The 72,089-nt window shown below is 44.3% G+C and overlaps 2 protein-coding genes and 1 long non-coding RNA gene across 3 annotated transcripts in view; 1 reads left to right on the top strand and 2 right to left on the bottom strand.

Moving 5' to 3' along the window:
• Positions 1–10,144: 10,144 nt before the first annotated feature.
• On the top strand, positions 10,145–26,263 carry LOC144889926 (uncharacterized). The gene is made up of 11 exons (XM_078771134.1): positions 10,145–10,529; positions 11,180–11,294; positions 11,384–11,490; positions 15,632–15,746; positions 15,836–15,942; positions 20,872–20,986; positions 21,076–21,182; positions 25,341–25,455; positions 25,545–25,651; positions 25,861–25,946; positions 26,054–26,263. The coding sequence occupies exons 1-11, from the start codon at positions 10,145–10,147 to the stop codon at positions 26,261–26,263; spliced, it is 1,569 nt and encodes a 522-aa protein (XP_078627260.1).
• Positions 26,264–30,862: 4,599 nt separating this feature from the next.
• Positions 30,863–58,044, bottom strand: LOC137424128 (sphingosine 1-phosphate receptor 3). Its single transcript, XM_068111597.2, has 4 exons — positions 57,851–58,044; positions 34,602–35,357; positions 32,532–32,668; positions 30,863–32,407 (listed from the first exon to the last, which is right to left on the bottom strand). The coding sequence occupies exons 2-4, from the start codon at positions 35,229–35,231 to the stop codon at positions 31,924–31,926; spliced, it is 1,251 nt and encodes a 416-aa protein (XP_067967698.1). The 5' UTR covers positions 35,232–35,357; positions 57,851–58,044; the 3' UTR covers positions 30,863–31,923.
• A 6,695-nt stretch (positions 58,045–64,739) lies between these two features.
• The window catches only part of LOC144890673 (uncharacterized), a 10,386-nt gene continuing 3,036 nt past the window's right edge, over positions 64,740–72,089 (bottom strand). Inside the window, exon 2 of the long non-coding RNA XR_013622403.1 lies at positions 64,740–72,046. This is a non-coding gene — a long non-coding RNA (uncharacterized LOC144890673). The remainder of the gene's footprint in view (positions 72,047–72,089) is intronic.

Consider the following 72,089-nt stretch of genomic DNA (forward strand, 5'->3'; position numbering starts at 1 on the left):
TTATATTGGGTTTGTTGCAAATCAATGCGCACTTCATGGAGCCACGCCCGCGATGGTACCTCACCAGCCCTGGTTGGTCGGTCGGGGCTCGCTGACTCCGCCTCGGGTGGTGCTTCGGCGTGCCACGCCCGTTCTGGTGGCTCCTCCCCTTTCTTTCTCGGCCCGACCGCAGGGCCAATGGCGGCTGTGGGGAGATAGCAAACCACTCGCACCACTTTTGAAGGGAACGTTGGAGCCTACTCTTATTTCATGAATGCAACGCAGATTCAACTACTGGGAACAGATCCTTAACTGAAACACATAATAATGAAATAACTACGAAGAGGTCCTATGGTTCGCTACATGTGGTACATGGACTAACTAGGGTGCGATTTTTAACCAGCCAATTGATGGGGATATCGACAGGGGGACATTTATAAGGGAATGCATTTACTAAAATTTACTAGTGAAGGTTCTAAAAACCGTAACACAGCACCCGTTTTTCCTCTAGGGTCGTCTCGACCCGAACTAACTTTACTTAATGTGACACTCAGGTGTAATAGCCCTCTACTATTAACCTTACCCTTGAGTGCGACAGTTTTAAAACAACTACGTATGTCCCGCCTGCTACATTGCATCCTACCTAACAGATTCACGCCCACAGAATAGCCGAATTGCGGAATTATTCTCAAACTATACATAAAGCCGGTGGGGAGCAATATTTACAAAACACTAATTTGTATTTACATGGCAAACCCAGGACCTGTCATTTTGGGAGACAAAAGATGTTTCTGAAAAAGAGGAAGAGCATGCACTGCACTGCACCGATACACCATACTCAAGTGCCCGGGGATGCACAATTGATATTGCAGTGCACCCCCGAGCACAAGAGCATCACAAAGCACCAAAGCACCAATCAGCACCAATCAGCACCAGAAAACACCAAAGCACCATCCAGTGCTCATTGCACACATTTCAAATAAAAACAAACAAACTGTTGACCGGGTTCTTCTTTCTGCTCCTGCTCTGCTGGCCGATGTTTCTTCCAAGTGTTGTCCTTCTCTTGTGGCTTGCTGCCTATTTGCAAATAATAAAAAGGCACAAAACGCTTCCATTTTTATTTGGGGCTCACAGGGGCCAACTATGGGTTGTCCACCTGTAGGACAAAAGTGGCCACCTCACCATGGTCCGCAAACCAACTCTTCCCTGGCCATCATGGCCGGTCCCAGCAGGGTCCATATGGGTATGGTGCTTAGCCACAAACGTGTGGTCCATAAGGTGGTGCTAGGCCGCAAGTCGTGTGGTCCATAAAGTGGTGCGTCGGTCCAGGCAGCTGGCAGCGGCGGCTCGGGCACACAGATGCGGCTCCCGCACGCTTTCCCCTCAGTGGCCGGAGAGCACGGTCCATGGGCGGGGAGGAAGACAAAGCAGAGTCAGCGATGGGTAAGGGCGCAAGGGTACACATCAACACAAGGCAATGCAGAGGTGAGGTGCGCATGGAGAGCGAGAGGAGGAAGCTCGTCCCTATCGTACGTCACCCCCCCCACCCCCCGGTCACCTAATCTACCCTTGCCCCTTACCCCATATTTACACCAATTTACAATTCGTCTCTACGTCCTGTCTTCCCCATATCTCCCCTAATTCCAAATTCGTTACCAATCCCAATTTCTAACCAAATTTGCCATCACCCAATTCATCATCAATCCTTCTGAAGGAGGAAGAGATGGAATACCAGCACAATGTCACACCCACGTCATGATGCGTCTTACATCCAAAAACATTTGCAACAAAAAAATAACAAAACCATGGTATGGTGTGGAGCATTATCATCACCCCAGGTGAGTGGATGTCGATGGTGCGAGGAGATTTCAATCCTAACCATCCTCTAAATGACTTTAACACTTTTACTCTACCCGGGGTCTTTCCCTGCCAAACCATTGGCCATCTTACCCTATGCGTTTCTAAAAACCAAACTCCCATTGACCATCTGTGGCGCTCAGCAATTTGGGGTCTCACCCCCCCCCCCCCCACCCACCCCCCGATTCAACTCCCTGTGCCTTCGCACAATTTCAGGACTGGGTCGTGTGGCTCCCCTAGAAGGTCTACTCACATGCACACCTCCGCCACTGCAGTTGCCTCCGAGCTTACCTGCTCCTTACCCTAACCTAGCTACTTGGGGAAGGCCCTCTGGCGCTCTCCCCACTCGGTGCCCTCTCTGGCACTGTGCTACCCGGGTCCGTCCTCCGGATCATCGGGCCCCATTCACAACTCTACCGGCTCCCAGAGCCCACCTGCGACCTCACCTGGCCGACATCCTCACAGTGGCGGAGTGTCCATTTAACCACACACACACTAACAGGCCACACGCCCAGCCATTTCCACTTCACTAATGCACCCATCCAACCACCATTCTACCACACGCACCACAGATGCCAATATCCACCACAATTTATCTATACCCTCTACCTACTTTTAAACTACCCTCCCTGGGTATTCGTGAAGGGGGTCCATCTTCCCCATCCACTCCTTTCGCACCAACCACTCCACTCCTCATTTTCCACCATACTCACTCCACACCATCCATTCCATACTCCATTTACTCCAGACCAGTTATTCCATTCAACCATTCTCCATACACCTGTTCACTTGCACACCTGTTCACTTGTACACCTGTTCACTTGCACACCTGTTCCATCACACCTGGTGCTCCCTGCACCCTCCTTCCTCCGGGACCATTCGCTCAATACAACTCACAATCGCACTTTTCACCATACTCTGCTCAATACGCTGTCTACACACACACACATCTCTCACGAGCAATTCCTCATTTGCTCAACACCAAGATTCTCACACACACGGCCATTCTCAACCAATTCCTCATTTGCTCAACACCAAGATTCTCACACACATGGCCATTCTCAAGCAATTCCTCATTTGCTCAACACCAAGATTCTCACACACACGGCATCATCTAACTAGCTGGTGCCCTCCTAACTTATAGTCAGGTTCACTATGTCAATAAATTATATTTCGTTCAAAATCATGGTAGATTAGCAAACCTATACATTTTTGGAAAGGTTATAGCATAAGGAAACTAAAAATCAATGTTTACATTTGGAGAGATACCTGTATGGCGGCCATTTTGGATTTTCAAAATGGCCACTGTAAAATACATATTTTGTTCTATTTCTGCCTCTAATTACCCTAAGAACTTTTAAAAATATACTAAACCTATATTTTCAGGGACAAGGAATCCAATGAAAGTATCAAATTAGTGCTATGGGGAATGGTAAGACACGAATCAAAGGTTTTGAATTGCAAAATACTGTCTTTATATTCGCGATAAGTTGCATAATCAAATACATGTTATCATTTTGTACAGGCAGTTAATAACATCAAAATGTGTCACAATAATTCATATCACCAAACATACACAGGCAGTCAGCAAAATCATATATACACATGCAGGCAGTATAACTTCACATCTACACAGGCAGTCAATGACAAAATATACACAGGCAGTCAATGGCACCAAACCTACACGATTACAGAATATGCCATTTAGAGTTCGTCATCACTGTCATGTGTGTCGTATCCGACAATATAGTCCGCATCGTTTTCACAGTCCGTTCCACACAAGCAAAGGTCGGTCAAATTGATTGGCAAATCGAATTGGTCGAATGGTCGATCGAATCGAATTTGATGAATCGAATCGAATCGAATCGATCGAATTGGTCGAATGGTCGAATGGTCGATCGAAACGATTGGTCGAATGGTCGAATTGGTCGAATGGAATTGGTTGATTGGTCGAATTGGTCGAATTGGTCGAATCGAATTGGTCGGAATTGGCAAATGTAAACATTGATTTTCAGATTTTCCATGTAATAACGTTTCCAAAAATGTATAGGTTTGCTAATCTACCATGATTTTGAACGAAATAAAACACAGTGAACCTGACTATTAGGGCATCCCCAGTCATCCCTTACACTATTGCACATACCACGTCATTATAATCCATCTAATCTATTCTACGACCCCTCTACAGGTACATGTCGCTACTTAACTCTACAGTTACCTATTGTCATTTCTCTAGATCCCTAATCCATTATCCTAACCCGCCCTGGCTTGGTTTTCACCGCCATAACCCCATAACTATTGCTCATGTGCCCGGGAGATGGGGGGGATGGCAGAGTTGCTCGGTTGCACCGAGCAACCCAGGACCCCAGGGAGGAATTGGGAGAGAGAGAGGAGGAAAGCAATGAAAATGTGGTAGAGGGGGCCTCAGGCGCACAAGATGGCGGCGTCGCGCACGAGGTTCGAGGGGCACAAAATGGCGCCTCACACATGGCAGTGAGAGCCGGGCCCACGGTGCCAGTGGGGTGGGACTTGTATTTGCTCATAGAGCAACTCCGAGCATCTATAGAAATGCAGAGGGACGAGGCAAGGGGTACGAGTGAGCGATTGAGAGGCCAAATTGGAGCAATGAGGGATGAGGCGAGGGGTACCAGTGACCAAATTGGGAAGTTAGACAGCAAATTGGAGGGTTTAGACAACAAATTTGAGGGTTTAGACAACAAATTTGAGGGGTTAGACAACAGGTTGGAAGGGCTGGAAGGTAAATTGGGGGGGCAACTGGAGGACGTGGGTAACCAAATCGGGGAAATGAAGGATGGGTTAGCGGGGTTGGAAAATAGAATGGCCGCCCAGGAGAACCAGATGGAAGGGGTGAAGAATGGGTTAACGGGGTTAGAAAACAATATGGAAGGCAAATTGAGGGAAATAGGGGAGCAATCCGCCCGGGAAACCAAACAGATGGGGAATCAGATAGAGGAGGTAAAAATCGAGCTAGAAACCAAATTGGACACCAACAAGGGGGATTTGGAGCAGATGAGGGCGGCATCTACCAAAGAGATGGAAGAAATGGGGGAGGATATAAGGCGAAGTGTGAGCGAGGAGGTCGCGGGGGTACGTGAGGAGGTAAAGCGGGGTGAGGAGCGCATGGAGAAAGAGGTGAGGAACAGCACGGCTAGGTTACAGGGGGGCATAGAAGACCTGACACGGGGAGTAGAGCAGCTGACAGTGGGACAAAAGGAGTTAGGGGAGCAGGTGGAAAAGAACACGGTGGTAATAGGGGGGTTGAAAGCGACGCAAAAAGAGATCAAGAAGGAATTAATGGCGACAAAGAAAGAATGTCATATGGTACACGAGGGATTGACAAAGAGGTTGGACGAGGTGACAGAGACAATGGAGACGAAGGAACGGAAGTCGGAACGCACATATAAACGACCAAGGTGGCTTTAGAGGGAGAAATTGAAGGGGCGCACCGGGATATAAAGGAGGTGAGACAAAAATTATAGGAAGTGGAAGAGGGGGTAAGTGAAATTAAGAAGAGACGGAGGGAGACTAAGAAGGCGATAAAGGAGGAGGTGATGGAATTGGTGCAAGGTCTGTGCTCACAGCGTGATGATGTGCTTACTGACCAAATAAAGAGTTTGCAGGTGACGGAGGAGGAGCGGAAGAGAAGAGGTGCCGAGGTGAGTGGCGATATGCTCGGGAATGTATATGGTGCGAGGGGAGATTCAGTGAGCTTGGGAGTTGGTCTAGACCCGGGCGTTCGTGAGAGGCCGCTGGTGAGGTGTGCGACTGGTGCAGAGTGTGTGGAAAGAGGGTGTGTGCAAGGATGTCCGACCATGGGGAGTGCGAGAGGTATTGGTGAGCAAGGGTGTGCGGTGATGATTGGGTGTGCGGAAGAGTGCACACCTGTGGTGAGAGTTACGGAGGACGTAACGGGGGAAGAAAGGTGTGGAACAGAGGTGTGTGTGGGGAAAAAGTGGGCGCCGAGGAGTGAGTGTGCTGTCGAGAGTGAGAGTGAATGCACGACAGAGTGTGGTGGTGAGAGTGACATGGAGAGTGAGTTGGTGGTGGCGCGGGTGCGGAGGGCAAATTTAAGCGTGTGATTGGGTGTGCAAACGAGTGCACACCCATGGTTATCACAGAGGATGTGACCGAGGAGTGGGCGCGAGGAGGTGTGTTGATGAAGTGTGCGAACGACGAGTGTGTGCCAAGGTGTGCGGTGGTCAGGTGTGTAACGAAGTATGTGAGCGTTATGAGTAGACCTGAGTTTGTGCGAGGGGAGAATGCACGAGCGAGTGCTGGGACAAAGTGTGTGGGATTTACGAGCGGCGTTGGAGCGCCGGGCTTGGTGAGTGTGAAAGGGGTCGCGTATGTGTGTGAGCATGCGAGTAAGGCATCGACGTTAAACGGAGCAGCAGTTAGACCGACGTTTAGCCGACGCTAGCCCTCGGTCCGTGCCGGGCTTTGGGTACTGCAGGAACCGGCGAGGGTCGTAATCACGGCAGTTTCAAAGGAACCGCCGTGCACGATCCGGGCCGGGCCTCGCCCTGCACGGTCGCGTCTGCGCTCTGCTAAGCAGAGCGGGCGGCCCGGTGCGAGGGAAGGTAGGAAGGGTCGGGCGGCGCCCCCTTGTAGTTGCGGCGTTCTGGCCGGGCGAGATTGGGCCATCGGGCGGGAGACCGGAAGGCTCCGCACCGAGGTGGACCTTGGAATCTCGGCCTGAGTAACCCTCCTCCCCTGAACCGAGTGCCGGATGGACCCAACCACGGTAGACAAACCACCCGCATTCATCGCTCGGCTTTGGGAAGCCAAGCTTTGAAAATGTAAAGACGTACCGAGAGGCTCAAGTTTAATGGACTGTGAAGATGATAGTGTTTCGATTCGAAATTGGGAATAGTGAATAGCATTGGCAGCAATGATTGGCAAATTTGATGGGCAACAATGATTGGCAGTACTGATTGGCAAATTTGATTGACAGAAAAATTGGATGGGCAAAATTGATAGTGGGAGATGCCCGATGATGCACGCTCATAATTTCGACCAAATTTTTTCCGATGTTCTTAAAAATTTGGTTCGGGCCTCAAATCCCACTCCCCGACACCAATTGTTACAGCCAATAGCACAATTGGTGTCAAAAATTTGGGATAAATACATTGTCCCAGGTTCCAGATCCCAACTCCTGACTACCAATTGTTACGGATCCGGGGGACAGCACTCCTGTTAGCAAGGGGGGGTTAATCCCCTTGTCCTGTTAAGCTGGCCGTCCGACCGGTCCTGGTACTTGTAACGCTATTTTGCAGGGTGGGATTGATCAGGGTTATTGGTCCAGGTGTTTTCCCGAATACCTTTATCAATCCCTCCGCAAAACAGGGAGACAAGTACCGCTCAAACCATGGACAAGATGGTGTTTGCCGAGCGGTTTAGCAATCCGCGGTTCGAGCCATTATCAGCAGACTAAACCCGATTATGAAGCGGATAGGCCAAAATCACGCCACAGATACTCAATGGGGAAAAGACTAAAGCGATCAGGGAAGAATGAAACCAAAAGGGTAAGAAATAACAAACATTTATTAATTATTTACAAAACCAAAGGAGAAACGAAAGCTATATACAGAAGAAGAAGAAGACACAGCGCAACCCTTAAAACAGTCTTAATTATTGGACCCCAGACAACACACAGGACAGACCACGGACTTACACGACAAAGGGAATTGCAGGCAGGGATGCGCCAGGGAGCGAATGGTTCAGGCTGATGGTACAGGTAAGGATACGCCAGGGAGAGAAGGGTCCAGGCAGCGGTAAGTGTTCAGGTTCACGCTCCGGGCTCGAAGCGAACAGCAGCCGGCAGCTCCGTGTCTCCACAACCCGCGACAATAGGGCCCGAGAGGGTCTCGGTCTATTGCCGTAATACGAGCACCCCCTCACGTCTCCCTCTCTCTTCTCTGGTTCGGCTGGATCACTCAACTGCTTCTCGTGCCTTCTCACCGACTCTCATGAACCTCCTCACGCGTCTGCCGAAGCAGTCCCTCCCAGTCGCTTTTATCACTCGTCGAGGAATCAAGCCGCCGGCTGCGAGGGCACGCCTACCGGGTCGCTCACCACGGTGCTGGTTGGCTGTTAGGGCTGGCCGACTCTACCTCCGATCATGACGACGTGCCACGCCCGTGATTTGGCTGCTCCTCCCCCCTTCTTCTCCGAGATGAGCACATGGGCAATGGCGTCTTACGGGATAGAAAACCACTCGCACCACTTTTGAAGGGAACTTTGGAGAGCGGAGATGATTGGGGAAATTGAAAGGGGACCTATCTTATTTGATTAATGCAACGTAGAGTCAAACTATGGGAAACACAGCCTTACCTGAAACACATAATAATGAAATAACTACGAAGAGGGCCGATGGTTCGCTACATGTTGCGATGTGGACTAACTAGGGGACGACCTTTGATCTTGACAATGAATGGAGGTATTTACAAAAAGAATTATTTACAAAGGGGTATATTTACAACACTTTACACAGTGCAGGGTTCTCAAAACCCCAACAATATACACAAACACATATACATACATATACACACACATATACACATATACACACACACACACACACACACACACACACACACACACACATATATATATATATACACAAACAAAGGGTCTGAATACTTATGCACATGTGATATTTCAGTTTTTTCTTTCAAATAAATTTGCAAAACTTTCTGAAATCCTGTTTTCTCTTTGTCATTATGGGGTATTGAGTGCAGATTGATCAAGGAAAGATGAATTTTAACGATTTCAGCAAAAGGCTGCAACATAACAAAATGTGAAAAAAGTGAAGGGGTCTGAATACTTTGTGAATGCACTGTATATGTATATATACGAGCAGAAGTACCCGGCTTCGCTCAGGAGGTTTCATGGGAATTTGGGTTATGAGTGGGGCACTGCATCAGCATCACAGCCGTGCTTCCAGAAAATGATGCGACAAGCAGCCAAAGGCTGCATACGAAACACCAACAACTTCAAAAATGATCGGATCCAGATGTTCACCAAAATCAAATCAAATCGTCCTTGTCACACCCCAATCCTGTCCACCTTTGGTGGCGGAAGTGACAGGCACATGGGCGTGGTCTACGAGCGGCAAATTTGATTGGGTCGTGAGGACGTAAAATGCCATAATATTTTGTCCAAGTTCTGCTGAACATAAGGGTTTGAAAGTGGCAAAAAAGCGATTTGTGTTCTGCAGTGATAAACGACACCATTCAAATTGAAACTCGGACAGCACTAGGTAGATCGTACGTCTCCGTCTGGCTGAACAGTTTACGCTTTGTATCCCAGACAGGGCGGATCTGCATCTGAAACTTAACCAAAATCGAATCAGCCAATGGGCACAAAGCAGTGGGGTGGAATCAGGGCAGCTGAAAACAAACCCATGTAATAATATCATGTGATCATTCATTCTCTTTACATCAATCGTTCTCCTCACTTTAATCGTTCTCCTCACATCAAACGTTCTCCTCACTTCAATCGTTCTCCTCACATCAATCGTTCTCTGTACATCAATCGTTCTCTTCACATCAATCGTTCTCTTCACATCAATCGTTCTCTTCACATCAATCGTTCTCTTCCCATCAATCGTCCTCTTCACATCAATCGTACTCCTTACATCAATCGTTCTCTTTACACCAATCGTTCTCTTCATACCAATCGTTCTCCTTACATCAATCGTTCTCTTTACACCAATCGTTCTCTTCACACCAATCGTTCTCCTTACATCAATCGTTCTCTTCACATCAATCGTTCTCTTCACATCAATCGTTCTCTGCACATCAATCGTTCTCCTTACACCAATCGTTCTCCTTACATCAATCGTTCTCTTCACATCAATCGTTCTCTTCACATCAATCGTTCTCTTCACATCAATCGTTCTCTTCCCATCAATCGTCCTCTTCACATCAATCGTACTCCTTACATCAATCGTTCTCTTTACACCAATCGTTCTCTTCATACCAATCGTTCTCCTTACATCAATCGTTCTCTTCACATCAATCGCTCTCTTCACACCAATCGTTCTCCTTACATCAATCGTTCTCTTCACATCAATCGTTCTCTTCACATCAATCGTTCTCTGCACATCAATCGTTCTCCTTACACCAATCGTTCTCCTTACATCAATCGTTCTCTTCATACCAATCGTTCTCCTTACATCAATCGTTCTCTTCATACAAATCGTTCTCCTTACATCAATCGTTCTCTTCACATCAATCGTTCTCTTCACACCAATCGTTCTCCTTACATCAATCGTTCTCTTCACATGAATCGTTCTCTTCACATCAATCGTTCTCTTCACATCAATCGTTCTCCTTACACCAATCGTTCTCCTTACATCAATCGTTCTCTTCATACCAATCGTTCTCCTTACATCAATCGTTCTCTTCATACCAATCGTTCTCCTTACATCAATCGTTCTCTTCACATCAATCGTTCTCTTCACACCAATCGTTCTCCTTACATCAATCGTTCTCTTCACATGAATCGTTCTCTTTACATCAATCGTTCTCTTCACATCAATCGTTCTCCTTACACCAATCGTTCTCCTTTCATCAATCGTTCTCTTCATACCAATCGTTCTCCTTACATCAATCGTTCTCTTCACATCATTCGTTCTCTTCACACCAATCGTTCTCTTCACATCAATCGTTCTTTTCACATCAATCGTTCTCTTCACATCAATCGTTCTCTTTACATCAATCATATTATTTCTAAACATCATTCAAATTTAATTTTACTTTCATTTTAATTTAAACATTCTAATTCTTAATTTAATTTTACTTTCATTTTAATTTAAACATTCTAATTCTTAATTTAATTTTACATCATTTAAACATTCTTGTTTATCCCTCCCCCCTCGTTTCCTTTGTGTTTGCCCTGTACAAGTCGTGGAGCAGACCATTTGTTCCCCCTTCCCGGATCCCCTGATGGTTTTGTCCAAAGAGTTTGGCAACCATTGTGATGTCATTCGTTGCTGGGCATTCACCTCGTTGCTAATGGAAACAAACAGGTTCAGTTGGCCATTCTTTCCTTCAAGGAGAAGAGAGAGAAAAACATCATTTATCTGTTGTTTTCCTTCGAGTTGTTGTGTTTTCTGCTTATCTGTGGAAATCTGATTTATCCCTATTTGAGATGCCGAGACATTATCGTCGAACAAAGAGTAAGTCCATTACTCGAGCTTCCGAGTTCGTTGTATGTAATATATATGGATCGGTTCCATGTGAACGCTTCCATACGTCCATCATTTTTTACTCTCGTGATAAATCGTGGTGTATGAAATTATCTGTGTGTTGTGCAGTTGACCTGTTACTGACACCTTCACCGCCCCTTGCGAACTACGGGGAATCCTCGAGGTACCGGAAGCGAGAAGACCTGAACATGAGGGAGCGGTTCGCTCTCCCAAAGCAGCAACAGTAGGTGTTTTTATTCCACTTGGAGATGACACGTGTAATGTCTTTCCATGTACTCATTTCCGGATATTCTCATTGCGTCCCTCCCCCAGGTTCCCGCCCTTCATCCAGACGCGTGAGCACGAATGCACCCCATCGATGCAGTTACGGAGGTCGTCGTTGCTGAGTGTGAGGTCACATTGTCCGAAGAACGTGCCTGGTAAGTCCGTTCAATGAGATTTGAAGTTTGTATGACATCAAGTGCCGGGAAACATAGTCAGTCACATCGCACATGGTATTCCAGAAGTGCCTGTTTGTTTGTTTGTTTGACTTCTCTGTTTGTAACCTGCTGAATGGAATCCTGCAATATTGATATCAGGCAATTGTGTGTCGGTCGTTGGTTGTTATCTCCATTTGTGGGTTTCAGGAGGTGCAACGGAGTCCTCCCATGACCCAAAGTATCCACCTCTTCTTCGGTAAGGGGATCACGGTTCATGGACCAAGCTGTTCAACTTTTTCAGAGTTTTGTTCCAAGTTCTCTTTTCAGGATCATCACCGAATCTCAGATTGCCTCCAGCTGTAGTTCATTTGTGGTGATATTCCTGGGGATGGTTTTCATAATCTCAGTGAGGTTCTTCTTTATCATTCCTGTTGCTCCAATTATCACTGGTACAATTTCGATGCTCTTCAGCTTCCAAGATCCCTTGACCTCATTTTTGATTTGGCGGCGTATTTCGTCATTTTCTTGACTTCTGCATTGTTTCGGGCAAAATCGCTGGGTACTGATATCTCAATCAGCAATGCTGTCTTTTCCTTTTTGTTCCTGAGTACAATGTCCGGACGCAGTGGTTTGTTTTCTATGTTCACACTCGATGGAATCACCAGGTCGTACCTGAGCATGACGTCCTCCTTTTCAATGATTGGTTCGTGTTTACACGAGTTTTCTGCGACTGGGATGTTTAAATTTTTTTCAGATATGCCAATTAATCACTTTGCTTACATTGTTGTGCCGTTGTGTGTAAAGTTGTTATGATAATGGTTTTTTGCATCGCGAGAGCAGGTGACAAGTACTTTCTGTTTCTGTCTTGCAAAATCTATACTTGTCTGTCTGGCCCAGTCCCGCCACTTTTTTAAATCCATTGGTCTAGTGTCTTTGATCTTGGGCATTTACTATAATTTGTCCGCCGTCCCAGTTGAGCTGACCTCTTCTTCGCCATTACAATGAGCCTTCTTTGTCTACCACGACCTTGTCCAATTCTTTTTTGTATTTTCCTGCTCATTTGTCCATTCTACCAGTTGTTGGTGTATATTTCTTGATATATATTTTTGTATATATACATATATATATATATATATATATATATATATATAGTGTGTGTGTGTGTGTGTGTGTGTGTGTGTGTGTGTGTGTGTGTGTGTGTGTGTGTGTGTGTGTGTGTGGTGGTGTTTGTGTGTGTGTGTGTGTAAAATCTAAAAATCATAGAAAAAACAAGGCTCGCTTGATATCCACAAAATTTTGCATCCACACTGGTAATACCTGGGGTAGCCCCCATTGAAGAATGTAAAGTTATCCCAGAGGAGGGGTAGGGGTTATTTTCGGGGGCGGGGGGTTAAAAATCGGGATGAGAGTTCAATGCTTGGTCAGGATTCAAACCCAGGCTAGAGTATGTAGTATGTGTACCTCCAGGCCATCCTGCCAGCCTAACATAGAAGTGGGGGAGTAATCATACAATAATATATATCATCATGTTTGTTTGTTTGACTTCTATGCACTCCTGAACAACTGGACAGAATGAGTTCAAAGTTGGTGGTTGTAATCACAAGGTGGTTAGGTTCACAAGGAGCAAGGCTTAGGTGGTTAAAAAATATATTCCAAGTGCAGGGTGGATCTCAATTTTTTTTCTTGCTAAACATGTATTCCGAGTTAGTTGTATAGGATATACAGTCATGGCCAAAAATATTGGCACCCTTGCACTTTTTTCAAACAAATCACAATTTTCTCTAAAAACAAGTTGAAATTGAAGTATTTGGTCTCCACAATTCTTTTTTTCACTGTTAATATTACAGAACTTTTGTTTTTGATTCAGAACCTATTATATCCTTTTAAATCAGAAAATAAAAAGAAATGGCATTGATAAAATTATTGACACCCGAGACTTAATATTTGGTAGCACAGCTTTTGGACAAAATAACTGCAGTCAAGCGCTTCCTATCATCATGAATGAGCTTCCTACAGTTTAGCCCACTCTTCTAGTGCAAACTGCTCCAGTTCTCTCAGATTTGAAGGGTGTGTTCTCCCAACTGCTGTTTTCAGATCTCCCCACAGGTGTTCAATGGGATTTAGATTTGGACTTATTGCTGGCCACTTCAGAACAGTCCAGCATCTTGTCTTGAACCATTCCTGTGTGCTTTTTGAAGTGAGTTTAGGGTCATTGTCCTGCTACAAAACCCATAACCTTAGACGGATACCTATCTTTCTGACACTGGGTTAAACATTGCATTCCAAAATGCCTTGGTAATCTCCTGATTCAATGATGCCATGCACACATTCAAGGCACCCAGTACCAGAGGCAGCACAACAACCCCAAAACATCATTGAACCTCCTCCATGTTTGAGTGTAGGGAAGGTGTTCTTTTCTTTGAAGGCTTCATTCTGTTTTCTGTAAACATAGAGATGATGTGCTTTACCAAATAGCTCTAATTCGGTCTCATCTGTCCACGGGACATTCTCCAAGAAGGATTTTGGCTTGTTCAGATGTGTTTTGGCAATCTACCATCGGGCTTTCTCAGCAATGTGGTCTTCCTGGGTCTCCTACCATAGAACCCCCTTTCATCGAGTTGGCGACGGATGATGCGAGTTGAACCTGTCGAGCCTTGTGTCTGAAGGTCAGCTTGAATCTGTTTGACAGTTGATCGAGGTGCTTTCTCCACAATTCAGACAATTCTTCGCTGCAATCTTCGATCAAGTTTTCTGTTGCGGCCATGTCCAGGGAGGTTGGCTCCAGTGTCATGGGTCTTAAACTTCCTGATAACATTGCGTATGGTGGACATAGGAACATCAAGGTCTCTGGGGGTGGACTTGTAGTCGTGAGATTGTCCATGCTTGACTACAATCTTGTGTTTGAAGTCCTCAGACAATTCTCTGGTTTTCTTTCTTTTCTCCATACTCGTTGCGGTACACACAGTGAAACAAAACAGCAGAATGACTCCTTTTCTCCATTCAAACTGTTTGAATGAGTGATTTTCACCCCTCAGCCCAAATTGGGCGAACGGGTATTGTCGTCACGGGTGTTGTTCCGGCGTCTGTCAACTTTTGGTTTCCGTCAATTTCAAGGAGAATAGCTTGTCCGATTAAATCCATTTTTGCAGTGTGTGTTGGGGTTGAGTAGAGGAAGGTGCCTTTCGAAAATGGGCGGGCCGCGATTTTCATTATGGCCGCCACGGTAGCCATCTTGAAATTTGTTTCCGTCAATTTCGAGCAGAACGGCTTGTCCGATTAAATCCATATTTGCAGAGTGTGTTTGGGTAGATTCGAGGAAGGTGCCTTTCGAAAATGGGCGCGCTGCGATTTTCAATATGGCCGCCACGGCAGCCATCTTGAAATTGGTTTCTGTCAATTTCGAGCAGAACCGCTTGTCCAATTAAATCCATATTTGCAGTGTGAGTTGGGGTTGTATGGAGGAAGGTGCCTTTCGAAAATGGGCGCGCTGCGATTTTCCGTCAATTTCGAGCAGAACCGCTTGTCCAATTAAATCCATATTTGCAGTGTGAGTTGGGGTTGTATGGAGGAAGGTGCCTTTCGAAAATGGGCGCGCTGCGATTTTCAATATGGCCGCCACGACGGCCATCTTTAAATTGGATTCTACCATGCATGGGCTGAGGGGTTACGCCCGCTTTGCGGTGCTATTTTTTTTTATATCGCAGGTACCTGCAACTCACCACAGGTGAGTTAAATTCCAAAGTAAAGGAGAATCAGCTGCTTGAAATCTAATTACTTCTAACAACTTGTAAAAGGTGCCAATAATATTGTCTGGGGCATTTCTGTGTGGAATAAGCGAAGATTTAATAATTTGTTCAGCTTTTTTTGTTTTGTTCCACTGCAAACCAAATAAATACATATGTGGATACCAAAGGATGTTTTAAATTCAACAATTTTCTGGAAGAAATGGTGCATTATTTGACAAAAGTGCAAGGGTGCCAATATTTTTGGCCATGACTGTATAAGTCCATTACTCGAGCTTTCGAGTTTGTTGTATATGATATATATGGATCGGTTCCATGTGAACACTTCCACATGTCCATCATTTTTTACTCTCGTGACAACAAATCGTGGTGTATGAAATTATCTGTGTGTTGTGCAGTTGACCTGTTACTGACACCTTCACCGCCCCTTGAGAAGGACGATGAATCCTCGAGGTACCGGAAGCGGGAAGACCTGAACATGAGGGAGCGGTTTGCTCTCCCAAAGCAGCAACAGTAGGTGTTTTTATTCCACTTGGAGATGACACGTGTAATGTCTTTCCATGTATTCATTTCCGGATATTCTCATTGCGTCCCTCCCCCAGATTCCCGCCCTTCATCCAGACGCGTGAGCACGAATGCACCCCATCGATGCAGTTACGGAGGTCGTCGTTGCTGAGTGTGAGGTCACATTGTCCGAAGAACATGCCTGGTAAGTCCGTTCAATGAGAATTGAAGTTTGTATGACATCAAGTGCCGGGAAACATAGTCAGTCACATCGCACATGGTATTCCAGAAGTGCCTGTTTGTTTGTTTGTTTGTTTGTTTGTTTGTTTGTTTGTTTGACTTCTCTGTTTGTAACCTGCTGAATGGAATCTTGCAATATTGATATCAGGCAATTGTGTGTCGGTCGTTGGTTGTTATCTTCATTTGCGGGTTTCAGGAGGTGCAACGGAGTCCTCCCATGACCCAAAGTATCCACCTCTTCTTCGGTAAGGGGATCACGGTTCATGGACCAAGCTGTTCAACTTTTTCAGAGTTTTGTTCCAAGTTCTCTTTTCAGGATCATCACCGAATCCCAGATTGCCTCCAGCTGTAGTTCATTTGTCGTGATATTCCTGGGGATGGTTTTCATAATCTCAGTGAGGTTCTTCTTTATCATTCCTGTTGCTCCAATTATCACTGGTACAATTTCGATGCTCTTCAGCTTCCAAGATCCCTTGACCTCATTTTTGATTTGGCGGCGTATTTCGTCATTTACTTGACTTCTGCATTGTTTCGGGCAAAATCGCTGGGTACTGATATCTCAATCAGCAATGCTGTCTTTTCCTTTTTGTTGCTGAGTACAATGTCCGGACGCAGTGGTTTGTTTTCTATGTTCACACTCGATGGAATCACCAGGTCGTACCTGAGCATGACGTCCTCCTTTTCAATCATTGGTTCGTGTTTACACGAGTTTTCTGCGACTGGGATGTTTAAAAAAATTTCAGATATGCCAATTAATCACTTTGCTTACTTTGTTGTGCCGTTTTTTTTTTTTTTTTTTTTTTTTTGTTTGTATACAAGGTCGAGGCTCGTGAAAGAGCGAACATTAATCACACAGAAAGACAAACCGACACATAAAACATATAACATAGGGAGCGGTAGACAAGATGGGGAGAGAGGGGGAAGGACACAAACACAACATTTGAGAGCAGGGACCGAGAGACATGGAGACATCGAGAGATCTGAGAGAGGGCGAGGGCTTTGGGGGGGGGGGGCGTGGGAAGGGGGCGGTGGGAGAGTTATAAAACATATGGAAACTGCCAGGACTTCCAGGAAAGAAGTTGGAATTTCAAACAAGGTGGATCTGGGGTGAATTAGCGGGGGTAGAAAAGATCAAGATTTTGGATGGGGGAAGATAAGAGATGGTGGTGAACAGCTGTTTTAAAGACCTGGAGGGAGGAGTGGGATTGAAGGGAGTGAGGGAGTTTGTTCCAGAGGCGGGAGAAAAGAGGAATGAAAGAGTGAAGGTGAGCAGAGAGCCGAGATTTCGGCAGTTTAACCATCAGAGGGTTGCTGGCAGATCTTGTGCGACCTGTAGGAATATTTGGGGGACAGAGCACAGAGAGAGCTGGGGGTGCAAGGCCGGAGAGGAGTCGGTAGAAGACAGAAAGACCACCTACCTGCCTGCGGTGAGTGAGTGAAAGGCCCTCAGAGATAGCTTCATCGCGGGAGATTCCAATAATTCTGAAAGCTTTGGTTTCAACAGCGTGAAGCCGAGCTAGGTGTGAGGCAGGAGCACCGGCCCATAGGGGAGAACAGCAGTTGGGAGAACTTGTGTTGGCGTTGGCGTTGTGTGTAAAGGCGTTGGCGTTGTGTGTATGATATATTGGCGTTGGCGTTGTGTGTAAAGTTGGCGTTGTGTGCCAAAAAATATTGGCGTTGTGTGTAAAGTTGTTATGATAATGGTTTTTTGCATCGCGAGAGCAGGTGACAAGTACTTTCTGTTTCTGTCTTGCAAAATCTATACTTGTCTGTCTGGCCCAGTCCCGCCACCTTTTTAAATCCATTGGTCTAGTGTCTTTGATCTTGGGCATTTACTATGATTTGTCCGCTGTCCCAGTTGAGCTGACCTCTTCTTCGCCATTACAATGAGCCTTCTTTGTCTACCCCGACCTTGTCCAATTCTTTTTTGTATTTTCCTGCTCATTTGTCATTCTTCCAGTTGTTGGTGTATATTTCTTGATATATATTTTTGTATATATACATATATATATATATATAGTGTGTGTGTGTGTGTGTGTGTGTGTGTGTGTGTGTGTGTGTGTGTGTGTGTGTGTGTGTGTGTGTGTGTGTGTGTGTGTGTGTGTGTAATCTAAAAATCATAGAAAAAACAAGGCTCGCTTGATATCCACAAAATTTTGCATCCATACTGGTAATACCTGGGGTAGCCCCCATTGAAGAATGTAAAGTTATCCCAGAGGAGGGGTAGGGGTTATTTTGGGGGGCGGGGGGTTAAAAATCGGGATGAGAGTTCAATGCTTGGTCAGGATTCAAACCCAGGCTAGAGTATGTAGTATGTGTACCTCCAGGCCATCCTGCCAGCCTAACATAGAAGTGGGGGAGTAATCATACAATAATATATATCATCATGTTTGTTTGTTTGACTTCTATGCACTCCTGAACAACTGGACAGAATGAGTTCAAAGTTGGTGGTTGTAATCACAAGGTGGTTAGGTTCACAAGGAGCAAGGCTTAGGTGGTTAAAAAATATATTCCAAGTGCAGGGTGGATCTCAATTTTTTTTCTTGCTAAACATGTATTCCGAGTTAGTTGTATAGGATATACAGTCATGGCCAAAAATATTGGCACCCTTGCACTTTTTTCAAACAAATCACAATTTTCTCTAAAAACAAGTTGAAATTGAAGTATTTGGTCTCCACAATTCTTTATTTCACTGTTAATATTACAGAACTTTTGTTTTTGATTCAGAACCTAATATATCCTTTTAAATCAGAAAATAAAAAGAAATGGCATTGATAAAATTATTGACACCCGAGACTTAATATTTGGTAGCACAGCTTTTGGACAAAATAACTGCAGTCAAGCGCTTCCTATCATCATGAATGAGCTTCCTACAGTTTAGCCCACTCTTCTAGTGCAAACTGCTCCAGTTCTCTCAGATTTGAAGGGTGTGTTCTCCCAACTGCTGTTTTCAGATCTCCCCACAGGTGTTCAATGGGATTTAGATTTGGACTTATTGCTGGCCACTTCAGAACAGTCCAGCATCTTGTCTTGAACCATTCCTGTGTGCTTTTTGAAGTGAGTTTAGGGTCATTGTCCTGCTACAAAACCCATAACCTTAGACGGATACCTATCTTTCTGACACTGGGTTGAACATTGCATTCCAAAATGCCTTGGTAATCTCCTGATTCAATGATGCCATGCACACATTCAAGGCACCCAGTGCCAGAGGCAGCACAACAACCCCAAAACATCATTGAACCTCCTCCATGTTTGAGTGTAGGGAAGGTGTTCTTTTCTTTGAAGGCTTCATTCTGTTTTCTGTAAACATAGAGATGATGTGCTTTACCAAATAGCTCTAATTCGGTCTCATCTGTCCACGAGACATTCTCCAAGAAGGATTTTGGCTTGTTCAGATGTGTTTTGGCAATCTACCATCGGGCTTTCTCAGCAATGTGGTCTTCCTGGGTCTCCTACCATAGAACCCCCTTTCATCGAGTTGGCGACGGATGATGCGAGTTGAACCTGTCGAACCTTGTGTCTGAAGGTCAGCTTGAATCTGTTTGACAGTTGATCAAGGTGCTTTCTCCACAATTCAGACAATTCTTCGCTGCAATCTTCGATCAAGTTTTCTGTTGCGGCCATGTCCAGGGAGGTTGGCTCCAGTGTCATGGGTCTTAAATTTCCTGATAACATTGCGTATGGTTGACATAGGAACATCAAGGTCTCTGGGGGTGGACTTGTAGTCGTGAGATTGTCCATGCTTGACTACAATCTTGTGTTTGAAGTCCTCAGACAATTCTCTGGTTTTCTTTCTTTTCTCCATACTCGTTGCGGTACACACAGTGAAACAAAACAGCAGAATGACTCCTTTTCTCCATTCAAACTGTTTGAATGAGTGATTTTCACCCCTCAGCCCAAATTGGGCGAAGGGGTATTGTCGTCACGGGTGTTGTCCGGGCGTCTGTCAACTTTTGGTTTCCGTCAATTTCAAGGAGAATAGCTTGTCCGATTAAATCCATTTTTGCAGTGTGTGTTGGGGTTGAGTAGAGGAAGGTGCCTTTCGAAAATGGGCGGGCCGCGATTTTCATTATGGCCGCCACGGTAGCCATCTTGAAATTTGTTTCCGTCAATTTCGAGCAGAACGGCTTGTCCGATTAAATCCATATTTGCAGAGTGTGTTTGGGTAGAGTCGAGGAAGGTGCCTTTCGAAAATGGGCGCGCTGCGATTTTCAATATGGCCGCCACGGCAGCCATCTTGAAATTGGTTTCCGTCAATTTCGAGCAGAACCGCTTGTCCAATTAAATCCATATTTGCAGTGTGAGTTGGGGTTGTATGGAGGAAGGTGCCTTTCGAAAATGGGCGCGCTGCGATTTTCAATATGGCCGCCACGACGGCCATCTTGAAATTGGATTCTACCATGCATGGGCTGAGGGGTTACGCCCGCTTTGCGGTGCTATTTTTTTTTATATCGCAGGTACCTGCAACTCACCACAGGTGAGTTAAATTCCAAAGTAAAGGAGAATCAGCTGCTTGAAATCTAATTACTTCTAACAACTTGTAAAAGGTGCCAATAATATTGTCTGGGGCATTTCTGTGTGGAATAAGCGAAGATTTAATAATTTGTTCAGCTTTTTTTGTTTTGTTTCACTGCAAACCAAATAAATACACATGTGGATACCAAAGGATGTTTTAAATTCAACAATTTTCTGGAAGAAATGGTGCATTATTTGACAAAAGTGCAAGGGTGCCAATATTTTTGGCCATGACTGTATAAGTCCATTACTCGAGCTTTCGAGTTTGTTGTATATGATATATATGGATCGGTTCCATGTGAACACTTCCACATGTCCATCATTTTTTACTCTCGTGACAACAAATCGTGGTGTATGAAATTATCTGTGTGTTGTGCAGTTGACCTGTTACTGACACCTTCACCGCCCCTTGAGAAGGACGATAAATCCTCGAGGTACCGGAAGCGGGAAGACCTGAACATGAGGGAGCGGTTTGCTCTCCCAAAGCAGCAACAGTAGGTGTTTTTATTCCACTTGGAGATGACACGTGTAATGTCTTTCCATGTATTCATTTCCGGATATTCTCATTGCGTCCCTCCCCCAGGTTCCCGCCCTTCATCCAGACGCGTGAGCACGAATGCACCCCATCGATGCAGTTACGGAGGTCGTCGTTGCTGAGTGTGAGGTCACATTGTCCGAAGAACATGCCTGGTAAGTCCGTTCAATGAGAATTGAAGTTTGTATGACATCAAGTGCCGGGAAACATAGTCAGTCACATCGCACATGGTATTCCAGAAGTGCCTGTTTGTTTGTTTGTTTGTTTGTTTGTTTGACTTCTCTGTTTGTAACCTGCTGAATGGAATCCTGCAATATTGATATCAGGCAATTGTGTGTCGGTCGTTGGTTGTTATCTTCATTTGCGGGTTTCAGGAGGTGCAACGGAGTCCTCCCATGACCCAAAGTATCCACCTCTTCTTCGGTAAGGGGATCACGGTTCATGGACCAAGCTGTTCAACTTTTTCAGAGTTTTGTTCCAAGTTCTCTTTTCAGGATCATCACCGAATCCCAGATTGCCTCCAGCTGTAGTTCATTTGTCGTGATATTCCTGGGGATGGTTTTCATAATCTCAGTGAGGTTCTTCTTTATCATTCCTGTTGCTCCAATTATCACTGGTACAATTTCGATGCTCTTCAGCTTCCAAGATCCCTTGACCTCATTTTTGATTTGGCGGCGTATTTCGTCATTTACTTGACTTCTGCATTGTTTCGGGCAAAATCGCTGGGTACTGATATCTCAATCAGCAATGCTGTCTTTTCCTTTTTGTTGCTGAGTACAATGTCCGGACGCAGTGGTTTGTTTTCTATGTTCACACTCGATGGAATCACCAGGTCGTACCTGAGCATGACGTCCTCCTTTTCAATCATTGGTTCGTGTTTACACGAGTTTTCTGCGACTGGGATGTTAAATTTTTTTTCAGATATGCCAATTAATCACTTTGCTTACTTTGTTGTGCCGTTGTGTGTAAAGTTGTTATGATAATGGTTTTTTGCATCGCGAGAGCAGGTGACAAGTACTTTCTGTTTCTGTCTTGCAAAATCTATACTTGTCTGTCTGGCCCAGTCCCGCCACCTTTTTAAATCCATTGGTCTAGTGTCTTTGATCTTGGGCATTTACTATGATTTGTCTGCTGTCCCAGTTGAGCTGACCTCTTCTTCGCCATTACAATGAGCCTTCTTTGTCTACCCCGACCTTGTCCAATTCTTTTTTGTATTTTCCTGCTCATTTGTCATTCTTCCAGTTGTTGGTGTATATTTCTTGATATATATTTTTGTATATATACATATATATATATATATATATAGTGTGTGTGTGTGTGTGTGTGTGTGTGTGTGTGTGTGTGTGTGTGTGTGTGTGTGTGTGTGTGTGTGTGTGTGTGTAATCTAAAAATCATAGAAAAAACAAGGCTCGCTTGATATCCACAAAATTTTGCATCCATACTGGTAATACCTGGGGTAGCCCCCATTGAAGAATGTAAAGTTATCCCAGAGGAGGGGTAGGGGTTATTTTGGGGGGCGGGGGGTTAAAAATCGGGATGAGAGTTCAATGCTTGGTCAGGATTCAAACCCAGGCTAGCGTATGTAGTATGTGTACCTCCAGGCCATCCTGCCAGCCTAACATAGAAGTGGGGGAGTAATCATACAATAATATATATCATCATGTTTGTTTGTTTGACTTCTATGCACTCCTGAACAACTGGACAGAATGAGTTCAAAGTTGGTGGTTGTAATCACAAGGTGGTTAGGTTCACAAGGAGCAAGGCTTAGGTGGTTAAAAAATATATTCCAAGTGCAGGGTGGATCTCAATTTTTTTTCTTGCTAAACATGTATTCCGAGTTAGTTGTATAGGATGTACAGTCATGGCCAAAAATATTGGCACCCTTGCACTTTTTTCAAACAAATCACAATTTTCTCTAAAAACAAGTTGAAATTGAAGTATTTGGTCTCCACAATTCTTTATTTCACTGTTAATATTACAGAACTTTTGTTTTTGATTCAGAACCTAATATATCCTTTTAAATCAGAAAATAAAAAGAAATGGCATTGATAAAATTATTGACACCCGAGACTTAATATTTGGTAGCACAGCTTTTGGACAAAATAACTGCAGTCAAGCGCTTCCTATCATCATGAATGAGCTTCCTACAGTTTAGCCCACTCTTCTAGTGCAAACTGCTCCAGTTCTCTCAGATTTGAAGGGTGTGTTCTCCCAACTGCTGTTTTCAGATCTCCCCACAGGTGTTCAATGGGATTTAGATTTGGACTTATTGCTGGCCACTTCAGAACAGTCCAGCATCTTGTCTTGAACCATTCCTGTGTGCTTTTTGAAGTGAGTTTAGGGTCATTGTCCTGCTACAAAACCCATAACCTTAGACGGATACCTATCTTTCTGACACTGGGTTGAACATTGCATTCCAAAATGCCTTGGTAATCTCCTGATTCAATGATGCCATGCACACATTCAAGGCACCCAGTACCAGAGGCAGCACAACAACCCCAAAACATCATTGAACCTCCTCCATGTTTGAGTGTAGGGAAGGTGTTCTTTTCTTTGAAGGCTTCATTCTGTTTTCTGTAAACATAGAGATGATGTGCTTTACCAAATAGCTCTAATTCGGTCTCATCTGTCCACGGGACATTCTCCAAGAAGGATTTTGGCTTGTTCAGATGTGTTTTGGCAATCTACCATCGGGCTTTCTCAGCAATGTGGTCTTCCTGGGTCTCCTACCATAGAACCCCCTTTCATCGAGTTGGCGACGGATGATGCGAGTTGAAACTGTCGTACCTTGTGTCTGAAGGTCAGCTTGAATCTGTTTGACAGTTGATCGAGGTGCTTTCTCCACAATTCAGACAATTCTTCGCTGCAATCTTCGATCAAGTTTTCTTTTGCGGCCATGTCCAGGGAGGTTGGTTCCAGTGTCATGGGTCTTAAACTTTCTGATAACATTGCGTATGGTGGACATAGGAACATCAAGGTCTCTGGGGGTGGACTTGTAGTCGTGAGATTGTCCATGCTTGACTACAATCTTGTGTTTGAAGTCCTCAGACAATTCTCTGGTTTTCTTTCTTTTCTCCATACTTGTTGCGGTACACACAGTGAAACAAAACAGCAGAATGACTCCTTTTCTCCATTCAAACTGTTTGAATGAGTGATTTTCACCCCTCAGCCCAAATTGGGCGAAGGGGTATTGTCGTCACGGTTGTTGTCCGGGCGTCTGTCAACTTTTGGTTTCCGTCAATTTCAAGGAGAATAGCTTGTCCGATTAAATCCATTTTTGCAGTGTGTGTTGGGGTTGAGTAGAGGAAGGTTCCTTTCGGAAATGGGCGGGCCGCGATTTTCATTATGGCCGCCACGGTAGCCATCTTGAAATTTGTTTCCGTCAATTTCGAGCAGAACGGCTTGTCCGATTAAATCCATATTTGCAGAGTGTGTTTGGGTAGAGTCGAGGAAGGTTCCTTTCGGAAATGGGCGGGCCGCGATTTTCATTATGGCCGCCACGGTAGCCATCTTGAAATTGGTTTCTGTCAATTTCGAGCAGAACCGCTTGTCCAATTAAATCCATATTTGCAGTGTGAGTTGGGGTTGTATGGAGGAAGGTGCCTTTCGAAAATGGGCGCGCTGCGATTTTCAATATGGCCGCCACGGCAGCCATCTTGAAATTGGTTTCCGTCAATTTCGAGCAGAACCGCTTGTCCAATTAAATCCATATTTGCAGTGTGAGTTGGGGTTGTATGGAGGAAGGTGCCTTTCGAAAATGGGCGCGCTGCGATTTTCAATATGGCCGCCACGACAGCCATCTTGAAATTGGATTCCACCATGCATGGGCTGAGGGGTTACGCCCGCTTTGAGGTGCTATTTTTTTTTATATCGCAGGTACCTGCAAGTCACCACAGGTGAGTTAAATTCCAAAGTAAAGGAGAATCAGCTGCTTGAAATCTAATTACTTCTAACAACTTGTAAAAGGTGCCAATAATATTGTCTGGGGCATTTCTGTGTGGAATAAGCGAAGATTTAATAATTTTTTCAGCTTTTTTTGTTTTGTTCCACTGCAAACCAAATAAATACACATGTGGATACCAAAGGATGTTTTAAATTCAACAATTTTCTGGAAGAAATGGTGCATTATTTGAAAAAAGTGCAAGGGTGCCAATATTTTTGGCCATGACTGTATAAGTCCATTACTCGAGCTTTCGAGTTTGTTGTATATGATATATATGGATCTGTTCCATGTGAACACTTCCACATGTCCATCATTTTTTACTCTCGTGACAACAAATGGTGGTGTATGAAATTATCTGTGTGTTGTGCAGTTGACCTGTTACTGACACCTTCACCGCCCCTTGCGAACGACGGGGAATCCTCGAGGTACCGGAAGCGGGAAGACCTGAACATGAGGGAGCGGTTCGCTCTCCCAAAGCAGCAACAGTAGGTGTTTTTATTCCACTTGGAGATGACACGTGTAATGTCTTTCCATGTATTCATTTCCGGATATTCTCATTGTGTCCCTCCCCCAGGTTCCCGCCCTTCATCCAGACGCGTGAGCACGAATGCACCCCATCGATGCAGTTACGGAGGTCGTCGTTGCTGTGTGTGGGGTCACATTGTCCGAAGAACGTGCGTGGTAAGTCCGGTTTTCATCGAGAAGGGTTGCTTGTATGACATCAAGTGCCAGGAAACAGCCACATCGGACTTGGTATTTGAGAAGGCCTCTTTGTTTGTTTGTTTGTTTGTTTGACTTTTCTGTTCCTAAGGCTCACCTCACACGGCATTTGTATTTAACATGATTCATGACATACTTTCTTCCATCTTTGTTTTTGTGTGTATGTGTAGCTCTGAACGAGAAGTCCTTCCTTCCAAAAACGGAACGAATCCTGAAGAGGGAGCAGCTCAGTCGACCAGTTCTACATCCAAACATGGTAGGTTTCCAGAGGGAAGATACGATGAGAGAACTTTTCATCCAATGCACGATGATTTGCATCATTCTGTTCCTCATATCTCTGCAACTCTTTCCGGGTGTGAGCAGAATCACCGGTCTTTTCTTCCTACAATTGAAGACAAGTTGAAAATTTCAGGACCCAGACCTCCAGAAATCCCCAAGCCAACCCATAGATTGGCCATAAATCCACCAAGGAGACGCCGTCTACGCCTGCCTTCGATAACCCCACAATGCGATGTTGGACAGGAGAGAGAATGTGCAAAACTCCCAAACATCTGGAATGGGTTCCACATGTGATGTTATTACCACAAAATGCAACAGGTAAGACTTGAGCCTCCAATCAACGAGGTTGAAGAAACAACATCTAAAAAATCACTCTTCTTCCTCAAAATCGGGAAGTAACACAAAATAATTTTGATCACTGTGTTATAATTTGTGGCAATTAAATGATAAAGATGTGTTACTTACTTTAAGATAATATTTTGGACAAAAAATGAAGATAACATCCATCAAAATAATGAGGGGTAGAGGAGAACGTACAAGGTGGACAAAATAATGGATACAGAAGCAGACTCAAAGGGAAAGAAAACTGGGAATTTGGAAGGAGGTAGGGAATAACGGGAACAGAAAATATCATGGCTTTGGATGGGAGATGATGTGAGATGGTGGTGAACGGCTGTCTTGAAGACTCAGAGGGGAGTCTGAGAATGAAGAGAATGCGGAACTTGGTTCCATAGGTGGGAAAAAAGAGGAACGAATGAGTTGCGGTGAGTAGTGATTCTGGATTTTTGGAGTTTCACTGGAATGGGGTTGATGGGGGTACCATGTGCACCCTGCAGAAATGTGGGGGGTAAGGAGGGGATATAAAGCATGGGGAGAGCACAGGATGCAACACCAGGAAGGAGGTGGTGGAAGACCTGTCTGTGGTAGGCCTATAGAGTCAGCTTCGTCGCAGGATATTCCAATATTTTTTAAGGCCTGGGATTCTGGGTGTCAATAAGGTCAGAGGGAACAAGACCAGAATGAAGGCAGTTGAAACTAGAATGGCGCTCGGTGGAGAGCACACACACCTCCATCGGTCTGAACAACTTTAACATTTTGTATTCCACTAATAGGTCAGATCCTGATCCGGACATGAAACAAAATATAATTGGCTTATTCTTGTCACTTAACCAACTCTTCCACCAAGTTTTGTCCTGTCATCCACAACTTTTTGAAATATCGTGCTCGATATAATTTATGGACTTTTGACCCAATGGTGAAGAATCACTTAAGAAATTAAATAATTCTTGTATCAGGATCCGAATTCCGTTCTTCACCAAAATCGAATCAATTCGTCCCTGTCACACACACAACTTGTTCCCAAAGTTTTGTCCGAATCCGTCAACTACTTTTTGAAATATCGTGCTATATATCGGTTTTAGCCCGATCACCCAATGGTGAAGAATCACTTTAAAAAATTATCTGATCCAGATCCGGATTCGAATCGTCTCCACGATTTTTCTTATTCCACGAGTTTGAAAGACCATTCCAATGTCCTTTTTCTCAAGACCACGTAGAGTAAGATGTTCCATGAACTCTTGTTTTCTCTACTCTCACTAACTCACTTTTATAGCAGAATATTACATTTTGGCTTTGTCTCTGTTGCCATTGGTTATTGTCCCTTGTTGGTTTGTGCCGATTGTTACATCCACCACCGAAAGTGGATGGAGGTTATGTTTTCACCCATGTCTTGAAGTTTTGGTAAAGTGGTATACCAGCCAAAAATGTTTTAATCGAATTCCTTATCCTAAAAATCTGAAATTGCATGCACATGATCTATGACCCATTTTTATTGAAATATTAAATTGATGACATCATAGGTCATATTGGATTGGTTTGGCAGCCATATTGGATTGAAGGAAAATATTATATAATTATATCTCTGAAACCGCTCACCCTATCGATGCGAAATTTTACAAATATCTAATAGCACTGTTGCATATCGTTTGAAAATGATGTCATAGGTCACGTGGTTGGCAGCCATCTTGGACAGAAAAACGAACCTTATCCTATCAACACGAAGCTTCACAAACCTGATCCACCACCCATTCATTTGCAGAGTGTACATTTTTGAAGGTTATATGTCATGTGGTATGGCAGCCATATTAGCTTGAAAGCCGATATTTTAAAAAATCCCTTCTATGAAACCGCTTCACCGATCGATGTGAAACCTGTCATGGCTGGTGAAAATGTGATACTTGAAAACAGCTGAACGGATTTAAATCAAACTTGTATATTTTTAGGACAGTGAACGATGGCATCTGCCCGTTGTGGGACTATGCGGAGGCATATTGGCGACACAGTCGCATTGCTCTAGTTTTTAATGGTTGTAGCTTGTCTGAACTTTGAAGCCCAAAAAAGTAATATGAAAGTTCAATGTAGTAAGTATCCTGAGCCTTTGCCTAGGTACTTAGAAAACCTTCAGAAACAAAAAATAGTGGCATTCTGGGTATGTTATGTTATAAAAACTTGTCGAGTGTTTGCCGAATACCTTGTTCTTGCTGTCGTAGAATAATAAAAAGAAAGTTGTACCATTGGAAAGCTAGCAATCCATTTACTTGGAGCAAAATTTTATTTTCCTAGAAAGAGCTGTTATGTACTCGTAAATATAAATATGAGTTCCCTTATCTTTAGCAGTAAATTCCAGTTGTTGAATGCTCCCTGAACCAGCCTTCTCTCCTCTCAGGGCCTTACCCACAGCCCAACCCTGGTGTTGGCTTCATGGTTAAGGTGGCTGGTTTGAGATAATTGGGTCCTCAGTTTGAGCCCCTGTCACGCCGGTGTCATCAATCCTTCCGACGTCGTCAAAATGAATACCAGACTACTGGATGGAAACAGGGGCACTGCGTCAGTGGTAGAGCCACACCCCCAGAAAATGATGCAGTCAAAAAGCCATGGGCTGCATACGAACCACCACCACCTGCAACTCCTTCTTTCAATTGGATGCTGTACCAGCAACATTACTAAGTTAGCAGTGCTCAGAGCTTTCATCCTGCTCAACCTCTCTCTGCATTTATTCTTCATTGCCATTTTTTTTTCCGATATGTTTCATCAATAGTTACGTAATGTGTGGCAGTCAATGACAAAATGACATTGTACAAGATTTGTGTCCGATGGTCTTTCTTTCAGCGTTGCGTCGGCAAACACTGGTTAGTGTGCCGTGCGCTTTATACTTTTTCAAGCAATAAAAAGCCCTCTTACCTCATTTTACATTTGTTTGATTGTTTTGTTGTGTTGTTGACCATGTCGGAAACATCTGTAACCTCATTGAACATACCCACCTCTTTCTTTGCTGACGTTTTCATCACACTCATTCTTTCCACCCTCAGAACCAGCTCCTCCTTTGTTGTATTCTTCTCAAAAAAGCCAAAAAACAACTACCACTCATTCCCAGCTCTTTCCTTGACAGTTCCAAAACTTTTTTTTTAACCTGCGCCACAAGTGCACCTAATGGTTGTTGTTGCTGTTGTTAGGGTTCGTGTTAGGGTTTGATTTTTTAAATGTGCACCCATTGGTCAGCCAGCTGCCAGACCCCATCCACATTTGTCGCTCCCCCACCCTGGTACCCAATCGAAATAATATGGCCGCCATCTTGGTTTTCTGGTGGATTTACTTAAGACGCCTGTATGCGTCTGCTGATTTATACACTGTCTGGGTTTGTTGTGTCAGATTTCCATTGGCTTTGTTTGGATCGTGTGTTACTCACGATGTGGGACCCCAAAAAATCTAATCGTATGTTACATAAAATTTCTTAGTAAGGTTTAATAAAGCCCGTCAGCATGCACGGTACATGCCTCCCTAAAAAACATATTTTAACATTTGTGTTACGTAATTTTTGTGAAACGTATGATGTATGTGTTTCCATATTGGGGTTAAACAATCCGTGACCATGTGACGAATCGGATCATTCTGATATAACCGTGGCGGATGGTGAAATGGATAAGAGGTGTCGAGTTAATATTTTAAAAGCACATTAAACGTGTTTCCCAATCGTGCCGTTCATATTTTAAGAGCTTTAAATGCGCGTTTAATTCTGTTAAATGCGCGTTTCTTTCATTCTGATTTCATTCTTTAAAATCGGCTCATTCTGATATAACCGTGGCGGATGGTGAAATGGATAAGAGGTGTCGAGTTAATATTTTAAAAGCACATTAAATGTGTTTCCCAATCGTGCCGTTCATATTTTAAGAGCTTTAAATGCGTGTTTCGCAATCGGCCTGTTACCTGCTTTTGTCTGGCCGGTCGTGATCACAATGCGGTCATTCTTGTCTTTCCTCTGATCTATCCTTTTTCCCCATCCCCTAACACTTTATCAACTCAAATCTTTCAAAAGACATTTTTAAATATTTCATTTTCTTCTAGCCTCATTTACAAATGTAGAAGAAGATGAAACATTTCAACCATTTAGACAGTACTTCATAAATCTGTGCGGAAATCTGTTTCTCATTACCTCCGCCACCGAAGGTGGATGGAGGTTATGTTTTCATCACTGTCTGTCTGTTTGTGAAGCGGATATCTCAAACAGTTGTGGACGAGTTATGACGAAACTTGGTGGATGAGTTGGTTAGGTGATGAGAACAAGCCAATTACATTTGGGTTCAGGTTCGAATCCAGATCCAGCCTGTTGGTAGGATAAAAAACATAGTGTTCAGGCTGGTGGATGAATGTGCTGTACCGAGTGCCGTTCAAGTTTCTATGCATTCACTCACTAACACTCTGCTCCAGTACCTAACCACTCATGCTGTGGTGGATCAGTGTACCACCTGTTCTTTACTTACATCTTTAAGCCCGCCGATCCATCACCATTTAGCTATTCCGTGATCCTCCACTTTTGTCAAGACATTTTAAAAAGCATACATTCCAATTTACTTTTAATACACTATACATAATTATGGTGCCACAAGAATATCAATTATTTTGTATATGGACACAACAAAAAAATTATACAAAAAAGGTACAATATTGTTGCAACAGTATAAATTTACTCTTACGCGATTCCTAATCTACACTTGGCCAGAGCCATATAAATTGATACTGTAGTACGGCTGTTTTACAATTGACATATTTAAGCTCCTGTACAAGTTTCACAATATTAATGCACTTCAATAAAATTGTACCAACAAACCATTTAATTTCTCTTCTGTTAATCTGTGTCCAAGTAACGTTTTTCAAAGCTGAGATTTTGAAAAGGAAAATAAATGATCATATCCAGGACTTCCAGCTTGGAACAATCTTAATAACACCAAAGATTCCTTGTAAATCAGCGACTGACTCTGGAATGTTACAAAATCTGCAATATTAAATAAAGAGGTTCTGCAAATGTCTGCAGATCATTGACAATTGTAGACTTGCTTTGAAATCCATGGGGAGGAGGAAATTCCTCATCAGTTGCTATCATAAAGATGAGTCGGTGGTAGCCAGAGAAGGGAAGTGATGTCACATACCCCAAGCTCAGTGGCTGTTTGGCTGAAGAAAAGTCTAGAGAGAGAGTGTGTGTGTGTGTGTGTGTGTGAGCTCGTCCACGAGGGTAAGACCCTGTAAACAGAATGCCAAAGCCTCGAGATGCAAACAAGGGAGGACCAATACTGTTTCGTGCACACTATGCAGTCTTTGAACTTGATATGAAATATGCTGGAAAATATCACCCAAGTTCAAATGAAGACTTATTTGCTTCTTTTATGATAAATCATTGCTTACCATGTCTGACATGTTCCAAACTAACAATATACAGAGAAGTTTTATTCTCTAAGTGATTTTAATGTTTTTGCTTTAGTAGACACCCAGAAGCAGATTGCTAATGTCCAATCAGGGCCAGCGATTCACTCAAAATTGAGGTGTAATACCGCTGACGGTTCAAGTGGCGTCTTTTCAAGCTGTCCAACTTCCCAAGTCGGCATCGATCAACATTGCTGGACCTAGCACTTGCACTGGGATGGGGTGCCCAAAACTAGTCCAAGGCCTTGTGAGTTTGTAGCTGCAGCTGGACGAGGGTGAGCGCTATGCCTTAGCCAAGGCAGACAACAACGGTTTGCGGCAAGCAAACGGGTCTTGAGACAACCGGGCGTGTTGTGTGCGTTTCCTGGGTCCAACGACAAATTATTGACATGCGCATCTCCAATCTCTGATAGACTTCGAGTGCCAGTGAATGTGGGCAGGTTGGAATCGGGTTCCTTTGTCCTCTTTAAGCAAAACAGGCTTCGGTAGGCCCGTCGGATGTCCTGGCTGGCGGCGGCAGCCAGGATGGGGTTGATGGCAGAATTGAGGACAGCAATGGCAATGACATAGTCCGCCTTGAAGAGTGCTGGGCATGAATGCCCACAGGAGGCAGCATCTGTTAATAGTAGAATGAAGACTGGTGCCCAGCACAAAATAAAGACGCCAAGAATCACAAGAAGTGTCCTGAAATGCAGAAGAATTATCAAAAGGTGTCACTAAAGAATTCCCTTTTTGTATCACATTCAGCAGCAGCAAATATAAGCAACTTAACTAACAGGTTCTGTTGAATCAAAGGTCATTATCTCACCGCAAGATGGAAACTGAGCGACGTGTAACAGAAACTCGGCGACCGCTCTGCTGAACCAATCGGTAAAGCCGTAGATACAATACGACCACTGCAACCAGCACTGCACTCAGTAGGCTTATGCAGAACCCCACGAAGCTCTGAAAACAAACAAACATACAAGCTCCTTGACATGTGCGCTTGGGTCTTTTGAGATCAACCAGACCCGTTCAGCAATGCTGCATGAATTATGAGATGGGAAAGTGACTCAGGCCGAAAGAGTCCACTTGAGATTTTCAGCAACTGTGTGCAGCAAAATCAACAAAGAGATGCCAACTCTTGCTTTTTCTCAGGAGAGTCCCATTTATACGTCCACACTGGAATAACCATCATCTGCGCCTTTCTGGAATACCAGTGCAGATATGAATGAAAGTGATTTGATGCCATTTACCAGAGTTGCAGCAGATAGTCAGTGCTTTTTTAGCTTTTGGAGTTATACTGTCCTTTAATATCAAGTGGATTGGATTCCTTATAGTTTTTTGCCTCCGCCACCAAAGGTGAATGGAGGTTATGTTTTCACCCCTGTCTGCCTGTCTGATTGTGAACATCTCAAAAAGTTTTGGATGTATTCGGACGAAACATGGTGGAGAGATTGGGTGTGCGACAAAGAGCGAATCGATTAGATTGTGGTGAAGATCTCAATACGGATCCGGATGCTATAATTAAATAAAAATATTTTTGTGTGATTCTTCACTATTGAGTGATGGGGCCAAAAACGATATATAGCTTTATATTTCAATAGGTTGCGGATGACATGACAAAAATAGGTGGATACGTTGGGTATGTGACAAGAAGAAGCCGACTAGATGTTGGTTCAGGTCGGACTCCAGATCCGGCCTATTAGGGGGATATTAGGATAAACTGTGCAGTCTGCTCCCCACGGAGTGCCGTTCTAGTTGTTTGTTTGTTTCAACTTCAACTGTTCAAGGCACACCAGGCTACCACGGAAGTTTCATTGGCTACTGGTTACAATTCTGGGAAACTCGCCATTCCGACGCAGGACGCTCGAGTGAGAGTGCAGGAATATAGCCAGGGTGCCGGCAATAACTCCCCTACTCTTTGTGAGGGACACCATGAGATGTTTAACATCCACCATCTAATGCTGGCGGATGGAACGTCAAGTTGAATGTGCATCTGAGCGACGGTACACACATTGACGAATTGTCCTGCATGTGAAACACCAGTGTGGTGGTTTGTAGCTGCACTGAGATTCAAATCCATGCGAGAGGCGAACCCGAGCATCAGAGGCCATGATTCGAACTGAAGCACCAGAGGCCATGATTCAAACCAAAGCACCAGAGGCCATGATGAGAACCCAAGCACCAGAGGCCATGATTCAAACCCAAGCACCAGAGGCCATGATGAGAACCCAAGCACCAGAGGCCATGATTCAAACCAAAGCACCAGAGGCCATGATTCGAACTGAAGCATCAGAGGCCATGATTAGAACCTAAGCACCAGAGGCCATGATTGGAACCCAAGCACCAGAGGCCATGATTCAAACCCAAGCACCAGAGGCCATGATTCAAACCCAAGCACCAGAGGCCATGATTCGAACTGAAGCATCAGAGGCCATGATTCAAACCCAAGCACCAGAGGCCATGATTCGAACTGAAGCATCAGAGGCCATGATTCGAGCTGAAGCATCAGAGGCCATGATTCGAACTGAAGCACCAGCATGATTCAAACCCAAGCACCAGAGGCCATGATTCGAACCCAAGCACCAGCGGCCATGATAAGAACCCAAGCATCAGAGGCCATGATTAAAACCTAAGCACCAGAGGCCATGATTCGAACCCAAGCACCAGAGGCCATGATAAGAACCCAAGCACCAGAGGCCATGATTCAAACCCAAGCACCAGAGGCCATGATAAGAACCCAAGCACCAGAGGCCATTATTCGAACTGAAGCATCAGAGGCCATGATTCGAACCCAATACAGGAGAGTTAAACGAGCATTACAAATGAATATATATGGCTTCGTTTTGATTATTACATGAGCCCATGAAACTATGGAATGGTGTGCCTATTTTACCTTGGCATAAAGTGGAAAAACAGTGGAGCACTCGTTCAGTCGCCCAAGACAATTCCAGCCAAGGCCCGGCGCAGTCCCAAGCAACAAGGCGAGTGCCCAGCATCCAGCCATGATGGCCACGGCTCTGCGTCGGAGTACCGCCCGTCGAGGCAACCTGGCCGATCGCACCGCACCAGCCACGGCACCTCGTTGCCCAGCGACCGCAAGCAGGCCAAAGACCGCAGCAGACAGGCACACGAAACTGGCACCTTCCCGAGCAAGCCACGCTTGTGGTGACAACTGAAGCGTCCGCTTACCAGAGAGTGCCACATTCGCACCGTAGGCAGTTGCTGCAAGCAGGTCAGCAAGTGCAAGGTTGGACAAACAAAGGTAAGCGGGAGCCCGTAGGCGACTCAAAACGACGAGCGCGAGGGCATTTTCAAGAGCGATGAGGACGCAGAGAAAAAGTGCTGCCACCCGTGGCCCAGTTATTTCCACGTTAACTGTATCATCGACGGTTTGTCGATCTCCAAGACGGCCGGTGTAGTTGTAGTGTGCACGGAGTAGTGCAGGGTTGCTGTACCAGCTGTCTCTGTCGCCTGATACACCATGCATTGCATAGTAATCGAGCGTTGTGTTATCAACCACCATAGTGAGTCGGAACCCACACCTTGGTCTCAAGATTGACCTGCTTGATCAATGATTGCCTGACGATTGCTGATTCTTGCTGACGAAGGAGCATCAAGCGCCGTAAGTCTCCATTATTCTTGGACGAACCTGGGGAAGAAATAAAGAATGCATATTAGAAAAGTTGTGTTTTACACTCCAATTGAAGTGTGCTAATCTGTTCGTAATATTTTGGAAGAGTGGCTTAGAATAGTGGCTTGGATTGGCAGGATGGCGGAGACCTATTTATGCACACTCGCCTGTAAGCTGGCCAGCTAGGGTTTGAATACCGACCAGGATATAAACTGGCATCCCGGTGTTTCAGAGGCGCAATGATTCATCAATATGTGTGCCATTTATATGGACGTTAAATTGGGCGTTCAATTGGTCGGCATTAGTTGGTGGACATTAAAGATCCCATGGTGTCCTTCCTGAAGAGTAGGAGAGATATCGCTGGCACTCTGGCCAATCAAATTCCTACTCTAACGATTTAGTCGAGGGTCGGACCTGGCTCGCCAGTTTGTGGAATGAGCCAAAAACATCCTCCAGCCAACCCCACAAGAACATAAGAATAATTGGGGCCCTTAAATAATAAGAAGAGCAGGAGCAGCATATTTTGGCCATTTGTGTGAGATTATTGTCGGATAAAGTAGGCAGTCTGGTCGTTTCCCTCGTGGTCCATCATTGTGTCATGTCACTTGAATAATATCTCAACTGTTATCATTAGGGTCCACCAAATATATTTTTTTTGGTGGAATTTTTTTTTAAAAGATAGACTCGTTCCAGGTTTTTTTAAAAAAGATACTTTTTCCAGCTTTTTTTCTTCTCTCTCTCTCTCTCTCTCTCTCTCTCTCTACAAGATTAAGGCTCATGAAAGACCGAGGTGGCAGAGGTTATGAACTGACAGTGAGGCAGCAGAGCTTCTCTTGGAGACAAGAAGGAAGAGAATGAACAAGCATTCTGAGTATTGCGCTGCAATACATGTCCCCTACCGGCAGTCTGTCGTCCGGAAAACTGTTGGGGAATTTTCCAAGGGTTATTTACCCATAGGTTCTGAATCGTTCCCAATCGCTAATTACCTCAGGACGGGCTCACCTGTGATTCGCACTCGGGACTTCGATTTATACACCTTGCAGACAGGTCAGCAGAAGCACGAGAAAATACGTTGTTGATAAAGAACCTTTCGAGTCGCTAAATATCAGTAATTTATTATATTTTCCGGTTCACGATGAATGATCGATGTGTATATATATGTTGCTCGGCTGGCTACGCCCCTCCCGAAAGTGCGCGCTGTGTCGCGCTGTTGACGTTCGCGAGACGAGGCTGAGGACGCGCAGTGCGGCTTGAGGAGAACTCTAGAATAAACAAGAGATATCCATTTAAAAAAAAAAAAATTTTCGTTTAAGTAACGATATCTGCCAAACCACGTGCCCTATCGCAAATTCCAAAAGGACATTTTAGGAGATTGACATGCTGAACAGAGTTTAATTAACGATATCTGCCAAATCACGTGCCCTATCGCAAATTCCAAAAGGACATTTTAGTAGATTGACATGCTGAACAGATCTGTGAAGTTTCCCCTCGATTGGATCAAAAATGAGGGAGGAGCTCGGTTTTAAAGGTTCATGCTTAAAAACGTCATAACTCTGAAACCATGTGATGCAGGACGTCATGCTCGCTGACTTTTTTGTTCGTCATGGGTATGCGATTCTGCCTGCAAAGTTTGGCCTCGATCTGTTCAGCCGTTGCAGAGAAAAAGGGGTTTTCGTGTTTTCACGAAAAACAATATGGCGACCGAACCACGTTACCTGTGACATCATAATTACCATTAAAATATTCTACAGACCGAGTCCCTCCTACGGTGAAAGTTTTATCTCAATCGGTCCTATTATTGCAGAGAAAATCTTTTTTAAAGGAAATTAAAACTTCAAATGGCACTGAGGGAAGGATCATCAGAATTATCAGAATTACCAAAGTTCAAAGTGCCATAACTTTGTCAGAAATGATCGAAACGTCGTGAAGTTCGAACTTGATCTGTAACAAATCATGAGGAATCCATGTGCCAAGTTTGAAATCATTAGCGTTAAGCGTTTAGAAAAAAAAAGTCCGGAAAACTGTTCTTTGCGTGACGGACTGACGGACTGACAGACTGAGGGACGGCGTGCAAACCTATAGTCCCCTCCGGTGTACACGGGTATGGGACTAATAACCATGAGAAGAGGAGTGAAGGACAGACTGCAAGCAAGAGGAATGGGATAGGAAGTACTACCAACACCACATTCAGGATAAGAACATAAGGACACATTCATGTACTTTTACAGGAATTTACAAAGACATTTGTAGACAATGGACCATGGTATATAGGATTTGATCTTTGGATTGTTCATGTCCTTCTGCTGCATCTGATTTCTGCACAAGTTCTTTTATGAGCTTTAGATAATTGTTTAAAAAGATATTTCATGTTTGAATTCAACCCATCAGATAAAAAAGCAAAATCATGCTGAGTCCAAGGGTCAAGCCCATGTGGCGAAAGAACAAAAAAAAGTCTGCAATAAGAAACTGCAAGAAAAAGACATTCAAAGCAGAAACAACAGAAGACAGGAATTGCTATAGTGACTATGTGACAAAGGATTGTAGTGGTGGTGGTGTGTTAGAGAGAGGGTGGTGGGTGGTTTTACATAAAGGGAGTACGTACAATGGAGGCAGCAAAGCACGTTGAGGTACAAAGTCTGAGTAGGTTGGAGATGAAACACCATGGTAAGTCGCTCTGATAGGTGGTTGTAAAACACCAGTCACACAACTGCAAGACCATGGTAAGTCTCTCTGATAGATGGTTGTAAAACACCAGTCACACAACTGCAAGACCATGGCAAGTCGCTCTGCTAGATGGGTGTGAAACACAAGTCGCACAACTGCAAGACCATGGTATGTCGCTCTGCTAGATGGTTGTAAAACACCAGTCATACAACTGCAAGACCATGGTAAGTCGCTCTGATAGATGGTTGTAAAACACCAGTCACACAACTGCAAGACCATGGTAAGTCGCTCTGATAGATAGTTGTAAAACACAATCCCCACAACTGCAAGACCATGGTCAGTCGCTCTGATAGATGGTTGCAAAACACAAGTCGCACAACTGCAAGACCATGGAAAGTCGCTCTGATAGATGGTTGTAAAACACAAGTCGCACAACTGCAAGACCATGGTAAGTCACTCTGATAGATGGTTGTAAAACACCAGTCACACAACTGCAAGACCATGGTAAGTCACTCTGACAGATGGTTGTAAAACACCAGTCACACAACTGAAAGACCATGGTAAGTCACTCTGATAGATGGTTGTAAAACACAAGTCGCACAACTGCAAGACCATGGTAAGTCACTCTGATAGATGGTTGTAAAACACCAGTCACACAACTGCAAGACCATGGTAAGTGGCTCGACTAGATGGTTGTAAAACACCAGTCACACAACTGCAAGACCATGGTAAGTCGCTCTGCTAGATGGTTGTAAAACACAGTCCCCACAACTGCAAGACCATGGTAAGTCGCTCTGATAGATGGTTGTAAAACACAATCCCCACAACTGCAAGACCATGGTAAGTCGCTCTGATAGATGGTTGTAAAACACAAGCCCCACAACTGCAAGATTGAGCATTCAACAATGCAGAGCCTGATTATCAGGGTATATAGATTCGAGTAGTTCTTAGAACACCTGACAAAGAGCATATGAGCTCTCTTTGGGAGCCAATGGCCATCCAGTTAGGAGATGGTGCCTCCTAAAAAACACCCATGCAGATTGGACAGGTTCGAGTCATACCAAAGACCTTAAAAATGGTTCGTGCTGCTCCCTTGCTTGACGTTCAGCATTTGAAAGGATAGAGCACAGACAATCCCCATCGGTTGGCATCCATGCAGAGGAGGAAATTCCTCCTGAGGAAATGCCCCGCTGAGTGTGGGCGAAAAGTAATGCGGGCGAAAAGTAATGCGGGTGAAAACTGAGTAATGGAATCGTAATTCAGCCCACGATGTATGGACCCCAACTAAAAAGACAGGTGGTGCAATTACCTGGGACGCCCAAGCAGAGAAGTGTTCTGATTGATGAAACTGAATGTGCCGATGTACAACAGTGGTGAGAGAGTTGGACCTGGACTTCTCATGACCAATCACGAAGATCATCAAGAAGTTGATCAGGCAGCTTTCATCAAGAACCTGCTTTGGCTCCTCCTGCGTCAAATGGATGACGCACTAATGGATGTCAGTAGTTGGATGGGATTCCACATTACAGTTCGTAAATGTGTTCCAATCAGTAATGCTACAGTCAGTTACCTACCCACAACCAATGCACCTCCAAATGAAATGACGAGTAACGAGATTATTCACATAAGTAAGAACATCATGAGTGATTTGCACATTAAAAGTGTTGTTCTTGTATTGACCAAGCATTGCATGCCAAGGTATCAGAAGTGCTCTTGTTCCCTCAAGGCAGTGTTCTGGGCCCTGTGCTTTTTCTGGTCTTCATCAATGATCTCTCTGACTCTCTTGAAAATCCTCTCTATCTCTTTGCTGATGAATCCACTCTCTGCCGCTCCATACCTCACCCCTCAGATCGGCAGTCTGCAGCCTCCTCACTCTCTGCAGACGTGGACAAAATCACAGACTGGGCAAAAAAGTGGAACATGTCTTTCAATCCTGACAAATCTCACACTCTCACTACACTACCGGTCAAAAGTTTTAGAACACGTCAATTTTTCCAGTTTTTATTGAAACTTACCATGTTTAATGTGTCAATGTACTCGGAAATTAAGCAGAGAACAAATAAACAATTGGAGATAGAAAAGAAATCATAGAATCATTTTGTTTAACAAAATTTAATTTAAAAATTTGGCTCAGCAAAGTAGCCACCTTTTGCAGATATAACCGGCGAACACACTCGTGGCATTCTTTCTACAATGGAAATCAAATATTGTTCGGGAAGTTGATGCAAACAATTCATACAGGTGTCCCAACCTCTGCTGATTACTTGATTACAACCCCCCTGTCTGTATAAAAGCAGTATTGGAACAGACTGTTATTACACCCTCTGAAGCATTATTTGGACAATATTGCACTGCAGGAAGTAGTATATTGCTATCATAATGGCGAGAAAAAGGCAATTAACCAAGGAAGACAGCAGACCATTATAACCCTTAAAAGTGTAGGTCTTTCCTTTAGAGAAATTGCAAAGAAAGCCAAGGTGTCAGTGAGTACAGTTTCCTACACCATCAAAAGGCACTTGGAAACTGGAGGAAACTCTGACAGGAAGAGGTCTGGCAGACCCAAAGCCACAACAGAATCAGAAGACAAGTTTCTGAGAGTCAACAGTTTGCGTGATAGGCGGCCCACAGGACAACAGCTTCAAGCACAGCTCAACACGGGTCGAAGTAAGCAGGTCTCAGTTTCAACTGTGACGAGAAGACTTCGAGCTGCAGGTTTGACAGGTTGAGTGGCAGTAAGAAAGCCATTGCTAAGATGGCAAACTAAGAAAAAGAGGCTTGCCTGGGCCATGAAGCACAGCAAGTGGACTACTGGAGACTGGAAGAAGGTCTTATGGACCGATGAATCAAAATTTGAGCCTCCTCACTCTCTGCAGACGTGGACAAAATCACAGACTGGGCAAAAAAGTGGAACATGTCTTTCAATCCTGACAAATCTCACACTCTCACTAGGGTTTTTGTATGCCGTCAAGTAGGCAAAAGGATGGTTCCTCAGTGTGTGACACCAACTGTCAAACATGGAGGGGGAAGCGTGATGGTCTGGGGCTCTTTTGCTGGATCCAGAGTCGGCGACTTGCACAGAGTGACTGGCACCCTGAACCAAAAGGGCGACCACAGCATTTTGCAGCGCCATGCAATACCCTCCGGTATACACCTAGTTGGTCAGGGGTTCATCCTCCAGCAAGATAATGACCCTAAACACACCTCCAGGCTATGTTGAAACTACCTTCGTGGAAAAGAACAAGATGATAGGCTTCAAATCATGGAATGGCCAAGTCAGCACAGCACAGACTTAAACCCCATCGAGCTGGTTTGGGTTGAAATGGACAGAAGGGTGAAAGCAAAGCAACCTACAAGTGCAACACATTTGTGGGAACTTCTGCAACAGTGTTGGGAAGAACTTCCCGAACAATATATGATTTCCATTGTAGAAAGGATGCCCAACAGTGTGTTTGGCGGTTATATCTGCAAAAGGTGGCTACTTTGCTGAGTCAAAATTTTAAATTAAATTTTGTTAAACAAAATGATTCCATGATTTCTTTTTTTATCTCCAATTGTTTATTTGTTCTATGCTTAATTTCAGAGTACATTGATACATTAAACTGCGTAAATTTAAATAAAAACTGGAAAAATTGAGGTGTTCTAAAACTTTTGACTGGTAGTGTATGTCTCTCCGAAAAGACAGACTGGACAACCCTCCAATCTACTTTCTCAACAATCCTCTTCAAGAAGTTCTGTCACTCAAGGTTTTGGGTCCTACTATCTGCCATGATATTTCCTGGGACAACCACATTTCCAAGCTGGCCTCCAAAGCCAGTCGCCGACTGGGCATCCTCGGTCATGCGAAGTCCTTCCTTGGCACACCTGAGCTCCTCACCACATACAAGGCTTTCACCCGCAGCTCAATGGAATACTGTTCTCCCCTCTGGGCTGGTGCTCCTGCCTCACACCTAGCTCGGCTTAACGCTGTTGAAACCAAAGCTTTCAGAATCATTGGAATCTCCCGTGATGAATCTAACTCTGAGGGCCTTTCACTCACTCACCGCAGGCAGGTTGGTGGTCTTTTTGTCTTCTACCAACTCCTCTCCGGCCTAGCTCCCCCAGCTCTCTCTGTGCTCTGTCCCCCAAATATTCCTGCAGGTCGCACAAGATCTGCCAGCAACCCTCTTCTGGTGAAACTGCCAAAATCAAGACTCTCTAATCACCTTCACTCTTTCATTCCTCTTTTCTCCCGCCTCTGGAACAAACTCCCTCACTCTGTTCAATCCCACTACTCCCTCCAGGTCTTTAAAACAGCTGTTCACCACCCTCTCTTATCTTCATCCATCCAAAACCTTGATCTTTTCTACCCCTGCTAATTCACCCCAGATCCACTTTTTTTGAAATACCGATTTATTTCCTGTAAGTCCTTGCAGTGTCCATGCGTTTTTTACTTCTCCCACCCCCACCTCCATGCCATGCCCCCTTCCCCCAAGCCGTCTCCCTCCCACAGATCTCCCGATGTCCCTGTTCTCCACTGTTGTACTTGTGTGCTTCCCCCTCTCTCCCCATCTTGTCTCTCGATCCCTTTATCATTTGTTTTATGTGTCAGTTTGTTTTTTGTGTGATTAATGTTAGCTCTTACACGAGCCTCGATCTTGTATTCAAAAAAAATAATAATAATAATAAAGAAACATAAAGATCTCTATCAAGGTAACATCATCAGGATGGGTGCATTCCATACCATTTGCCATCTGCTTACTATTTTGACCAACCATTTTTCCTCAAAGATGTGTATTGAATCAGGCATTATTGTGGAAGATTCCGTAGATGCTGTGATGGAGAGACAGCAGTACAACAGAGAAGTCCGAATACACAAGTACGAGTCACTGATGACAATTGCCTGGAGTGGATTTGCTGACTGGATAGATGAGGTTCATCCACCCAAGAAAAATCATTTGGAACAAACCTGGGACCTCGTATCAGATTTGCATGAGGACATCAGGAAAACAACTTCCGGTTGAGGATTCAGTGTCATGGACAACTGATTGGCTCTCGCTCCTCCAAGTTCATCTAAGCTAAGTTCCCCAGACCATAAGCATTGTGTTTTATTTGTATTTCTTTTTTACTGGTGTGTGTTTTCATCACTTTTTGTGTCACAAACTGTATCCTGCTGTGTTGAATGGTTTATTTCATGTCCCGAGTTAAGTCGGGCCTACTGGTGATGGAGTGTGCGTCCCCTCTGTTTTTTGCCTCGTTTTCACTCATTTTTTCTTAGCTATTGTTGCCGTACTTCTGAAGCCACAATGCCCCCTGCTTAGAACAGTATAAAAAGGGCAGGTTTCGTTCAGGTTTAGCCCGTTGGAGATCCAACCAGGATAAACTCAACATCGAGAGCTGCAATCATAAAATACTCACAGGGGGTGAAAATATTGATGAGAAACATGTTGAAAATATGAAACCTTTTTGCGAGACACTATCCGCTTTGTCACAAAAGATGGATAAAAAAAAGAGATCTCAGCCTAAACAATGAGTTTTTCAATTCAATGTAGAGAAAGCTCGCCTTTATTTATTGCAACAAGCGTTCAAAGTCAGTCCCAAAGTTTACTCTAAGCCAGCCAAATACCTCCTTCCAACGTTGTTCTGCTGAGCTGTCAAGAGGAATGTGGGATTGGGGCAGGAGCTTGACTGGCTCGCTCCGGTTTGGCATGCACACCTGCTGCACACTTTCTTCTCCATCTTTATCCTATCAATCGCCATTCAGCAAGTCTCGTTACACTTTTATACCCTGAGTTATTCCAACCATACCGGCCAGACACTGAATGGGAACATGACTAATTAATTCAAAACGAATTATCACACAAAGGTTTGGATTTTAGATCGGTTAATATATTAATTACCAGTCGGTGTGCAAATCAAAAGATGCCTCTTCACTTTTCTCAATCCTCATCCCAGACTCTTCTCTACTTGCTGCTCCAGTGTCATTTATCACTCATCATATTTACTGTTTTTCTTTTCTCTGTTTCATTTAACTCCTTTTTGCTCCCTCCATATAATCCGCAAATTTTTTGCCAAAAGATTTTAAAAGTGCCCCTGAAGTGAAAAAGCATCAATTCCCTGATTTCTACAAGAAGTTGCATATACTCGAAGTTGCAAATAGTGTGGGATTGTGTTTGGGGTCCAATTACAAATACACATCAATATTCGAGCTGAAAAAAAAAAAAAAAAACCACACACAGCCTGACAGATCCCCAAACTCCGACAGATCTTCCCACCCCGACAGACCTCCACACCCCGACAGATCTCCAAATCCCGACAGATCTCCAAACTCCGACAGGTCTCCAAACCCCGACAGATCTCCACACCCCGACAGCTCTTCCCACCCCGACAGATCTCCACACCCCGACAGATCTCCAAACCCCGACAGATCTCCAAACCCCGACAGATCTCCACATCCCGACAGATCTCCACACCCGGACAGATCTTCACACCCCGACAGATCTCCACACCCCGACAGATCTCCACACCCCGACAGATCTCCACACCCCGACAGGTCTCCACACCCCGACAGATCTCCACACCCCGACAGATCTCCACACCCCGACAGATCTTCACACCCCGACAGATCTCCACACCCCGACAGCTCTCCACATCGCGACAGATCTCCACACCCCGACAGATCTCCACACCCCGACAGATCTCCACACCCCGACAGATCTTCACACCCCGACAGATCTCCACACCCTGACAGCTCTCCACATCGCGACAGATCTCCACACCCCGACAGATCTTCCCACCCCGACAGACCTCCACACCCCGACAGCTCTCCACATCGCGACAGATCTCCACACCCCGACAGATCTCCACACCCCGACAGATCTCCACACCCCGACAGATCTTCACACCCCGACAGATCTCCACACCCTGACAGCTCTCCACATCGCGACAGATCTCCACACCCCGACAGATCTTCCCACCCCGACAGACCTCCACACCCCGACAGATCTCCAAATCCCGACAGATCTCCAAACTCCGACAGGTCTCCAAACCCCGACAGATCTCCACACCCCGACAGCTCTTCCCACCCCGACAGATCTCCACACCCCGACAGATCTCCAAACCCCGACAGATCTCCAAACCCCGACAGATCTCCACATCCCGACAGATCTCCACACCCGGACAGATCTTCACACCCCGACAGATCTCCACACCCCGACAGATCTCCACACCCCGACAGATCTCCACACCCCGACAGGTCTCCACACCCCGACAGATCTCCACACCCCGACAGATCTCCACACCCCGACAGATCTTCACACCCCGACAGATCTCCACACCCCGACAGCTCTCCACATCGCGACAGATCTCCACACCCCGACAGATCTCCAAACCCCGACAGATCTCCAAACCCCGACAGATCCCCAAACTCTGACAGATCCCCAACAGTTCTCCACACCCCGACACATCTCTAAACCCCGACAGATCTCCAAACCCCGACAGATCTCCAAACCCCGACAGATCTCCAAACCCCGGCAGACCCCCAAACTCCGACAGATCCCCAACAGTTCTCCAAACCCGACAGATCTCAAAACTCCGATAGATCCCCAAACCCCGACAGATCTCCAAACCCCGACAGATCTCAAAACTCAGATAGATCTCCACACCCCGATAGATCTCAAAACCCCGACAGACCTCCAAACCCCGACAGATCTCAAAATCCCGACAGATCTCAAAACTCCGATAGATCTCCACACCCCGATAGATCCCCAAACTCCGATAGATCCCCAAACTCCGACAGATCCCCAACAGTTCTCGAAACCCCGACAGATCTCCAAACCCCGACAGATCTCCACACCCCGATAGATCTCCAAACCCTGACAGATCTCCAAACCCCGACAGATATCCAAACCCTGACAAATCTCCAAACCAGACAGATCTCAAAACTCCGATAGATCTCCAAACCGCTCCTTTCTCTCTCCAATCATATATTTTCTTCATTTTTTATTTTACTTTTTTTGCCGACCTTGCTTAAAGGCTTTGCTCCTTGAGATAAACAATTTGGTCAAAGATTCAATCGCAACCCTCCCACCCCGCACTTTTACCTTCTTGATCACGAGGTTCTAGATCCGCCATTGATTTCCCTGCTCCTTTCCCCACTCAATGTAGGAAACATGTCGGGGCTACAAGGTGCCAAGTAGATATGATACCATGAGGTTGGAAACAAAATTCACACTGTACTTTCCTTGTTACTCTGAATAGGAAAACCCTATAGTACAGCAATTACACAAACACAGCAGGTACCTAGTTATAATTAAAAGGTCTTCTGAATAAATCAGCATATGGATCTGATTAATATTTCTCCTTAAAGGCCTCATTTGTGTTTTTCGTGTTTATAGGAAAACATAGTTAATATTAATGAACAACCTTTATTAAAAGTAATATTGATAAAAGGCGATAAAGATTAATGTAATACGGTATCTAAAGTGTGGTCTTCACCTCATACGGAATGATTAATCCAAATTTGTTTAAAAATAGGATTTCAAGATAAGAGTTTTGAGCTCATTATGAAACTAAAACATTTGTTTGTTTTTCCTTTAGAACACAAATCACTTTAAAATCAAACAAAAGGTAACCTCAAGTTTTATATAGCCCAAAAAGAACAACATTCCCAGGAAAAAAAAATTCAAAACTAATCAGCACAAAAGTATTTATGATTTAAAAAATGGGCCACGTATTTATTGTCCCCCGTCGCACCGCGGAGCGAAAGGGGGACTATGGTTTTCCCCTCCGTCTGTGTGTGCGTGCGTCCGTGCGTGTGTGCGTGTGTGCGTGCATCCGTGCGTGCGTGCGTGCGGACGTGCGTCCGTGCGTGCGTGCATGAAGGACCGAATTCTAATTTGGTGTGTGGGTGCAACCCACGTCAACATCCAAGATGGCCGCCGCCATGTATGTCTGACGCCATGTATGTCTGAACCTTGTGAGCGGAATATCTTGAAAAATAAGCGAAGTACCAACTTCTAATCTGGTGCGTGGGTGCATCTAGGCATAAGGAAGAACGCTATTGAAAATTGGGTCGCTACGTGAAAATCCAAGATGGCCGCCGCCATGTTTGTCTGAACCATGTGAGCAGAATATCTTGAAAAATAAGCGAAGTACCAACTTCTAATCTTGTGTGTGGGTGTATCTCTGCATAAGGAAGAACGCTATTGAAAATTGGGTCGCCACGTCAAAATCCAAGATGGCCACCACCATATATATGTCTGAATCTTGTGAGCGAAATATCGTGAAAAATAAACGAACTGCTAACTTCTAATCTGGTGAGTGGGTGTATCTACGCATAAGGAAGAACGCTATTGAAAATTGGGTCGCCACGTGAAAATCCAAGATGGCCGCCGCCATGTATGTCTGAACCTTGTGAGCGGAATATCTTGAAAAATAAGCGAAGTACCAACTTCTAATCTGGTGTGTGGGTGTATCCAGGCATAAGGAAGAACGCTATTGAAAATTGGGTCGCCATGTAAAAATCCAAGACGGCCACCTTGCGTCTTCCACTTTGTCAACTCATATCACTTCAACGACGGGGGACTGAGGCGTAACGCTTGTTATCTTTATGTTTACATTTACCTTCGCTCTATGAAGCAGCAAAAGGTCTGAATCATAGCTCTCTATTACTTCATCTTAGAGAAGATGTTCTCCTTTTTCCAGAGTAATTCCGACTTCCATTATATCCTTCGTCTCTGTTTGTTTCCATCTTGTTCTTGGCATCTGTACCCACTGTTATAGATTCAACATTTATTTACATTTTATAACACAAACACTACAGTCTACAGTGTTGTCAAGCGGCAAGGCCAAATATGATTACAGTATAGCCCAATCTTTTTCATTTGTACAGCGTGTTCCAGAGGAAAGTATCACTTTGTGGAAATATCACCATTTTAAATTGCCCTCCAAAGGTGGGAAATTTAAAGTGCCGATGCCAATATGTATAGTCTATAGTCTATACTAATATACAGTGTATATATATATATATACATATAATTATATATGCATATATATACAAGTGTATATATATACTTCTATATACCTATATATATATTGTTGCGGTTTTAGAACCCTCACCTGTGTAAATACTTGTAAATAATTCTCATCATTAAAAGGTCAAAGGTAGCACCCATAGATAGGCCACAGCAACATAGGTCACCATAGGAATTTCAGTTATTTCCTTATTATGTGTCTAGTTAAGGCTGTGTTTCCAATAGTTGAATCTGCGTTGCATCAATTAAATAAGAATAGGTCCCAATCCATTCGGGCCATTTTGCCAACCTCTCTCTCCCAATTCTGTTACTCGCCTTGGTTAGCGTTCGCTCAGGCGCTGCCATTAACCACGCGGTCAAGCTCGAGGAAGAAGGGGGCGGAGCGCCAAGGACAAGGTGTGGCCCTGTCAACCAGCCATCAAAGGCGGAGCCGGTAAGCCCTTACCAGCCAACCAGGGCTGAGGTGAGCTCGCTGGCGGGCGTGGTTTCCAAGCGTGCGGATTGATCTGAAAGCGCGTTATATAAGCGCGAGCGCCAAGCCCTTTCACAGACTGCGTGAGGGAGCTCGATTGTAAACGACTGCGTGAGGGAGCTCGATTGTAAAGGACTGCGTGAGGAAGCTCGATTGTAAAGGAATGCGTGAGGGAGCTCGATTGTAAAGGACTGCGCTGGGGAACTCCTTTTTGCACGGACTGCGCGGAAACGTCTGATCGTGGCAAAGCCTTTTGATACGGACTGCGCCACGAACTGCCTTTTGCATACGAACATTGATCGAGAGAGAGAGAGAGAGTGTGTTTGGCACGATATATGTTTATTACGTACGCAGTATCCCAGTCCCCCCGATATACGTAAGGTCCGCTCGCGGTCAACGACACGTGGTGTGCTGCCGGCCTGCTGCCTTTTCCCATCACCACCACGGCACGAGTCGGGACCAGACAAGGAGCCTGGACATCTGCCTGGACCTTCCACCCTACCCGCTACAATCCCATGTGAGTGTGTACGTTTGTCTGGGGTCGTTAAGTTATGACTGTATAGTTAAGCCTGCCCTGTGTCCTGCTTATTCTTCTTCTTTCTTGTATATTCCTTTCCTTTCCTCTTCTTTTCGGTTGTAAGTAAATTCACCCTGTTCTTTCTTGGTTTTTCCCTAATCCAACCGCCTCCGTCCTTTCTTTCCATTGAGTACATGTGGCACGATTTCGGAACCGCTATAATCGGGTGTAGTCATAGTTAATGGCTCGGGCCGCGGATTGCTAACCGCTCGGCATTTTCCATCTTATCCGTGGTTCGAGCGGGAGTTATTTCCCTGCTCGCGGTCGGTGTTGGTAATGAGGTATTTGGGACCCAAATTGACCAATCACCCTACCCAAGACCGACCGGGAGAAGCGTTGTAGCCTCCAGGACTCGGGACGGCCAGCTTAAAAGGACAAGGGGATTAACCCCCCCCACCCCCTTGATAAGGGGAGAGCCGACCCCCGAATCCGTAACAATATATATATATATATATATATATATATATATATATACGTAGTGTGTTCAAAAAGTATCCGACCTTTATTTTTCGTGCGTAAAAAAAAAGAAGCTAGGGAGGCGTTGATTGGTGCACGTATGTAGGCGATCCTAATGCGCACGCGTCAATTTTTTCCCACCTGCAGAAGCTGTCATTCGACGGCAGACCGCCGATGAGTGAGGACATGTAAGCGAGCGCCGTCGGATTTTCGTTTTTGATAAAATGACGGAAAAACTTGAACAACGCTACTGCATCAAATTTGAGTTATATATATATATTTGTGCAGTGTCTGTCCTGTGTTGTCTTGTCACTAAACTACTCCCTCAAACTGTTGTGAAATCGTACCAACCTTCAGGTATGCACCAACCTCTCCCGTCGGTATGTCCGAAGAGTATTTTTTAAAGAAAATGTTTCCAATATATATATTAATTTTTTTGGGGAAATTAATTTTTTTCAACTTAAGTTTTCAACTTCAATTGTTTAGAAAATGTGATATCACGTATATTACAAATACATTTGTGCATTATGATTGTTTGAATTATAATTGGTGTAAACCATGGAAAAACGGCAACTCAGTTACAGTCATTTATCTATACTAGGACGTGCCCGTACGTGGGTGCCCGCTCCTTGCCAAAAAAAAAAAAAAAAATGTCTTCGCCCATGCATGCATGGGCGTGCCCATGGGCCCATGGGCGTGCCCGTAAGTGCGTGATGTGACCGTACAATTAATGTATCGTCCCGACGCCGCAGCTCGGATGGCGCTGCAGTTAATCGGGCCTGTATCGGCAGAGTTATTATAAACGTGTACTACAATCGATCGTACCTTACAGCGTCTGCTCGCCACGTTCAGCATCAGTACGTCGTCACTATGACTATCCGTAAGTCCGGAAGTGACGTCCTCATTTGACTGTCCGGAAGGTCGCATATCGCAGTTACGATGAATCGCAAATTAGTTTTAATTAGTTTTAAAACATAGTTTAACGCCAACATAGCGCCAACATAGTTTGCCAACGTGAAATAAATGAATACGCTCTCAAATGTGCCGTCCGAGGCAGAGTCTGATCGCCACGTTCGGCACACGTGATAGCTCGCTGCTCTCTGATTGGTTGAATCGTTTTTTGGACATAGCTCGGTAACTACTTGTCCGATTAATATGAAACCTTGAAAAGGCACATCCTCGGGTCCCCAGCAATATACCTGGCAAGTTTCAAGTATATCGGACCCGTGGTTGTCGAGAAACAGCGGTCACAGACACACAGACAAACACACAGACAAACACACACACACACAGAGATTACTGGAATTATAGATAGATATCTACATATCTGGGCAGTGTCTGTTGTCACTGAACTCCTCCCTTAAACTTTTGTTTCTGTGGTTGTGAAGTGTTTTTAATAACGTGGTGGTGGTTTTGAATCACGTGGTGGTGAGGTATTTTGAATTAGTTGGTGATGATGTGTTTTGAATTACTTGGTGGTGAGGTGTTTTAAATTATGTGGTGGTGAGGTGTTTTGAATTGGTTGGTGATGAGGTGTTTTGAATTAATTGGTGGTGAGGTTTTTAAAATTTCATGGTGGTGAGGTGTTTTGAATTACATGGTGGTGAGGTGTTTGGAATTACATGGTGGTGAGGTGTTTTAAATTATGTGGTGGTGAGGTGTTTTGAATTACGTGGTGGTGAGGTGTTTTGAATTACGTGGTGGTGAGGTGTTTTTCATTGTGTGGTGGTGAGGTGTTTTAAATTACGTGGGGGTGAGGTGTTTTGAATTACATGGGGGTGAGGTGTTTTGAATTACTTGGTGGTGAGATGTATTCAATTACGTGGTAGTGAGGTGTTTTGAATTACATGGTGGTAAGGTGTTTTAAATTACGTGGGGGTGAGGTGTTTTGAATTACATGGGGGTGAGGTGTTTTGAATTACTTGGTGGTGAGATGTATTCAATTACGTGGTAGTGAGGTGTTTTGAATTACATGGTGGTAAGGTGTTTTGAATTACGTGGTAGTGAGGTGTTTTGAATTACATGGTGGTAAGGTGTTTTGAATTTTTGGTGGTGAGGTTTTTTAAATAACGTGGTGGTGAGGTGTTTTGAATTACGTGGTGGTGAGGTGTTTTGAATTACGTGGTGGTGAGGTGTAATCGTCCCAAACTTCCAGTCTGCACCTACCCCTCCCGTATGTATGTGCTGAGGGGTTCTTTTTTGAATTATATATATTTTTTCAACCTAAATCTTCAACCTAAATTGCTTATAAAAATGTAATATCACAAACACTTCAAATAAATTTGTGCAAAATAATTGTTTGTATTATGATTGGTGTAAATCATGACAACACAGCAACTCAGGTGCAGGCATTATCCTCAGCTAAAATATGCCCGTTCCCCAGTAACGACGCGTGGTGAGGCGAGCGCAGCGAGCCGAGACAAGCTAGTATATATATATATATATATATATATACATATATACAGTCGTGGCCGTAAATTTTGGCACCCTTGCACTGTTTTCAAATAAGTCACAATTTTCTCTAAAAATAAGTTGAAATTGACAAAAGTATTTGGTCTCCGCAATTCTTTATTTCACTGTTAATATTACAGAACCTTTGTTTTTGATTCAGAACTTAATATAACCTTTTCAATCAGAAAATAAGAAGAAATGGCATTGACAAAATTATTGACACCCGAGACTTAATATTTGGTAGCACACACAGCTTTTGGACAAAATAACTGCAGTCAAGCGCTTCCTATAATCATGAATGAGCTTCCTTCACCTCTCTACTGGCTGTTTAGCCCACTCTTCTTGTGCAAACTGCTCCAGTTCTCTCAGATTTGAAGGGTGCCTTCTCCCAACTGCTGTTTTCAGATCTCCCCACAGGTGTTCAATGGGATTTAGATCTGGACTCATTTCTGGCCACTTCAGAACAGTCCAGCGTTTTGTCTTGAACCATTCCTGGGTGCTTTTTGAAGTGTGTTTGGGGTCATTATCCCAATACAAGACCCATGACCTTCGACTAATTTGGTCTCATCTGTCAACAGGACATTCTCCCAGAAGGATTTTGGCTTGTTCAGATGTGTTTTGGCAAACTCCAGTCATGCTATCACAGCAGTGGGGTCCTCCTGGGTCTCCTACCATAGAACCCCCTTTCATTGAGTTGGTGATGGACGGTGAGAGTTGAAACTGTCGTACCTTGTGTCTGAAGGTCAGCTTGAATCTTTTTGACAGTTGATCGAGGTGCTTTCTCCACCATTCAAATAATCCCTTGCTGCAATCTTCGATCAAGTTTTCTCTTGCGTCCACGTCCAGGGAGGTTGGCCACAGTGCCATGGGCATTAAACTTCCTGATAACATTGCGTACGGTGGACACAGGAACATCAAGGTCTCTGGAGATGGACTTGTAGCCTTGAGATTGTCCATGCTTGGTTACAATCTTGTGTCTGACCTCCTCAGACAATTCTCTGGTTTTCTTTCTTTTCACCATTCTCATTGTGGTACACACAGTGGCACAAAACAGCAGAATGTATCCTTTTCTCCATTCAAACTGGCCGAATGAGTAAAATTTATATTGCAGGCACCTGCATCTCACCACAGATGACTTCAATTCAAAAGGAAGGAGAATCATCTGCTTGAAATCTAATTATTTCTGACAACTTCTAAAAGGTGCCAATAATATTGTCCAAGCCATTTTTGGATTTCTGTGTTGAATAAGCTTGGATTTAGTATTTTTTTCAGAATTTTTGGTTTTGTTCAACTGCAAACCAAAGAAATACATCTGTGGATACCGAATCATTTTTTAATTTCAACAATTTTCTGGAAGAAATAATGCATTATTTGAAAAAGTGCAAGGGTGCCAATATTTTTGGCCGAGAACCTACTTGTGAGTTTTGAGGGAAGATTTTAAAGACGTTGTGGAATGCAGTGAAGGATGTGGCCTGGACGGAGACATGGAGGACCCGTCTGGGTAGAGAGGAACACGGTTGTGAACAAATCATTCCTTTTTTACACGTATTTCCTGCGGGTTTTTCTCTCACCCATCAATAACTACAGAACTGCGGTGGCAGAGGAATGGAACGCGTTGTTCTGGAAATTTTGTTTACGGTAAGAGTAGCTCTCCCACCCTGGATAAGCACACTTCTCTGCATTACTGCTGATCCTTAAGCCTTTTCAGCTAAAAAAAAAGAAGGTTTTAACTTGAGCGACACTCGGTAGAGTGCATACTTGCGCCAGGCTGAACAGTTTACGTTTTGTATCCACTGATAGGCCGGATCTGGATTCGGACCTGAACCAAAATCTGATCGGGTTGTTCTTGTCACCGAACCAACTCGTCCACCTAGTTTAGTCATAAGTCATCCATAACTTTTTTAAATATCCTGTTATATATCACTTTTCGCCCGATCCCTCAATGGACCCATGGCCTTGCTATAGTATATAGTCATATAGATATACTATATGGCTTCTTCAAGAGGGTAAGCATTGGCATATCCATGGGTGGGTTGGGGGATGATGAAGGGACGGAAGTGTGGGGGGGGGGGGGAGCAACCCCAAAATCGAGGAGAGGAAACAACCCTGATTTAAATAACTTTAATTCAATAAAAACTTACTTGCCTTGTAAAGTTTTGTATATTGCAAATCGATTGGTCATTGATGAAGAGAATGAAAAACCTTTAAATAGGCAGTGGCTGAGTTTACAATATTGGATTTTGTGTTTATCTCGAATTCACGGGAAATGACTTCACTCCATTTTTCAACGAAGGGACAAAGGCTTGAGGAATGCATCCTGTGATGAAGCATTGGAGGAAAAACAGGAAGGTTCAGGCACAAGAGGGCGACACTTGATCTCATCGCTTGTACCCCCAATCCTCCGCTAGACAACAGGTCACACGCTCAGGTACGTGTTTGACCTTCTTCAATCGAGTATTATCGGGAACAGCTACTGAGACAAAGAGGAGTTTGTAGGTAATCTCAGGGGACAGAAATCGTCCTAACATGACGAGCAAACTTTCACCCTAATGAGCAGACAATCTCATATACTATAGTCTGTTTCTTCTTATTCACAAAACAGCATTTCAATATGTCATCAACGGCGGCCATTAAACGGGTTCTCACTGTGTTTGGCTGTATCCACCTTTACAATCAGGGGAAAAAAAAGTTTTTCAACTTCTGGTGTTATTATATTAATAATCAAGTGGAAAACTCTGTGTTAAACAGGTATGAAATGCAAAAATTAAATAATTGAACATATAACTTCGACAAATACTGTGTGTGTGTGTGTGTGTGTGTGTGTGTGTGTGTGTGTGTGTGTGTGTGTGTGTGTGTGTCGTTGATTGTTAACAGCATATGCGGGTTTCCGAAGGTGTAACGCAGCCATCCCAGGTCTCAAAGTATTCACCTTCGTGTATATGTGTGTGTGCATGCAAGGTGCAGTTGTTGGCTGCAATCTCCACACATAGTTGTGTTTCAGGAGATGTAACGGAGACCTACCACGTCTCAAAGTATCCCTCTCCATTAAGAATACGTCGATATGGAGAGGCTCAGAGAGGAAATCGAGATGATAGGATAGACGCTCAGAGAAGAGATATAGAGGCTTAGGGAAGAGATAGAATACAAGACATGAAAGTGTGAAACAGACAAAAGTGAAAGTTCGTCCACATTCAGACAAACAAGACGTGATGCATAGCAGAGACAAGTGCTGGTGGCTCGTCGCTTCCCTAACGGGAATATAATTAAAAGTGGGGTTCGACAGAGGAAGAAGAATCTCAATCTACGATTCAAAGAAATGGGGAGAAAATAAATGTACGTAAGCCGTGAACTTTGGGTTCATTAACACCTTCGGTATATGAACATGGACTTTAACATGCAATTATCATATTATAGTTCCTCGTACTTCTGTTTGGATGAATTCATTTATTGTTGCTTCCGTAAAACAGAAATGCTTCCCAGCCATTCCCAGTCCTAGAAAACATCCCCGCTCTTAAAATCACATTCCTAATAAACATCCTGCTGGGTGTTCCCATCAGAGCACTGCATCGTATCCTATATGCTGCTGTTTCGTCCATTGCATCCTAATGTCCTTGTAATTCAGGTAAAAGTACATTTATGTGTCCTAATGTTCTTGTTCTGTATGCGATGTATGTACTAGCTCTATTCTACCTGAAAAAGGTTCATCCTGTTCAAGTCATGATCTTCCACACTGCATTGTGGGTAAAATTGCAGCCGGTCAAAGCCAAAGGTTGTGATTTCCGACCTGCTGTACAAAGTATAACAGGTGCGTTGTCGGTCACGTGATTCACACACGGGCTGCTGATGGTAAAATTTATGATTTTATTCTTCTCTTTCAGCAGCGATTCCCACCAAAGTAAATCTAAATTCGTAAAATATTCAAATACTTGAATATTTAAAAAAAAAAAAATTTTTTATCATTTCAATTTGCTTTCATTCTCACTTTCCTCTCTTTGCTCCAACCACCAACCACCAGGAAGATAAGCAAAGACGAGAAGGAAGTAAGGTTAAAATTACTAGAAGAGTGAAATTTCGGAAAGTCAGATGGAGATGATAATTTAACGCACATTTACTTCCCAGTATTAGCAATCATATATTTATTACGCAGAATAATTTAAGCTTCCTGCCATGTGCGCACTGGTACAATTTCTCCCTCTCCTTCCATTTAGTGAAGAGACCCAGAAGCTTTCTTCCAAAAATTGTTGAATCCACCAACGGCTCATCTCTGGACCATTGAGCGTCGCCCCACCGGCTTGCCCCGATACCACTGTAAATGATGTCCACTGGCTCGCCTTCCCCATTATACGCAGCCCAAGGGCTCAACAGTCTCATTGTATGACATCCCATGGGCTCATGCTTTCACTCTATCCCTACTCTCCCTTTGACCCATCTCCCACGGGGACGTCTATCCCATTGTACGATTCCCCACGGGTAGGTCTCTCCCATTGTACGGTGCCCCACGGGCACGCCTCTGCCATTGTACGATGCCCCACGGGCAGATCTCTCCCATTGTACGATGCCCCACGGGCACGTCTCTGCCATTGAACGATGGATGCCCCACAGGCTCATCTCTCCCATTGCACGACCCCCCACGACTTCATGTTTCCCATTGTGTGACCCTCCGGTCAGCTCGTCTCTCCCAATGTACGACCCCCCACGAGTAGGTCTCTCCCATTGTACGATGCCCACGGGCAGGTCTCTCCCATTGTACGATGCCCCACGGGCTCATCTCTCCTATTGCACGACCCCCCACGAGTAGGTCTCTCCCATTGTACGATGCCCACGGGCTCGTCTCTGCCATTGTACGATGCCCCACGGGCTCGTCTCCCCCATTATACGATGCACGATGCCCCACGGGCTCGTCTCCCCATTGTACGATGCCCCACGGGCACGTCTCTGCCATTGTACGATGCCCCACGGGCACGTCTCTGCCATTGTACGATGCCCCACGGGCTCGTCTCCCCCATTATACGATGCACGATGCCCCACGGGCAGGTCTCTCCCATTGTACGATGCCCCACGGGCTTGTCTCCCCCATTATACGATGCACGATGCCCAACGGGCACGTCTCTCCCATTGTACGGTGCCCAACGGGCTCGTCTCTCCCATTGTATGACACCGCCCCCCCCCCCCCACGACTTCGTGTTTCCCATTGTGCGACCCTCCGGTCAGCTCGTCTCTCCCAATGTACGACCCCCCACGAGCTCCTTATTCCCATTGTACGCCGTTTCCTTGGCGCTGCTCGCTCCCATTGTCATGCGTCTTTCGGCGCCTCCACGGTCGTTTGAAAAGCCCTGTTGTTATTATTATTAGTACTCGGGCGCGTTACCGGTATCCCCGGCTGTTTACAATGTATTCCTCTTATTTACCGACGGCAACAAACAACTTCAAAAAGTAATTGCGCGACCAGTTTGGCTTCGAGACCTGAATGAATGGACCGACTCACCGTCCCAGCAATGTCCCTTTAACACACGATGACGTCAAATAATAGACTAATACTCCAAATGATTGTCATTTGTAAAATAATGGTCTTACTTATAATGGGAATAAATGAGCGAAACGAGGTCCGAATTGCCACGTCGGTCTAATGTATGTACAGTACCACTTTAAATACATTATACATATATTAATATATTAATGTGCCGAGTAAAGGTATATACCTACATGGGACTTGGCACCCCATGGCTCATATACACTTTCATGAAGACCTTTAATAATGCAGACAAGGAAAATGCATTCCGTACAACACGTGATTACATCAAGACCCGCGCTTTTGGTCTTAATAGGCCATCAGAGAGGCACCTGCGGGTCCACAAAATGGGATCTTGGCCGCCAAGCTCACCTTGGCCGCCTCGCGGAAACGTGTCGGAGGCTCCGAGTTACATGTTCGGGATCCTTGGAGATCCACTCGTCGTTCCTGGAACCCGAAGATGCACACTCGGGGTGTTTCAGATCTCGCGGAGATTCCAACTGAAGAGCACTCTTTGCTCCGCTTTGCTTTCTCTCCATCCCCGGATTCCCCGCCCCCTCCGTCTCTCGGATCCACGGATGCCCCGCCCCCTTCCTTGCTCCACCTCCACCCCCGGATTCCCCGCCCCCTTACTCGCTCCACCTCCATCCCCGGGGCCCGGATTCTCCGCCCCTCTCTGCGCAGGACTCTCCCCGCCATTCCCTCCACTCCCATCAGACGGCCCCGCCACCGAAGACCGAGTGGCCCGCGCCCAATCCTGTTGCTCTTTCATTCGTGCCTTATGGCCGATGTTAATCCCTAAACGACATCGTGGACGTGGCGTGTACATCACGTGGCACACTGCAGGTCAAGTGGAGTGCATTTGAAAGTGCTCTCTGTATCTCACTTTTGTAACCGGTATTTATTGAATTGGTACAATCGATCCTGTGCAGCAGGACCGACTCGGCTGGACTCGGACCCCAGGGTTAGGCGGAGGATGCTGTTTTGTTTGTGGGGTCAGGCAAATAACAAAAGAAGGAAATTGTCCTTTTAGCAGGGGGAGATTAATTTGATATTCCACGAGTCTCCATCACACATTCCATATAATTCGTCCCTAACAAAATGGGCTTTGGGACAAAACAAAACAAAACAGGAATCCCGTTATACAGAGAAATGTTTTTTCGTGAGTTTAAAGTACATAGTAAACTTGCAAAATGTTTTTTCGTGAGTTTAAAGTACTCCGCAAACTAGGAAAAAACTTTGGTGAGTTTGAAAAATACAGTAAACAATAAAAAAAAGTTTATTTAGTGAGTTTATAGCACTTGATAAATTGATGAAAGTTATTATCCATCCAGATCCAGTTATATGGTGCTTTGGTGGTATGTGTGCAGACTGGCTGCTGGTTGCATCATTTTCTGCGGGCGTCGCTTCTGCTGATGCAGTGCCCCCCCCCCCCCCCCCCCCATTACAAGTCACCTGGTACTCAGTTTTCCAACCTCAGAGGGATGACAGGCTCAGTCAACCCACCTGGTATTAATTCAACGACTGACAGGGATTTCCCATTCGGCTTCAGCTGGCAATGACCTCAATTGGATTACCTACTCCGATTATATAGTTATGTGGGAGTGTCACGTGATGATCTTAGGTGGCGAATGTCACTCGATGAGTGTTGCTGAGTATCACGTGACCTTTGCTGCTCATGTGACAGACGACGAGGAGACTCCCCAAGCACCTGGTTCCACGCATGGGACAAACGGACACCTACTGATAATGGGATAAAAGGGGGATGCAACAAACAGGGTAGGAGAAGAGAGAAGAGGGGAGGAAGCACAATAACCTGCAGGTAAGAGGGTTTGGGTTTATTCAAAACAACATGTAATTATTTCCAGAACAGCAGAGAGTGATGCAGCTGCTGTCTGCCTATCAGGGGGTGTACAACACAATGTGGGGTCAACTGTACAAAGTCAAGATGGATTTCTAGAGTATTAGAGAGGTATTTTATGTGTATGACGAGCAGGACTGGGGCCACTGGGAGAGGAGCAGACATGAGCTGAGATATGATAGGATATGATCGGATTCCTTTTATTAACAATGCTGACTGCATGAGTTGGAAGAAGCCAGAAATCCAGGTAGGATGGCAGCCTTGCATTCCAGAGGCAACAAGTTTGGCAAGCAGAGCAGGATGCCGGATTGCGGAGAATACCCCCAGAGATCTCCAGGAACACCTCCAGGTCCTGACATCTTATCTGAGATTTCGAGCCTTCGACCAATCAATCATTCCCGAATGTATCCAGTGAATGAGAAAAAGAAAGAAAAAGAGAAAAGTCCTGTATCCAATGTAACATATGTGTTTGTCCATTGTCGGCTACTTTCCTTGTAATTCAATTAAAGGTACTCGGATGTCTACCAATGTCTGTGTCCTCCAGATATAATCATGTACAACCCCCAATGAAGTCGAAGATGAATGTGCAACGAGGACATTATGGAATGGAGTCTAAAGACAATGAATAAGTACATGTGGAATTATGCAGGATTTGAACTTAGGTTCTCAGCAGCATGAGCTACAGGTTCAGATCATGAATCAGATCAAACCAAAACAAATTGACGACTTTTTCTCTTTCTGCTTCCATCTTTGGGAGTTGTTTTGTTACCCGTCCCACTTATCTACGCCACAAGGCATTGGAAAAGCAAACCATGAGCCGGTCCTGGCCGCTCGAGGAGGAATTTACAAAATTGCATCAGTCTGCAATTCCCATCAAGAATTCCCATCAATCCCAAATTCTCAAAGAAAGGTCGCATCAATCTGGGCACAAAATCATTGGGAAGGTCGCATGCTCGACTCGCGAACTTAGTTTTCATCTCCCCGCGGGTGCGCAACCGCAATGGCATTCCGCCAGACTTTCTCCTTGGAATTCCCAGTTCCCCTTCAACTCCATCTCCCGAACCCCTCCGTGTGTGTGTGTATGTGTGTGTGTTTGTGCATGTCTTGATGATTGTTATCACCACATGTGGGTTTCGAAAGATGGAATGAAATCCTCCCAGGTCTCGAAATATCCACCTCCATTTCAGTAAGGGATTTCATGGACCAATTTGTGAACGTTTTCTTCCAAGGGCTCTTTACAGCATTGTCACCGAGCCCCAGACAGCTTCAAACTGTATTTTGTGTGTAGCTATATTCCCAAAGATGTCTTTTTTTAAAGATCTCTGTAAGGTTCTTCTTCATCAGTCCCATTGCTCCAATAATCACTGGTACAATTTCAGCATTCTTCAGCTTCCGGGATCCTTTCACTTCATTCTTGAGGTCTCGTTATTTGGGCATTTTCGTGATTTCTGTGTTGTATAGGCCAAAATCACTGGATACTGTCACCTCAATTAGCAGTCGTTTTGTACCTCAGTACTATATCCGGTCGCAATGCTTTGTTTTCTATGTTAATGCTCAATGGGATCATTAGGTCATACGTGAGCATTACTTCCTTGTTTCCTTGCTTTTGGTTCATGTTTCCATGAGTTTTCTGGAACTGGGATGTTGAGACTTTTGCAGATGTCCCAGTAGATTATTCTACATACCTTGTTGTACCTTTGGGTATCCAGCTGCTCTGACATGAGTTTTTTACATCCCAATAGGTGGTGGCTCATACATTCTGTTTATACCTAGCAGAACCTACACTTGTAAGATTGACTCAGTACTGTCATCTTCTTAAAGCCATTGGTGTAGTGTCCTTGGTCTTGCACATTTTGAATGGCTAATACACCCGCTCACGATGGGAGCGGCAGGGGTCATGTTATTATCCTTATGAATTATTGCCAATTGTTATTACTATTACTTATGTTAGATCAGGTCATTGAAAAGATCAGACTTTGCCGCACCATTCTAAATTCCTGAAAATAGAAATTACCTCTATAAAGGTGTCGGGAGTGGGGGGAGAGGGGGCAATATCACAAGTCAGACAACCCATTGGAGAGTGGGGATACACCGACAACTGCGAATTAACGACCAAATGTATCACGGTTTAAAATCGTCATACAGACTGACACCAAATTGCGTATTTTAGTATGATGATGATCCGTTCTCCATTCCAGTTGACCAGACCTCTTCTTAGCCATTCAAAAGAGCCTTCTTTGTCTACTCCCAATCTGTCCAACTCTTTTTTATACCCTCCTGCTCTTTTATGGGTTTTTCATTTGTCGGTGTATATCTGTTGATCCATCATTGGATCACGGGCCATGTTGATATTTCATTTTATATTTAAGCCTCCCTTTATCAGATAGGAGAAGGCTTTTTGCTGTTGTGGGGTTTGTTTCTACAATTGGCGCCACCATTTTTAATGGTACTACAGTTTCTTAGATCCTAGGAGTACTACACCATTCATAATAAAAAATAATTCTTCCTGCACTCTTAACACTTCAAATTTTCAAACTGTATCAATTTCTGAGTTGTATCTCGGAGCCGGCTGGGACTTTTGGAATGAAATTTTGCATCAATAATGTGAATAGAAATCATGTGGGGTTAAACTATTTTTTTGAACTTCAACTAATTTTTAAGGTCATGACCTACTGTACTTATAGACACTTAAACATTTTTCACCATAACTCAACTAAAGTTTGTCCAGTGTGAATGAAATTGCCCTCACTCGATAGCCTAGAGCAAGTCACATTTGAAGTTAATTTATATGATTCCCCTCTGAGTTAAAGGTCAATCAGACCTAAATAGGTCTTACACCCCTAGGAGTACTAAACCACCATTTAGGTTTTTCTCCCTTTTTCTGCCAAATTTTGAAATGTATCTTGGATCTGGCTGGAACTTTTGGAATGAAAATTTCCTCAATAATGGGAATATAAATTTGTGGGGTTGACCTAATTTTTTGACCTTGACCTAATTTAAGGGTCATGACCCAATTCAAAACATATTTCATCATAACTTGACTGAGGTTTGTCCGATAGGAACAAAATTGCTTTACTAGATAGCCGAGAGCAAGGTGCACTTATGCTTAATTTATATCATACCCCTCCGAGTTAAAGGTCAGGGTCAAATTTTGGCCTGAAAAAAAAATACGTTTTTTGTCATTGTTCAATTTTGCCATCACAGAATCTCAAAGAGCGCTTGGCCTTCAAGATGTTCATGCAACACGATAGCATACGTGCACTGATGCTGTGCACCCCATATTTGATGTGTGTGCTTCCGAACATGAGATTAATGGTTTGGACACTTTTCTTAGAAACCATGGAAACCCTGGCTATGGCGATGCGTTCAACTCCTCAACTTCAATAAACATGGCAACTATGGCCTTATTCGTATATGGGTCAGCTATTTATTATGTACGCAGTTATTATGCCATTGTTGAGTGTGTGCGTGTAATTATCAAGTTTGCATGAGAAGTCAAAATACTTTTATTACCCCACGTACGAAGCGAAAAGCAGGATGAATCTATTGGTCCATTTTGTGTGTCTGTCTACAGACGTCGGTTTATGATCGAGGAACTACATTATTTTAATTGAACGTTATATTTTGAACACTGCAGAACAAGAGCCTTAACATCAATCGAAGCACAAACCTGCAGTTTAGCAGTACTTTGGCGCTGAATTAGGCAAACTGAATGAAATCTCATCCCGAGCATGCATGAGCACAGAGGCGTAAGGTCATTGTTTAGATCTGTCTGCATGTCTGGCAGTCATACGAAATTGAAAATCATTGCAGACAGGAAAATTACTGTTTTAAAGGATGCAATAAAGGACACAAACAACAGGCACGAATAAATAATTCAATGTGTTAAACAAGGTGGTGTAAAAGACGTTACATCAACGGCGGTAAACTTTTGGAAAAAGTTTTTTTTTCTGGCTTTAAAATCTATTTTATTTAAATTTAATTACATACTTTAATACTGTAGAATACAAATTGCCTTGTTGGCACTTCAATAAACCTCCAGTTGAGCAGTACTTGGACAAAATAGGATGCCATTTTATGCCATTACGAACAATCAAATGTGTCCTTGCGTTCTCAGCGTTGGGGAATATTGATAATCAGATTCAGACAAAAAAATATTGAAAAGGCTTGGGTTATATGAGATATTTAATTTTTTTACAGTTTCTCTTTGTATTTTGCCCTTTCTTTTGTTTCTTTGTGCACTGTATTTTATCCATATTGCGTCATCCATTCACTGTGGCCTAAAATCTGATTGTGGTTCAATATGGCTGCATTTAATAATGATGAAGAAGATGGACACCACCACGCACTGACTTTTCAATACTGTAGCTACAGCAAATATATTTTCCAAATACATATAGATTCTTCTCTTGGGTTAGAAATCCCATATGTCAAAACCTCTTCCAAAATGGCCATATATGGTATTTATATATGGCAGATATTTTGACTGCCTTAATCCCCTCCTCACCATCCATATGCTCCAATCATGCCCCTCCTTCTCCTTACTCCTATTCATTTCCACATCTCTCGTTCCCATCCCTTCTCACCTCTTCTTGCTTATCTGAATTTACATTTTCTCAATTTAACCCATCCCCTCCCCCCTCACTTAAATAATAAATTAATATCTAAATCCTGTGTGCGAGAAATAGATCCATTGCCCTCAAGCAGATCATTCACAAAAGTATCTATAGATTGGCTGAAATTTCTCAGCTGTGAATATTTGCCACAAATTTACTCAATTCAATAAAGCCCTTTCTGTGCTGATGATTTTCTGGTATTGCATTCCATCTTGGAAGAGTTTGGTTCGACCAATTGTTCCCAAGATCGTTTTCGGACTCGAGTTGAGGGCAAGGGGAAAACGACTTGATTTGAGTTGGTTTGTAGAACTCTTTGAGAGTTGGGTCACAACCAGAGTCTTAAAATAACTCATTTTATGTGAACCATATATTGCTCATGTTGTCGTGATAGATTTGAAGCATCGTAGGAAACCTTTCAAGTTTGTCCCCGAGAGGACTATAACTTTTAGAACATGAGAAGATTCGCAGAATGCATGATAATACACTTGTGCCAAAGTTATCTTTCAACAAATAAACACCAGCAAATTGTTTTGTGAATGATCCTGAAAAAATGCTCTGAAGAATTTTTCACGACTACGCAGTGAGAATCGTGAAACTTTGCGGTTTGTGGATGTGTTACTGATTATGTTTGTGTCAGACTTAAGCAGTGGGTATATTTAATATCCAATGTGGAAATTTGTCTGAATGTCTTGCTTTAGCTGCTTGAAAGGGGGATATACAGTATATATATATATATATATATATATATATATATATGTGAAGAATCAGCTCTTCGTTTGCAAAAGAAGTCCACAATAGCCTGGAATGGCGCAGCTTTATTAAAGAACCAACTTATACGGATCCGGAGGAGACCGACGTCTACAGCAATCTACAGCAAGAACATGCCACGTCAAGCCTTCCTGAAAACACATTGATTCCCAGTCCATTTATATAGGGACACGTTTTATCAGGAAATCTCCGAGGGAACAAACAACACTGGGAGAGGTTCCTCCCACCGTTATCATTCGGGGGAGTCAGCCCGTCCTTATCAATTGTTTTTCTGGGCTCCGAGAAAACAGAACTGTAACTCACAAAGAGAAGAGTGTATGCTTAGCCAAACAAACCCATATATTTTATGGGTTTGTGTACATGAGTAATCCAAAGCATGTCCACACAGAGTCATGCGTTGCACAAAATATATATGGTTAACGATCATGTCATTCTACTAGTATCACGCCAAACAAGCGCATGTGGGCGTGGCCCCACGACCAGCCTCGAAAAAAGCACACGCATACAATCTGTTCAGCATGACCTCATTTTAAGCCTCTCCTCATCCAAAACCAAAACGAAGCAAAAACCCTTTATTTACTTTATGAAATAGCATTTTTAGACATCATACAAATCATAACACATTAGCACCCAACGTCTACAACCGAACTTTAGGCAATAACAAATCTACTACTTGACATTCCTTCCTCTTGTCTCGTCGAGACAAAGTATCTTAAGAGACAACGTGCCACATCGGGCTTTATTGAAAAATAATTGTGTAATGCGGGTATTGAAAAAATAATTGTGTAATGCGGGTATCTCCCAAGGGCATATCGTGCGCCCATAGTGCCTCGCCCGTGCATTTGGCGAACGTGTCGTGTGGTGCGTGCTCGGAGCCTGAGGGCTCAAAACATGAAAGTTCATTAACGTTTCGGATCCACAACGAAGACGTCTGGTCCAGATGAGGTTCTGCTCCGCCAGAGGGTGCATCACTTCCCCTGCGGAACTGGCTCCCCCCACCCTTTGCAGACGCAGTCCTTGCAGATCTTCGAAGTTAATCAACGGTCATGCCCATGAGGTCCCTCACGTGTTGCTGTTCTGGGGAATACAAAATGTCGTCAGTATCTTGTGTCTCAATTTCCTGGTCAGGGTACAGAGCGTAAAAATCCGAATCCGAATCACTTGAAGCAAAGAGATCCGCAACATGTGGATCAAAGAGATCCGAAACATTTGGATCAAAGAGATCCGAAACATTTGAAGAAAAGAGAGGGACTTCCTTTATGTCAAAGTCTCCCATGGGCGCCTGGTCGGCTTGCGGGTCTAGGACATCCGCGTCGGGTCCCTCAACCGCCAGACCCAGTGTCGCAATCAGATCCATAGTTGGGTCGGAAGGGGGCGTGCAGCTGTCAGCTTGTAATACATAAGCAGCGTTAGCCAGTACACGCAAGGGGTTTATAGCACAAGTATCACAGTCATCACATACACCGTTACAGGCAGCAGCCAGTTCCCACATGGGATCCACACAAGTATCACAGTTGCCACAAAATTCAATGCAATTTTCTGGAGCGCCGGTCGCAACTGCCTTGTTGAAGGACCCGTTCAGGTCGACGGCCTCTGTGGTCAGAGCCATAGTCGTTGTCGGCGGCTTCTTCACTTTCCATCCTGTAAAATACTTTCTCATATAGAGGAGGACTAGAGATTTCATTAGTGCCCCCCAAATTACTACCCCGATTATCACAGCCAGTGCGGTCAATAACCACTTCACTATGGTGCCCGTCCATCCCTGGAACCAGTCAGTGAGCCAGCTAAATTTATAAGAGTTCTCGCGCGCGATCCGATCGATTGTCAGGGCGTGGCTAGTTTCCCTTAGTCTCACTATTGCGGCTGACACTCCTTCAGATGGATCGGGTATGTAAGTGCAACATTTTCCCTCTATAATTCCGCATACCCCTCCTTTCTCTGCCAAGAGCATGTCCAAAGCCACCCGATTCTGCATCACCATTGTACGCATGTGAATTACCGTGTCCAATAGTATGTCATGAGCCGTAGCGGTGTCGTTTGCCACCTTTTCTAGGGTCAAAGCCAATTTATCTATCCGGAAACTATCCATGACTGTGCCCGCTCCTGGGAAGAAGAAACCAAACACCTTTTCCCCTAGGCTCCCGTGTAGTTTAGTGGTTCCATCTTCGTTCATGACTGACCTCTTATAACGCCTGTCCAAGGACTTTGGGTCTAGCTCATCCAGTATCTCAACGTCAGGAAGGACTGAACCCAGATAACATGTGCCCCCCCAATTATTTGGTAAATAGGGGTAAGCCTTGTCGCCGCATATAAACATTGTCCCATGGGGTGGGACCAGGTGGGTGGATAAGCACTGGAGTCCCTTTACCACCCCATTAATCCTACTAACCCCCCTAAAGAATGTTATAGCCGTTATGTTGTGGTTGTGTTTATCTTGCAGTACTATTTGTAATGTAATCCCCGAGCTCCCTTGTCCCAGCTTTCCGGGGAGAGTGTAGGCGCATTCTGATTCTCCCATACGCAAGTGGCCGGAACCCTGGAGGCAGACCTTCCCTTTCTGTGGTTTGACCCAGACGGGGGCAGGCCTCTCGGCCACATGGGCAATCATTGACGGGCGATAATTAAATTGTCGATTGCAACTCTTGCCGTTGTCAACCCCTTCTCTTTCCAGCGTGGTGACTAAACATGGGGAATCGATAGGTTGTGAGCAGAGGTCATTGAGGGACAAGGGTAGCACTATCATGTGTATTCCTGTGGTGCCTGCTTGGGGAAAGCGCATGCACGACCAGCAGTGTGTCCTATTTTGAATTGTTGCCACCTCCCTGGCCACTTTCCAATATGTGTTTTCCCCCTTTTTTTGGGGCCTTATCCTGGGGTTGTGGCGTGAGTATGTATTCGATGCATGGTATGTAGTTCTTTTCGCCACCGGCCGCGCCAGGGGTCCAGACGCTGCACCGGACCTGCATAGTCATGCCTTTCCCTAGGCGTGTGCGTGTTTGTAGCTTAAAATCAGGGGTTCCCCATTTGTATCCTGGTTGGGCCAAGGTCTTAATGCTAGCTTGCCCGTCTTCCCGGAACTCTCGTTGCTTTTGTAGTACCATGCCAACGCGTCCAGGCCCTGCCGACAGTGCTAGCCAATTTATGTTCACCCAATTTGTGTGCAGGGCTTTCTGTTCGAAACATGGTAGTGATACTCTTTGTCCCCATGTTACGGTGAGGTGTCGGGTTTCGTTTTCGCATCTATTGGAATCGGAGTTTCCCCTAGCTGCTGTCGCTATCAATAGTATTGTACCTATGATTAGGCCCATCCTTACTGTGTTCTGGGGGTGTGGTGTCTGGTGCTTGTATGGCCAACTTACAGTGCGTGGCGTGGATCCACGAAGTCTTGCCCTCGCAAAAGACTGCCGTTGGTGTAGTCAGCAACACCTGGACTGGTCCCTTCCACCTTGGTTCCAAGGCGTTCTTGCAGGTGAAGTGCTCCACGAACACCTGGTCTTTTTCCTCTGGTGGAACACCTGATCCACAAGTCTCCTGGGAGCGCCTGGTCTACAGGTCTCCAATTTCCTAATCCACTTTTTTCCAAGTGGATCCAATTTTATTCAATATTCAATTTTTAAATTCAATCCCATTTAATCCAGTCCAATTCAAATTAAATTCCATCCTTCTCTCAGCATCCCATTACCTGTTTCCAACATCAATAAAAATAAAATTATAAAATTAATAAAAAATCAATCATCTCAACTCTCAAATCGAATCAAAAAATAAAAATAAACGAAAATTACTTCAGCGAGAGTTTCAACTAGAATTACCACAAACCAACCACCTTTAACCTCCATTAACACAAACACAAACCACCATTAACCTCGATTAATACAAACAAACCACCATTAACCTCCATGAACCTCCCCCTATTATTTATTTATTTTCACGAATAAACAAATAATAGAAATAACCTGGTCTACTTCCAATTTCAATTCTGGTCAGTTCTGGTGTCTGGTCACGCACAATGTTTTCCTCACCCACTGTGATTCGCTCACAATAGATTCTCACTGTTATGTCTGAAATTAAGCTACCCTACTGGGTATTCGTGAAGGGGGTCCATCTTTCCCAACCCCTTCCTTCACACCAGCCACTTCACGTTGTCCACCATACTCACTGAATTGTCATCAATTCTGAAATTCGTCTCATGAAAACACATCCCAGAGTCTAGTGTAACAGCCAGACAAACACATAGACACGCTGAAGACCCCAGGGTACCCATCAAACTAGCTTGTCCCCAGATCAACAACACAGCGAAACATGTAATTTTACTAAAATAATCACTTACTCATAACTAATACTCATACCACTAATTACTCATAATAGCTCATAATTACTTATGTAATTACTCATACCAATACTTACTCAAAATAATGTAATATCCCAATCTTCGCCCTTTATGCAAATCGAAGCACCCCGGACAACCCACGACCAATATCAACCACTGTAGCCGCCTTCCCCTCCAGGCAGCCACACACAGCCACATACATCTCCATCCACGTCACACAAGACAACAGCCAACGAGTGTGTCCACCACACAGAAACCTTTGGCAATGCAACAACCGAACACCCAGACAACCAACAACAAAACCCAATCCATCTCCATGGCTCATCCAGCAGTTCCAACTTAATCCAGCTTCACATACCGATTTCCCCAAAAACTCGTGAAACTTCACCCCCATTTTGGAAAAACCCTGGACTAAACCCTGACACCCTAAATAACTTCAGACCCATCTCCAATCTACCCTTTCTGTCAAAAAATTTTTTTTTGGAACGTGCTGTGGCCACTCAACTCAAACATCACCACTCTGCCAATAACCTGTATGAAACATCCCAATCCGGATTCTGCTCCAGCCACAGTACTGAAACTGCTCTCCTCAAAATCACCAGCGACCTTTTCTCTCCTCTGATGCCGGCAACCTCAACATTTTCATCCTCCTCACCTCAACGCCTCCTTTGACATCATCAATCACGCCATCCTCCTCACCCTGTTTAGACCAGCTTGTGCCTATTAAACCCAAATCAGTTCACTCCCAAGCTTCACATGGACCACCTACAGCACTGCAAAGATGTCCTCTACTCCACCTACTACCCTCAAATTATCCACTCTGGCTCCGGAATCCCAAAAGCACTCTTCTCTACAATAAACGAACTAAATAAACAAACTTTACAACGTGAACAAACTCCTCAGCTCCCTGGATACCACCACCTTGCTCCACACACCTGTTGGTGCACACCTGTGCACTCACACCTGGTGCCACCTGCACCCTCCTTCCTTCCTGGACCATTCATCCAAAGCAAAATTGACAGCATCTACAACAGCTTAATCACCACAATTCACTCCCCCTTAAGGTGTCCCCCAAGGTTCAGTTCTTGGCCCCCTCCTCTTCGTCCTGTACCTATCCCCCCTTGGTCACTTAATCCGTCATGCACCATAGCCAATGCACCATGGTCTCCAATTCCACTGCTTCACCGATGACATCCAGCTTTTTCATCTCCACCAAATCGTGCTCCACCACCACCCACTCTATCCTGACAAACTGCCTAACTGAAATAAAATTCTAGCTTCAGATCAGCTTCCTCGAACTTAACTACGCTAAATCTGAATTAATCTTCATTCCCCCCAACATCGATGGTTTCCCAGTATCCACATCCGGAATCTTGGCATCATCATTGACCAAAACCCTCTCCTTTGAAAAATACACTAAACAGATCATAAAGACCTTAAACCTTAATCATAAAAACTGAAAAATGCTTCGCCATGGAATAGTCCACCACTCATATAAATAATCATAAGAGTTCTGCGAAACATCTCCATCTTTAAAACTTAGCCAACCAAATTTAAACCACATGTTTTCCCCCCAAAAACAAGTCACATTCTTTGTATATTGCCAACATTGTTCATCGTTTAAGTATCATCCAGACCTAAATTTTTTATAAACCATCAACTTGTAGATGCATTTATTTATATCCCATTAACCCAAGAACTCTCAATTGCTTGGTTATATTTTAGTAATGTCATATATCCATATTTCCTTTCCAAATTGTTCCTGATATACGCATTAATCCCATCTGTCTTCGTTTCCAGATGAACTCAAATCAGGAAATCAACACAAATCCTTATTACCTCCAATCAATTCAAAATTAAATCAAACAATTCAAAACCAGATCGGATCAGCGATCAGAAATCACTTTTCCAATCAACACATTCCAAGCAACAATTCATTCAAAGACCAAGCTTAAAAACACAACTCTCATCTTACTGTGACAAGTAAGCAACCAACCTACTTCACACTAAAACAAATAACTTTTCATCACCCCTTCCTTGATGGAAAAACTTGATGATTACACAAAGTTCCCGTTTACATTTTGTGACTCACAGCTCCTGCCTCCATGGAACAATGACGCCTGAGCACTCAATTAGCCCTCCCAGTACCAAAGACTTACAATCAGACCGACAGACAGACAAATAACAGAGGCATGTCGCCAGCCCCAGCACAGGACATCCCCTTTCCGGGCAGGCATAATATAATCCACAGCATCGAAATGCCAATTTCTATCCGGGGCCTTGCAAAGCCAAAATCCATGCATGCGTGCTCCATCATGCAACCCGATCTGTACTCGGTGCGCCCGGCGCCCCCTATAATCAGTGAGTTATAATAACCACAATATCTCTGGCACCCAACTCGTGATACCACAATTTAATCCACGTTACTTGCATCTCTTCATCCTCACCGCTCGGCCCGGTTAAATTAAATTCCAAGCGTACTGTATTCTCTGTCCACTAATTATGTACATGATTTTGGTTTTACCCACAATATAATGTCCCGATATTCTCCCCAGATTTAGGTTCTATATCCTGTCGTTAAAGCAACACCCTGTAGACTGACTCCGCCTGTCGTTCTTCCAAGGTTAGTGAATTGCCTCTGACCTCTTACCCTTACATATCTCGAACAAAGGTCAAATAAACTTCGAAAGGTCAAACTTCAAATTGGGGTAACCAGCGCTTTATTATCCCACAAGTAATGCAAGTCCGGCGACAATGGACAAATGACCCTTATTGAGGCTCTACATCGCAAAATGCTAGCTTCTACGAATCCAACAACCGTCACACTTCGTCCAAGGACCTTCCGTACGAGGCGTGCTTCACAATGCCCATCGCACATCCTTCCTCGTTCGCACAACGCTTCATCAACGCACCTCCTCGCGCCCACACCTTGGCACAAGCCACACCACATACCGACAGTTGAAACCTCGATATTCCTCTTTCCTCGGACCAGCGTTCTGTTGAAAACGTGACATTTCTGCTCAAATTATTGAATTTCCA

The sequence above is a fragment of the Myxine glutinosa genome, chromosome 1 (assembly GCF_964187855.1).
Source record: "Myxine glutinosa chromosome 1, kmMyxGlut1.1, whole genome shotgun sequence".
Classification (NCBI taxonomy): Eukaryota; Metazoa; Chordata; class Myxini; order Myxiniformes; family Myxinidae; genus Myxine; species Myxine glutinosa.

What these genes read in the sequence shown, in the direction of transcription:
- LOC144889926 (XM_078771134.1), top strand. Translation starts at nt 10,145, where the DNA reads ATGAATCGTTCTCTTCACATCAATCGTTCTCTTCACATCAATCGTTCT. An exon ending in TTGTCCGAAGAACGTGCCTG is followed by an intron (nt 11,491 to 15,631) that starts GTAAGTCCGTTC and finishes TGTGTTGTGCAG; the next exon opens with TTGACCTGTTACTGACACCT. An exon ending in TTGTCCGAAGAACGTGCGTG is followed by an intron (nt 25,652 to 25,860) that starts GTAAGTCCGGTT and finishes GTGTATGTGTAG; the next exon opens with CTCTGAACGAGAAGTCCTTC.
- LOC137424128 (XM_068111597.2), bottom strand. Translation starts at nt 35,231, where the DNA reads ATGGTGGTTGATAACACAACGCTCGATTACTATGCAATGCATGGTGTA. An exon ending in TTTTTCCACTTTATGCCAAG is followed by an intron (nt 32,669 to 34,601) that starts GTAAAATAGGCA and finishes GTTTGTTTTCAG; the next exon opens with AGCTTCGTGGGGTTCTGCAT. An exon ending in CGCTCAGTTTCCATCTTGCG is followed by an intron (nt 32,408 to 32,531) that starts GTGAGATAATGA and finishes TCTGCATTTCAG; the next exon opens with GACACTTCTTGTGATTCTTG.